Raw genomic sequence first — 72,089 nt, 5'->3', positions numbered from 1 at the left:
AAAAATTCATTAAAGGCAATTGGTCTTTCATAAATATCACCGTTTGTTGCGCCCACCTTAGCCAAAGAGTCCGCTTTCTCATTACCCGGTATCGAGCAGTGAGAAGGGACCCACGCTAAGGTAATCTGAGTAGATTTTTCGGATAAAGCACTCAGATGTTCCCGTATTTTCCCCAGGAAATACGGAGAGTGCTTAACATCTTTCATCGATCGGAGAGCCTCAATGGAACTGAGACTGTCCGTAAAGATGAAATAATGGTCCGTGGGCATTTTTTCGATAATCCCTAGGGTGTACTGAATTGCAGCTAATTCTGCGACGTAAACAGAAGCAGGATTATCGAGCTTATGGGAGACGGTTAAATTGTTATTGAAGATACCGAAGCCAGTGGACCCATCAAGAAGTGATCCGTCAGTGTAGTACATATTGTCGCAGTTGATGTTTCGATATTTATTGGAAAAAATTTTAGGGATCTGCTGCACGCGTAAATGATCCGGGATTCCACGAGTTTCTTCTATCATGGATGTATCGAAAAACACAGTAGAATCAGAAGTATTTGATAAGTCGACACGATTTGGAATATTCGAAGAAGGGTTAGTATTTTGGGACATGTGATTGAAATACAATGTCATAAAACGGGTTTGAGAATTAAGTTCGATTAACCTTTCAAAATTTTCAATCACGGGACGGTTCAAGACCTCACATTTGATTAGAATACGAGAAGACAGGCTCCAGAAGCGGTTTTTCAATGGTAGTACTCCAGCTAAAACCTCCAAACTCATCGTATGGGTCGACTGCATGCAACCTAAGGCGATACGCAAACAACGATATTGTATTCGCTCCAGTTTGATCAAATGTGTGTTTGCTGCGGAGCGGAAGCAGAAACACCCGTATTCAATAACAGACAATATCGTTGTTTGGTAAAGTCTTATAAGGTCTCCTGGATGGGCTCCCCACCATTTTCCGGTTATTGTACGAAGAAAATTCACTCTTTGTTGACATTTTTTCATCAGATACCTCACGTGACAACCCCAGGTGCCTTTAGAGTCGAACCAGACACCAAGATATTTGTGTACCAAAACCTGAGAAATCGTTTTACCCATTAATTGTGTTTGGAGCTGAGCAGGTTCATGCTTCCTAGAAAAAACTACTATCTCAGTCTTCTCCGGAGAGAACTCGATACCTAGCTGTAAAGCCCAAGCAGACAAATTGTCCAAGGTATCTTGCAATGGTCCTTGCAAATCGGCAGCTTTGGCTCCTGTAACAGAGATTACACTGTCGTCTGCAAGTTGTCTTATCGTGCATGAATTTGCCAGACATTCGTCGATGTCATTTACATAAAAGTTGTAAAGAAGGGGGCTTAAACATGAGCCCTGGGGAAGACCCATGTAGCTAATGCGAAAAGTTGCCAAATCGCCATGCGTAAAATGCATGTGCTTTTCGGACAACAAATTGTGCAAAAAATTGTTCAAAATTGGAGAAAATCTTTGTCGGTGAAGTTTACCCGAAAGAATGTCAATAGAAACGGAATCAAAAGCCCCCTTAATGTCCAAAAACGCAGACGCCATTTGTTCTTTACGAGCATACGCCAGCTGAATATCTGTTGAAAGCAACGCAAGACAATCATTCGTCCCTTTGGCACGGCGGAAGCCAAATTGAGTTTCTGATAGTAGACCATTTGATTCGACCCAGTGGTCTAAACGACGGAGTATCATTTTTTCCATCAATTTCCGGATACAGGATAGCATTGCAATCGGCCTATAAGAGTTGTGATTAGAAGCTGGTTTCCCTGGTTTTTGGATGGCGATCACCTTCACTTGCCTCCAATCCTGCGGTACAATGTTTTGCTCCAGGAACTTATTGAACAAGTTCAACAAGCGCCTCTTGGCATTGCCGGGTAGATTCTTCAACAAGTTGAATTTGATTCTATCTAATCCAGGCGCGTTATTGTTACAGGACAGGAGGGCAACTGAAAATTCTGCCATCGTAAAAGGTGATTCTATCGCGTCGTGGCCCGGAGACGCATCGCGAACAATATTTTGCTCAGGAACAGAGTCCGGACATACTTTCTTGGCAAAATCAAATATCCACCTACTTGAAGACTCCTCGCTTTCGTTGACCGTTACGCGATTCCGCATTCTTCGGGCTGTGTTCCAAAGAGTGCTCATCGATGTCTCCCTCGACGTCTCGTTCACGAACCGACGCCAATATCCACGTTTCTTTGCTTTAGCCAAGCTTTTAAGCTTGGTATCAAGCTCCGAATACCGTAAATAGTCGCCAGGTATACCTCCCGTCTGGTAGGCCTTAAACGCGTCGGATCTTTGCGTGTAGACATCGGAGCACTCTTGGTCCCACCACGGAGTGGGAGGCCGTTCTTTGATCGTTACGCCGGGATATTTCTTCGTTTGGGCTTGCAACGCGGCGTCGAGAATCAAGCCCGCGAGGAGGTTGTATTCTTCAAGTGGTGAATGATGTTGAATCGACTCGACCGCTTTTGAAATCATTTCCTCGTATAACTTCCAATCGACATTTCGTGTGAGGTCATACGGAATGTCAATTGGTCGCATGCGAGTTGACCCGTTAGTAATTGAAATAAGAATAGGCAGATGGTCGCTACCGTGAGGATCGAGGATTACCTTCCATGTGCAATCCAACCGTAGCGACGTCGAACATAAGGATAGATCCAAAGCGCTTGGGCGCGCTGGAGGTTTCGGGATACGTGTCATTTCACCGTTGTTTAAAATAGTCATGTCGAAGTCATCGCAAAGGTTATAGATTAAAGAGGAGCGGTTATCATTGTATGGGGAACCCCAAGCCACGCCATGAGAGTTGAAGTCTCCCAAAATCAAACGTGGCGAGGGAAGAAGTTCTATTAAATCAAAGAGCAGCCGTTGCCCAACCTGTGCTCTGGGGGGAATATATATTGAGGCAATACAAAGCTCTTTACCTTGTATTGTCATTTGACATGCGACAACTTCGATGCCTGGAATCGAGGGGAGGTTAATACAATAGAAAGAATAGCACTTTTTAATCCCTAAAAGTACTCCTCCATATGGGGTGTCTCGATCAAGGCGAATAATATTAAAATCATGGAAGTTGAGATCAATATTTGAAGTAAGCCAAGTTTCACAAAGGGAAAATGCATCGCATTTGTTTTTATTTATCAAAACTTTAAACGAATCAATTTTTGGCAAAATACTTCTACAATTCCACTGTAAGACAGAGATAGAATCCTTCATATACGCAGTTGAATTAGGCATCGAAGGATACAATCGCTGCAAGGAGAGGCCATTGGGCAGTCAACTGCTTCAAAAATGATCTAACTGTTGGGAGGAATGCTGTAAGAAAAATTTTAATTGGATCGGGTACATTGAAAGTTTCAAAAATCCAGTCCACAATGTCAGAAAATTTCACTAATCCAGAGTTTGTTTCATCAACTGGGAGTGTAAAAGGAGCAACTGGGGTTTTAGATGTTCCTGGCAGTGCTGGGAACTCCTTCTGGGACTTTAAATTTGCAAGCCCAGGAGGGGTTTGCTTCGGTTTTTCCGCTGCACTTTTAGGTTTGTTTGTACCATTCATTTCCCTTTGGGAAATCTTAGGACCTTTTCGGGGAAGTTTAGGAGAGGAAATATTTTTCCTCTTTCTAGACTCCCCAGGATTGGCAAAAGATGTTCCCGCTGGTGAATCGTCAGAATCGGTTTCATCAGAGGACAACAGATCAAAGGGGTTCGAAGTAACGGGAGAAGTGGTAACGGTCTTCTTCAGCATGTCAGCGTAGGAACGCTTTGAACGCTCTTTGAGAGACCGTTTTATTTTATCCCTGCGCTGCATGTACACCGCACATGTCGAGAGCTCATGCAGATTTTCTCCGCAGTGAATACACTTTTCAGCGTTAACACTGCAAGAATCTTCCGCATGAGACTCCCCACACTTGCCACAACGTGCCTTATTGCAGCAGTAGGCGGCTGTATGGCCTAACTGCTTGCAATTCAGGCAGTTCATGACGCGGGGCACGTAGAGCCTCACAGGGAGACGAACCCGGTGGATCGAGACGTGGCTTGGTAGTGCAGACCCGGCAAACGTAACTCGAAACGAGTCTGACGGAGTGTATACTGTTTTGCCACCGATGATCGATGCTGACCGCAATTGCTTGCAGTCGAGCACCTTTACTTCGGGACACGTTTTGTTCTTAAAGCACCCTTTGGCACTTTGCAGTATACACTCGACGGACAGACTCGAATCGGTTATGACACCGTCGATCTCCACGTCTCGTGCGGGTATGTAAACGCGATACTCGCGTGTGAAGAGCTCAGAGCAAGCTATATCGTTGGCCTCTTTCAGGTTACCAACCACGACACGGAGCTTGTTAGGCCGGACCTTGGAAATTTCGGTCACGCCCTTGTACTCCTTCGTCAGGTCTTTAGAAATCTGCAAGAGGTTCAACTTTTTCGATTTCGGTCCTGCCTTTGGCCGAAAATAAACAGTATAGCTGCCCTGGGCTCCGTCTGGGTAAAGCCTGGGGCGAGGGGGGACTGAAGAATGAACAGGGGAGGGGGTAACAGAAGGGTCAGGGTCAGAGGGGTTCGGGGATGGTGGCGCGGGAGGCGAGGGATCTACATCCATCGCGCTAAGTCTAGCGCACTAGCGCTGACAAGAACACGTACCTTTTTATTTCTCCCTTCCAGTAAGGTTGGTTGTCCGATCGTTGGAAGTAGCAGCCGTTACAGCCAGCAGCACCAATACAGCAGCACCAAACAGCCACCAGCAGCGAGCCAGGTGTGAGATCACTCCACACAGCGATACAACTCGCTGACACTGATGGCTTCTTCTTTTTCCTCGTTTGTGTCTCGTCCACTGCTGTAGCACAATCCAGCCAGCAGCCAAATCGGCTTACGCACCAGCTGGCAGTCACGATGCGAAACAGTTGCACAAAGGCACGACCTTGAACCCGGATTTATATCACTCGACCAGGCAAACAAGGCCAACACTTGTTCACACGTCTTTTGTTTTATACTCTATCGGACCGATCACCAAACACGTCCAGTACTGATGCGTGTTCGGCACAGAATGTTTGAGGTGGATGATGTTGAATCGACTCGATCGCTTTTGAAATCATTTCCTCGTATAACTTACAATCGACATTCCGTGTGAGGTCATACGGAATGTCATTTGGTCGCATGCGAGTCGACCCGTTATTAATTGAAATAAGAATAGGCAAATGGTCGCTACCGTGAGGATCAAGGATTACCTTCCATGTGCAATCCAACCGTAGCGACGTCGAACATAAGGATAGATCCAAAGCGCTTGGGCGCGCTGGAGGTTTCGGGATACGTGTCATTTCACCGTTGTTTAAAATAGTCATGTCGAAGTCATCGCAAAGGTTATAGATTAAAGAGGAGCGGTTATCATTGTATGGGGAACCCCAAGCCACGCCATGAGAGTTGAAGTCTCCCAAAATCAAACGTGGCGAGGGAAGAAGTTCTATTAAATCAAAGAGCAGCCGTTGCCCAACCTGTGCTCTGGGAGGAATATATATTGAGGCAATACAAAGCTCTTTACCTTGTATTGTCATTTGACATGCGACAACTTCGATGCCTGGAATCGAGGGGAGGTTAATACGATAGAAAGAATAGCACTTTTTAATCCCTAAAAGTACTCCTCCATATGGGGTGTCTCGATCAAGGCGAATAATATTAAAATCATGGAAGTTGAGATCAATATTTGAAGTAAGCCAAGTTTCAAAAAGGGAAAATGCATCGCATTTGTTTTTATTTATCAAAACTTTAAACGAATCAATTTTTGGTAAAATACTTCTACAATTCCACTGTAAGACAGAGATAGAATCCTTCATATACGCAGTTGAATTAGGCATCGAAGGATACAATCGCTGCAAGAAGGGGCCATTGGGCAGTCAACTGCTTCAAAAATGATCTAACTGTTGGGAGGAATGCTGTAAGAAAAATTTTAATTGGATCGGGTATATTGAAATTTTCAAAAATCCAGTCCACAATGTCAGAAAATTTCACTAATCCAGAGTTTGTTTCATCAACTGGATGTGCGAAAGGAACAACTGGGGTTTTAGATGTTCCTGGCAGTGCTGGGAACTCCTTCTGGGACTTTAAATTTGCAAGCCCTGGAGGAGTTTGCTTCGGTTTTTCCGCAGCACTGTTTGGTTGGTCGTACTTTTCATTACACTTTGGGAAATCTTTACGGGGAAGTTTAGGAGAAGAAACATTTTTCCTCTTCCTAGACTCCCCAGGATTGGCATAAGATGTTCCCGCCGATGAATCGTCAGAATCGGTTTCATCGGAGGGCAACAGATCAAAGGGATTCGATGTTATGGTAGAAGTGGTCACGGTCTTCTTCAGCATCTCAGCGTAAGAACGCTTTGAACGCTTCTTAAGTGACCGCTTGATTTTATCTCTGCGCTGCATGTACACCGGGCATGTGGAGAGCTCATGCTGGTTTTCCCCACAGTGAATACATTTTTCAGCATTAACACTGCAAGAATCTTCCGCATGAGTCTCCCCACACTTGCTACATCGTGCCTTATTGCAGCAGTAGGCGGCTGTGTGGCCTAACTGCTTGCAATTGGTGCAATTCAGAACACGGGGTACATACAATCGCACAGGCAGACGAACCCGGTCGATCGAGACGTGGCTAGGGAGTGCAGATCCGGCAAACGTAACGCGAAACGAGTCTGACGGAGTGTAAACTTTTTTACCGCCGACGAGAGACATGGACCGCAATTGCTTATAATCCAAAATCTTCGCCTGAGTTTCGGTATTTTTGAAGCAACCGGTTGCGCTTTTTAGGATACACTCGACAGACAGACTCGAATCGGTTATGACACCGTCGATCTCCACGTCTCGTGCGGGTATGTAAACGCGATACTCGCGTGTGAAGAGCTCAGAGCAAGCGATAGCATTGGCCTGTGCCAGATCACTGACCACGACACGGAGCTTGTTAGGTCGGACCTTGGAAATTTCGGTCACGGCCTTGTACCCCTTCGTCAGGTCTTTTGAAATTTGCAGTATGTTTAATCGCTTTGAATTCACTCCTGCCTTTGGACGAAAATAAACAGTATAGCTGCCCTGTTGAGATCCGTCCGGGTAAAGCCTGGGGCGAGGGGGGACTGAAGAATGAACAGGGGAGGGGGTAACAGAAGGGTCAGGGTCAGGGGGGTTCGGGGATGGTGGCACGGGAGGCGAGGGATCTATATCCATCGCGCTAAATGTAGCGCACTAGCGAACTAGCGCCGACAAGAACACGTACCTCTTTACTTCTTCCTTCCAGCAGTGGTTGTCCGATCGTTCGAAGCTGCACCCAAAGCAGCCAGCAGCACCAGTACAGCAGCACCAATACAGCCACCAGCAGTGAGCCGGGTGTGAGATCACTCAGCACAGCGACACGGACTCGACTGTCAACTGATGGCCTTGAATAATACACTCTTTTGTTTGGCTATTCGTACACACGGACCGGATTGTAATAGAACGACCACTTTGCACGTCCGTTTCTGTCGAGTGTTCGACGCGGAATGGAACTTTGTAATTGTCATTATGATTTATAGTACTTACAGTTCACAAGGTGTTGTCAAATTTGTAATTCTTCAGTTTCCGATACAATGTATTGCTGAAATTTGGAGGATTTGGGCTGTTTTTCTTCATCAAAAAATTCTTCAACTGTAGATCTCTGTAGACTGACATCCAATCTCGTAGCTGCCTTCGATTTTACAGTAAAGCATAGAACTTTCAACCGGACAGCTTTGTACATGCCTGTTGCCGTTTTGGATGCTATTTTGCCCCATTTTTGCTTCAAGTCCGTCACCGTCGAAAGAGGAATCGTAGGTTTCCTTTGATCAAAATTTTATTTGTAGGTAAGTTTATAACAAACAAAAACTTGCAACACACATGCTTACTTTAATAAATGGTACAGAGTAGCCATTTGGTATTTGCATTTTCCTTTACCGGCTTTGCAAGTACATTCAAACGTCCACTGATCAAATGATTTCTTCGTTCGTATCTTGATCACATGCGGCTCTGACGATGAATAAGACGACTGCAAACAAGTCGAAAAGATGCTAACTCCATCTTTGTACACTTCTTCTACCCCAGCGATCAACAAATGGGCTGCATTGAAGACTCTTTCTCCTTCTTGGACTAAGCGGCTTCCACCGGCAGCAAAATTGAAAATTTCAGAGAGCTGAACGGGTACTTTATATGTACCGTTTTCATGGTTTGCCTCTTGAAATCATCAAACAAAAACACCACAATTTAAACTTAATAATTCACTTTGAAATCAATGTCACACAAAGAAAATATATTTTTTCACACACGCAAGCTGTCAAAATCAACTTCGTAGTCGCGAATACAAGTTTAGTAAAGCGGGCAATGTATGCAGTTTTTCGAGAATGCGAAAATGAACGGGAATAGAAGGTGTGACTTTTAGGCTTAGAAAAAATATTTTCCCTCGTCCAGACGGGATTCGAACCCGCAATCTCCGTTGTTTCCGGCAAGGTGTTTTGGCCAATTAAACAACTGGGAAAGGTATAATTCATTCTAAGCCAAAGTCGAATCACCCTCCACTATTGTGTTCCCGTATCCCAGCACGCCACGATGAACTGCACACACTGCCCTGTGGGAGTTTATTTTTGTAACTGATGTCGTTATCGTTTTCGCGGTGTAGCTACACTTTTTCCGTGCTATACTTTGTAGCTTCAAAAAAAACATTTTCAGTGTCATTGCATTGGTATGCGTAATAATGGGATAGCTATCAATTCGTTTATTTGACAGGGCACGATACAATTTATGTTTAACTGAGCCAAGTACATTTTTTTTTAAATTTTAAATTAGCAGGGAAAAGAGGGAGGCCTTTTCGTTATTCTCACTGCCGACTACGAGCTAGTGGGGATTTATGGTGAGAGGAGGGGTGTTACAATTTTGTTTTTAACTATTTTATATTTCAGAATGTATTCATTTGTACGTGGCTAACCAGTGATGTTCTATTTGAGCAGTTTTGGTCTGAGTCGTCTGCGTAAACATAGAGATGCCGAGTCTTCGTTTTAGTGTCTCCAGCCGGGTGTATCATTCTCTTTTAGTTTGTGGCAGAAATTGTATTCTAGCACATAGATAAAAGAAATCAAATTTTAATGCCAGCATTTTTATAAATCCGTATAGCTGTGTCATGTACTGGAGATCACCGCTTCCCAGAATGTCTCTAACGGGTACGTTCGGTTATGAATCTATAAGCTCAGACCTAACACCACAGTATTCGGTACACGACCAAACAACATGCTCGATGTCATGGTAGCCATCGCCACAAACGCAGTGATTACTGTCTACAAGCCCTATACGAAAGAGATGCGTGTTTAACGTGTAGTGATTGGACATAAGTCTGGACATCACGCGAATGAAGTCCCGACCTACATCCAACCCCTTGAACCATGCTTTCGTCGATACCTTAGGAAAAATGGAATGTAGCCACCGTCCCAGTTCATCTGAGTTCCATGATGATTGCCAACTGTTGAGTGTTCTCTGACGCAAAATGCTATAAAATTCATCATAAGCAATTCTGCCGCTCATGGCAAGTCCGTCCCAATTGCATTTTTGTCAATTTTGAGTTTATTTATGGAATCAATTCCTTTTTATGTCTACTTTCGATAGAACAAATATTTTTGAATACTTCGTTCTGAGGAACTATGAAAAAAAATAGCAAGTCGGTTTGTCCCATAGCTAAAGTGATCGCAAGTCGGTCCCATTGCAAAAATCTTCGCAATTTAACCCCACAGCCAATAATGATTATGAAAAATGTGATATTTACCACAACTTATGGTCTTCAGGTTTAGAATTGGATGTACCAAGTGATATTCGATAGGAGGTTTGATTGAATTTTACACGTTCTACATCGTGTGGCTCTAGCTGATAGTACAATGTTTTCTTCAAGACAAAGTTTCCACCAGTAGCTTCTTTCAGCTGTTGGTTGTTGACAATGAACGCTTCAGGTGTGTCACTGTATTGTTAGTTAAAGCATTCTTGAGTAAATACTACTTTTCGTATTTTATCCGTATTTTATGTAAAGACGTGGGCCAGAATTGTAACATTATTGTCATGAATTTTGTTTTGAAGAATTTGTTAGTTATATCAAATACTTCGGTACGCTACTTAACTGTTTTTTAACGGAGCAAACATTTTCCTAAGCTATATTTGTTTTTCATATTTGCTTTCACTGTTACGTCGAAGCTGTCCGCCGTCACGAACGTGTGACCGCTCTCAGGAAAATTTAGAATAAGTTACCTACACTGATTTCGAATTTATCAGTAGTATCAAATGTAAAAACAAAATCTAATTTTATTCAGAGCGGCGCAGTTGGTACATTATGCTATGCTTCTCACAAAAAACTTGTTTAATAAGGCACGAGAGAAGGTCATTTATGAATTGACCAGCGGTGGATTCATTCCAAACGCAAGCTATAGCACCGCCATTGATTTGCAGTAGTTTGTTTTTCATCACCGGTCGTAGCCGGCTATGGGACTGACTTGCTAACATTCTGGCTACGTACCGTAAAAGTAATCGCATGTGAGTCCCAGCTTATGATTTTCAACAAATTTTGGTCAAATTTCGGTGTTTATACAAGTTTTATGATGTAAAAGTGTTAGATTGTCATTGCAGTACTAAATTCTGTTGATGGTCTTGATTGAAAAAGCATTTGAGTGCCAAATTTCACCCAAAGCGTTACGATTTTCAATTGCTGTTTCCTCGTCAGCACCAAAACGCAAATGGGACAGACTTGCTATGAGCGGCAGAATTGGTCTTTCATAAATATCGCCATCAATAGCACCCACCTTAGCTAAAGAGTCAGCCTTTTCGTTACCCGGAATCGAGCAATGAGAAGGGACCCACGCTAAGGTAACCCGGTAATTTTTATCTGTTAAAGCACTTAAATACCGCCGTATTTTCCCCAGGAAATACGGGGTGTGCTTCACAGGCTTCATTGATCGCAGAGCCTCAATGGCACTGAGACTATCTGTGAAGATGAAGTAGTGGTCTGTGGGTAGGGTTTCGATGATTCCAAGAGAGTACTGAATAGCAGCAAGTTCTGCGACGTACACGGAAGCAGGAGCATCGAGTTTGTAGGAGGCGGTAAAATTTTCCTGGAAAACACCGAAGCCAGTGGACTCATCTAGATTAGATCCGTCAGTGTAAAACCTTTTATCATAACTAACATGTTTAAACTTATTGGAAAAAATCTTAGGGATCTCTTGGGGTCGCAATTGATCCGGGATACCAGAAATGTCTTATTTCATGGTGGTGTCGAAGAATATAGCATTATTAGAAGTATCTAAAAGTGCGACATTGGAGGAATCGTATGAAGAAGGATTAATATCTTGAGCCATATAGTCAAAATATAAACTCAAAAATCTGGATTGAGATTGAAGGTCGACCAACCTCTCGAAATTTTCAATTACTAATGGGTTCATAACTGTGCATCGAATTAGCAACCGGTAAGAGAGATTCCAAAAACGATGTTTCAACGGAAGAATACCCGCTAACACTTCAAGACTCATCGTATGGGTCGACTGCATGCAACCCAAGGCAATACGCAAACAACGATATTGTACTCTCTCTAATTTTATAATATGTGTGTTCGCGGCGGAGCGAAAGCAGAAACAGCCGTACTCAAGAACTGACAGTATCGTTGTTTGGTATAACCTTAGAAGGTCTCCTGGGTGAGCACCCCACCAAGTTCCGGTAATCGTACGAAGAAAATTAATTCTCTGTTGGCATTTTTGTGTCAGATACCTAATATGACAAGCCCAGGTGCATTTAGAGTCGAACCAGACCCCGAGATATTTAGCGACTAAAACCTGAGAGATCGTTTTACCCGTTAGTAGGAGCTGCAGCTGAGCTGGGTTATGCTTCCTAGAAAAAACGACCAGCTCAGTTTTCTCCGGAGAGAATTCGATACCCAGCTTAAGAGCCCATTCAGACAAATTGTCTAAGGTATCTTGCAATGGTCCTTGCAGATCGCTAGCCTCGCTACCAGTAATGGATACAACGCTATTGTCTGCAAGTTGCCTTAGCGTGCATGAATTTGCAAGACATTCATCGATGTCATTGACGTAAAAATTATATAAGAGAGGACTTAAACATGAGCCCTGGGGGAGGCCCATGTAACTAATTCGGGAAGTTGTCGAATCGCCATGTGAGAAATACATATGCTTTTCTGACAACAAATTGAGCAAAAAGTTATTCAAATTTGGTGAAAGTCCGTGCTAATGAAGTTTCGCGCTTAAAACTTCTACAGAGACAGAGTCAAAAGCCCCCTTAATATCCATGAACGCAGAAGCCATTTGCTCTTTTCGAGCAAAGGCTAGTTGAATTTCAGTAGAAAGAAGCGCTAGGCAATCGTTCGTCCCTTTGCCCCGGCGAAAGACAAATTGAGTATCTGAAAGTAAACCGTTTGTTTCGACCCATTTGTTTAACCGTAAGAGGATCATTTTCTCCATTAATTTCCGGAGGCAAGAGAGCATCGCAATCGGCCTATATGAATTGTGATCAGAGGCAGGTTTCCCGGGTTTCCGAATAGCAATGACTTTTACCTCCCTCCAGTCATGCGGAACAATATTTAGCTCAAGAAACTTGTTGAACAAATTCAACAAGCGTCTTTTTGCAGAGTCGGGTAGATTCTTCAACAGGTTGAATTTTATTCTATCTAACCCTGGAGCCGACAGGAGAGCCATTGAAAATTCCAACACCGAAAATGGAGGCTCTTCCGTAGTTACTAATAACGCGTCGCGAAAGGTTTTCTGTTCCGGTACAGAGCCCGGACAGACCTTTTTGGCAAAATCGAGTATCCAGCGATCTGAATACTCCTCACTTTCATTCGAAACGTCACGGTTCCGCATGCGCCTGGCGGTATCCCAAAGAGTGCTCATCGCTGCTTCCCTCGACAACGCGTTTACGAACCGCCGCCAGTACCCGCGTTTTTTCGCCTTTACTAAGCTCTTCATCTGCCTGCCCAGTGCCTCGTACTTTCAAGGCAGGTTGACAGTGCCGTACTCCCGGTAGTCCTTATACGCCGCGGACCTTCGCGCGTACAGCTCAGAGCACTCTTTGTCTCACCATTTGTTGGGAGGGCGCTGTCTAATCGTTACCCCGGGTATCAGTTTCGTCTGAGCTTGAGTCGCGGCGTCGATTATCAAGCCAGCTAAGAACGCGTATTCTTCCTCCGGAGGAAGTTCCTCGTGAGTCTCGATAGATTGCGCTATAATAGACTCATAACACTTCCAATCAATATTACGTGTAAGGTCGTAGGAAATATTGATTGGGTTCGGGGGAGTTGAACCATTAGCAATTGATATAACGATTGGAAGATGATCACTACCGTGGGGATCGTTGATTACTTTCCACTGGCAATCTAACGCTAGTGATGTCGAGCAGAGGGATAGGTCAAGCACGCTTTCACGTGCTGGAGGATTAGGTACACGTGTCGCTTCCCCAGTATTCAAAATTGTCATATTGAAGTCGTCGATCAAGTTACAGATTAAAGAAGATCGGTTGTCGTCGTACAGCGACCCCCATAGCGAACAGTGAGAATTAAAATCTCCCAATATCAAAAAAGGTGCGGGAAGCAACTCTGCTATATCAGTGAGATGCCTCTGTTCAATCCGCGCGGATGGAGGGATATATAACGAAACAAGGCATAGGTCTTTTTCATTCATATTCGTTTGAATGGCAACGACTTCAATATGCGAGATCGAGGGGAGGTCGATTCGGAAGAAGGAATAGCACTTTTTAATCCCTAAAAGTACCCCTCCACCGTGTGAGTCTCGATCTCGACGAATAATGTTAAAATCGTGGAAATTGAGTTGATCGTTTGAATTGAGAAAGGTTTCACAGAGCGCAAATGCGTCACAATTGTACGTATTTATTAAATGAGAGTATAGATCGAATTTGGGGATGATACTTCTGCAATTCCACTGTAATACAGTGATAAAATTCCTAACCTCTTTCGCCGTATTAGTCATCGAAAGATATGATAGCTGAAATGAGGGACCAAGTTGCTGCTAGTTGCTTCAAATAGGTTTTCACTGTAGGAAGAAGGGCAAGAAGAATATTTTATAGGGAATCTGGTATGTTGAATGTTTTAAATATCCAGTCCACAATATCACAAAATTTTATGAACCCTGTTTTTTTTTATCTTCTGATCGAGAAATGGGTGCACGAGGGGTTTTTGGTGCCCCAGGAAGCGGTGGGTACTCCTGGTTTGATTTAAAATTAAAACCGGGAGGTACTTGCTTTGGTTTTTCCTCACCGCTTCCTTTTTGTGTTGTTTGTTTTTAAATAGTTTATTTGACACGGCACGATACAATTTATGTTTAACTGAGCCAAGTACATTTTTTTTTAAATTCTAAATTAGCAGGGAAAAGAGGGAGGCCTTTTCTTTATTCTCGCGGCCGACTACGAGCTAGTGGGGATTTAAGGTGAGAGGAGGGGTGTTACAATTTTGTTTTTAATTATTTTATATTACAGAATGTATTCATTTGTACGTGGCTAAGCAGTGATGTTCTATTTGAGCAGTTTTGGTCTGAGGTGTCTGCGTAACATAGAGATGCCGAGTCTTCGTTTTAGTGTCTCCAGCCGGGTGTATCATTCTCTTTCAGTTTGTAACAGAAATTGTATTCTAGCAAATGGATAAAAGAAATCAAATTTTAATGCCAGCATTTTTTATAAACCCGTATAGCTGTGTCATGTACTGGAGATCACCGCTTCCCAGAATGTCTCTAACGGGTACGTTCGGTTGTTTTCCTCGGGCCCGAAGGGAATCTATAAGCTCAGACCTAACACCACAGTATTCGGTACACGACCAAACAACATGCTCGATGTCGTGGTAGCCATCGCCACAAACGCAGTGATTACTGTCTACAAGCCCTATACGAAAGAGATGCGTGTTTAACGTGTAGTGATTGGACATAAGTCTGGACATCACACGAATGAAGTCCCGACCTACATCCAACCCCTTGAACCATGCTTTCGTCGATACCTTAGGAAAAATGGAATGTAGCCACCGCCCCAGTTCATCTGAGTTCCATGATGATTGCCAACTGTTGAGTGTTCTCTGACGCAAAATGCTATAAAATTCATCATAAGCAATTGGTCTTTCATAAATATCGCCATCAATAGCACCCACCTTAGCTAAAGAGTCAGCCTTTTCGTTACCCGGAATCGAGCAATGAGAAGGGACCCACGCTAAGGTAACCCGGTAATTTTTATCTGTTAAAGCACTTAAAAACCGCCGTATTTTCCCCAGGAAATACGGGGTGTGCTTCACAGGCTTCATTGATCGCAGAGCCTCAATGGCACTGAGACTATCTGTGAAGATGAAGTAGTGGTCTATGGGTAGGGTTTCGATGATTCCAAGAGAGTACTGAATAGCAGCAAGTTCTGCGACGTACACGGAAGCAGGAGCATCGAGTTTGTAGGAGGCGGTAAAATTTTCGTGGAAAACACCGAAGCCAGTGGACTCACCTAGATTAGATCCGTCAGTGTAAAACCTTTTATCATAACTAACATGCTTCAACTTATTGGAAAAAATCTGAGGGATCTCTTGGGGTCGCAATTGATCCGGGATACCAGAAATGTCTTGTTTCATGGTGGTGTCGAAGAATATAGCATTATTAGAAGTATCTAAAAGTGCGACATTGGAGGAATCGTATGAAGAAGGATTAATATCTTGAGCCATATAGTCAAAATATAAACTCATAAATCTGGATTGAGATTGAAGGTCGACCAACCTCTCGAAATTTTCAATTACTAATGGGTTCATAACTGTGCATCGAATTAGCAACCGGTAAGAGAGATTCCAAAAACGATGTTTCAACGGAAGAATACCCGCTAACACTTCAAGACTCATCGTATGGGTCGACTGCATGCAACCCAAGGCAATACGCAAACAACGATATTGTATTCTCTCTAATTTTATAATATGTGTGTTCGCGGCGGAGCGAAGAAGAAACAGCCGTACTCAAGAACTGACAATATCGTTGTTTGGTATAACCTTAGAAGGTCTCCTGGGTGAGCACCCCACCAAGTTCCGGTAATCGTACGAAGAAAATTAATCCTCTGTTGGCATTTTTGTGTCAGATACCTAATATGACAAGCCCAGGTGCATTTAGAGTCGAACCAGACCTCGAGATATTTAGCGACTAAAACCTGAGAGATCGTTTTATCCGTTAGAAGGAGCTGCAGCTGAGCTGGGTTATGCTTCCTAGAAAAAACGACCAGCTCAGTTTTCTCTGGAGAGAATTCGATACCCAGCTTAAGAGCCCATTCAGACAAATTGTCTAAGGTATCTTGCAATGGTCCTTGCAGATCGCTAGCCTCGCTACCAGTAATGGATACAACGCTATCGTCTGCAAGTTGCCTTAGCGTGCATGAATTTGCAAGACATTCATCGATGTCATTGACGTAAAAATTATATAAGAGAGGACTTAAACATGAGCCCTGGGGGAGGCCTATGTAACTAATTCGGGAAGTTGTCGAATCGCCATGTGAGAAATACATATGCTTTTCTGACAACAAATTGAGCAAAAAGTTATTCAAATTTGGTGAAAGTCCCTGCGAATGAAGTTTCGCGCTTAAAACTTCTACAGAGACAGAGTCAAAAGCCCCCTTAATATCCATGAACGCAGAAGCCATTTGCTCTTTTCGAGCAAAGGCTAGTTGAATTTCAGTAGAAAGCAGCGCTTGGCAATCGTTCGTCCCTTTGCCCCGGCGAAAGCCAAATTGAGTATCTGAAAGTAACCCGTTTGTTTCGACCCATTTGTCCAACCGTAAGAGGATCATTTTCTCCATTAATTTCCGGAGGCAAGAGAGCATCGCAATCGGCCTATATGAATTGTGATCAGAGGCAGGTTTCCCGGGTTTCCGAATAGCAATGACTTTTACCTCCCTCCAGTCATGCGGAACAATATTTAGCTCAAGAAACTTGTTGACAAATTCAACAAGCGTCTTTTTGCACAGTCGGGTAGATTTTTCAACAGGTTGAATTTTATTCTATCTAACCCTGGAGCCTTATTGTTGCACGACAGGAGAGCCATTGAAAATTCCAACATCGAAAATGGAGGCTCTTCCGTAGTTACTAATAACGCGTCGCGAAAGGTTTTCTGTTCCGGTACAGAGTCCGGACAGACCTTTTTGGCAAAATCGAGTATCCAGCGATCTGAATACTCCTCACTTTCATTCGAAACGTCACGGTTCCGCATGCGCCTGGCGGTATCCCAAAGAGTGCTCATCGCTGTTTCCCTCGACAACGCGTTTACGAACCGCCGCCAGTACCCGCGTTTTTTCGCCTTTACTAAGCTCTTCATCTGCCTGCCCAGTGCCTCGTACTTTCGAAGCAGGTTGACAGTGCCGTACTCCCGGTAGTCCTTATACGCCGCGGACCTTCGCGCGTACAGCTCAGAGCACTCTTTGTTCCACCATTTGTTGGGAGGGCGCTGTCTAATCGTAACCCCAGGTATCGGTTTCGTCTGAGCTTGAGTCGCGGCGTCGATTATCAAGCCAGCTAAGAACGCGTATTCTTCCTCCGGAGGAAGTTCCTCGTGAGTCTCGATAGATTGCGCTATAATAGACTCATAACACTTCCAATCAATATTACGTGTAAGGTCGTAGGAAATATTGATTGGGTTCGGGGGAGTTGAACCATAAGCAATTGATATAACGATTGGAAGATGATCACTACCGTGGGGATCGTTGATTACTTTCCACTGGCAATCTAGCGCTAGTGATGTCGAGCAGAGGGATAGGTCAAGCACGCTTTCACGTGCTGGAGGATTAGGTACACGTGTCGCTTCCCCAGTATTCAAAATTGTCATATTGAAGTCGTCGATCAAGTTACAGATTAAAGAAGATCGGTTGTCGTCGTACAGCGACCCCCATAGCGAACAGTGAGAATTAAAATCTCCCTATATCAAAAAAGGCGCAGGAAGCAACTCTGCTATATCAGTGATATGCCTCTGTTCAATCCGCGCGCATGGAGGGATATATAACGAAACAAGGCATAGGTCTTTTCCATTCATATTCGTTTGAATGGCAACGACTTCAATATGCGAGATCGAGGGGAGGTCGATTCGGAAGAAGGAATAGCACTTTTTAATCCCTAAAAGTACCCCTCCACCGTGTGAGTCTCGATCTCGACGAATAATGTTAAAATCGTGGAAATTTAATGATCGTTTGAATTGAGAAAGGTTTCACAAAGCGCAAATGCGTCACAATTGTAGGTATTTATCAAATGAGAAAATAGATCGAATTTGGGGATGATACTTCTGCAATTCCACTGTAATACAGTGATAAAATTCCTAACCTCTTTCGCCGTATTAGTCATCGAAAGATATGATAGCTGAAATGAGGGGCCAAGTTGCTGCTAGTTGCTTCAAAAAGGTTTTCACTGTAGGAAGAAGGGCAAGAAGAATATTTTGTAGGGGATCTGGTATGTTGAATGTTTTAAATATCCAGTCCACAATATCAGAAAATTTTATGAACCCTGTTTCTTTTTTATCTTCTGATCGAAAAATGGGTGCACGAGGGGTTTTTGGTGCCCCAGGAAGCGGTGGGTACTCCTGGTTTGATTTAAAATTAAAACCGGGAGGTACTTACTTCGGTCTTTCCTCACCGCTTCCTTTTTGTGTTGGTTTATTGGTCATTCCGCTAGGGGTTATCTTGCGACCTTTGCGAGAAAGATAGGAGAGTTGATCATTCTCCTCTTCCTAGATCCTTCTGGCATGGCATAAGAACACCCTTCGACGGGATCGTCAGATGTACCCTCATCGGTTGGCAAAAAGGAAAAAAAAGTTTCCTGTCGCGGGTGGCTCAGCACTCTTCAGCATTTCTGCGAAAGAGCGCTTTGATCGTTCCTTGAGGGAACGCTTAATTTTTTCCTCGCGCTGTTTGTACGCGGGACACGCCGAAAGGTCATGCCGAGTTCCCTCGCAGTAAAGACACTTTTTAGTATCCTCACTGCAAGCGGTCTCAGCATGATTGCCTCCGCACTTGCTGCAGCGTGCCTTGTTGCAGCAGTAGGTCGCTGTATGACCTAACTGCTTGCAGTTTTGGCAATGCATAACCCGCGGTACGAACAGGCGTACAGGCAGACGAACCCTGTCCAAAGAGATGTAGTTCGGTAGTGCGGATCCGGCGAATGTTACACGGAAGGAATCCGAAGGGAAGAATTTCTTCTTTCCTTCTTCGATGGATACTGAATGCAATTGCTTGACATCCAGTATCTTTACATCTTGAATCAGGGGGTTCTTGAAGCAGCCAACCCCGTGACGCAAAATGTCATCGACCGTGAGGCTTCCTTCGGTAACCACACCGTCGATCTCCACGTCCTTGGCAGGGATGTACACGCGGTACTCTCTCGTGAAGAGCTCGTAGCTAGCAATTGCGTTTGCTTGCTTCAAGCTACTCACAACAACTCGCAGTTTGTTCGGTCTAACCTTTGTAATTTCGATTACGTCCGAAAACTGTTTTGCCCGGTCCTTGCCGATTTGAATAATATTTAGAGGCTTCTTTATGGGCCTGAAGTAAACTACGAACGGACCTTTCGAAGCATCTGGGTAAGCTTTCACCCGTGTTGCCGGTACCCTTGGTATGGGGCTAGATAGCGGGGAAGGTAGAGGGGAATTGATGGGGAGATCTCAATCTCTTCCCCATTTGTTTCCACATCCAGGAATAGTTGCACCTGCATGTCGTCCATTTTGCGAGAGCGTTACGCTCTACCGCACACAAACGTTAAATATTCGAATGTGGGGGGTGGGGGGATCAAGTAGTTGATATTAAATTTTAAAAACAATTTTTCAAACTACAATGGATCAAAATAAAAAAAAGCAGTTATACTAATACTCATAACAATAGTAATAATAATAGTAATAATAATAATAATAATAATAATAATAATAATAATAATAATAATAATAATAATGATAATAATAATAATAATAATAATAATATTAATAATATTAATAATAATAATAATTATAATTATAATAATAACAATAATAATAATTCTATTAATAATAATTATAAAAATTCGAAAGTGAATACTTCACCGAACGTCTAAGTCACGACCTCGCTGCTGATAGTAGGATTAATCGAGCGTCTCCGCAGAACAAACAATGACGATCCAGCTTCGTGTTGTGACACAGTGGCCGTATCCTACACGCGACCTTGTAGATGCCACTTGTAGTTGACTTCCACTCGCTCGATCGTATGGTGGTCCGTGCTGCTAGCGGGGTAACAGCGGTGCGGGAGAATTATTCTTGCTGATATATTGTGCATTTAAATATAAATTATCAAAACGTCGCTGATAAACTAGCAGTCAGGCTCACTTCCGATGCTTGTTTTTGTTGTTCTCGCAACGCTGCAACCATCTCAGCCGCCATTGCGCTGTCAGTCCTGCTTACAAAAACAAATATTGTGCATTTAAATATAAATTAACAAAACGTCGCTGATGAACAGGCAGTCAGGCTCACTTCCAATGCTTATTTTTGTTGTTCTCGCAACACTGCAACCATCTCAGCCGCCATTGCGCTGTCAGTCCTGCTTACAAAAACAAATACATTGAAATCATTCCCGCAGTTCATGTTGTGTGAACACGCAGTAGTACTATGTGTTTGTAAAGTCGGAAGAAAGTTCGGAAGTCGGAAGTCCGACTTCCGAACTTTAATTTGGTGCTGGCGCCACAATACATTGAAATCATTCCCGCAGTTCATGTTGTGTGAACACGCAGTAGTACTATGTGTTTGTAAAGTCGGAAGAAAGTTCGGAAGTCGGAAGTCCGACTTCCGAACTTTAATTTAGTGCTGGCGCCACAATATCAGCTGCGTATCAGATCACTGGCGAGGTAGCCTGCCCCTACCAGTGTGCAGAAGATGTTTCTGCCGATAAACTGCCGGCTATTGTTATCGCGCAGCACAAGAACTAATCGACAAAAAAAAACACCCGTATGATAACTCGTGTATTGTTATTTTGCGAACTCAAACGGAGATGAACAATTTGCGCCTAATCGAGACGAAAGCAAAACAACGAATGATCAATTCGTTATGTTTTGGTCATTATCGCATTCGTCATTTTGTCTCGTTTCCATTTCATATGTCCATCTCGCAAATGTGCTGAGAAAAAATATACCTGACACTTTACCACGGGGAACGAAAACCAAAGCAAACCAGTTTTGACACATACGTGTGAATGTGTTGGTAACATCTTACAGTACACTCTGCTTTTTTCGGGTGTCGTCAGGGATAGAAAAAGTGTAGGTAGAAACAGAAAAAGGGTAGTCCGAAAAGTCAAATAAAACATTTTCGATGTCAAAAGTGTCGTTCGAGTGTAGCTACACCGCGAAAACGAAAACGATATGAGAGAGTGGTCTCTTCACGCACACTGTATATAACGACTTATTATATCTACAGCGACGCAAGCGATGAGACATTTCAGTCGGTTGCCAAACCCCAAATGCGTATCACGGAAGAGCTCCGTTGAGCTATATTTACTTCACGAACTAATTTCATTTTTGTCATATGACTTACATTTTAAGTTTAGTAAAGCGGGCAATGTATGTAGTTTTTCGAGAATGCGAAAATGAACGGGAATAGAAGGTGTGACTTTTAGGCTTAGAAAAAAAAATTTTCCCGAGTCCAGACGGGACTCGAATCCGCAATCTCCGTTGTATCCGGCAAGGTGTTTTGGCCAATTAAACTTCTGGGAAAGGTATAATTCATTCTAAGCCAAAGTCGAATCACCCTCTACTATAGTATATAATATATTTTAACCTCAGTAGCAACGGGAGTGAAAAGTACATACACTGATGAAAATACAGTCTGTTTAGCGACGGTAGCGACATCACACTTTACTTTACCATTTAGCGTAACGAGGGGTTTTATTTGGAGAATAATTCATGGCACACATGCAAAATTTTAAACACTTTTTTCAGACCGTTTGTTCGTCGCCAGTTAGTCTGTTCTATGTGGTGTACCTGCGCAGCCCTGCATTTGTCTCGTTCCTACCCAAAAAATTCTGCATTGATTTTGTAAATAACTTTTTGACAGTTCCTTATGGGATTTATTTTGGGGCTCGATAAAGCCGAGAACAAGAAAATTCATTTTGTTCATTATTTGTCGAGCAGTTGGACAGGACGAGGTACGGAGTACTACTGGGCAACGTGTACCAGAACAAAACGCCAGTGTTACGTATGTCTTATGTATGTGACAATACTCTTTACAAAAAAAAAAAAAAAAAAAACAAGAGAAACCAAAAATCACCCAAAGTTCTGTCAAAGTGAAAGCCCTCCCTGATTGCTCGAGATTATTTAGCGCACTGTTAAATTTTATAGTTAGTCGGTACGGTTGGCCGTGCTGCTAAAATTATCGTTTATTTTTGTTTACACTGTTTCTGCTTACCAAGTGAATGAACAGCGTTTGGTTCAACAATTTTTCGAAACTTTTTCATACACTGGACTGTGTAATGTCTATGAATAAACATCCGAAATGTTTTTGAAACTACGTATGATGAACAATAGCAGATTTATTTCATGAAAAGCAAGAGGAATCCGAAATGAGCTGAAATTATGACTAGTTCAAATAAATTTAACATATATATTTAAGTCAATTGAAGATTTAATGAGCTTACATTATCAAATGAATTAATTAAAATTGAAATGCAAAACTTGGAAAATCTTTGATATTGATATTTTCTTTATTAAACATTTTTGGAAGATACTTAGATTAGATAGATTTATACAGAATTTCAGCAATAGAATTTCTTTCAGTTTCGGTTTGAAATTGTTATGTTCCACAGAATGTTCGAAACTGGGAGGGAGAAACGGATACGAAGCTGTGTGAGTTTCAAAATGAACCAGAATGAGCTGTCATCGACTGTCTATTTGAACCAAGGCAAAAAAGCTCTTTTTTGCGATGAGTATTGTTTTAACTGAAAGCTATCGTGTTGCTCGAAAAATATTCATCGCAAACAGTGTTTGTACAAATCAAAGAAATAGTTATCGGTTTCCGTTATACTCTACTAATTTTTTTTTTTTTGGAATTAAATATTGAAATTCAGTCCGCAAATATATATTTCGACTGTGACGTACAGTCTTCCTCAATGCTTATGTGGACTGAGGAAGACTGCACTGAGGAAGACTGTACGTCACAGTCGAAATCAGAGCTGCGGAAAGTCAATATCATACTACTGACATTACGCCAAAATGATGCAACACCAGAATCAGCCAACTACGATGCATGGTTCATTACAAAAGAGTTTGCGATGTTTCAATGATTCTGTTAGCGTCAACTCTCACTCTCATTTTTTCCTTGCTATCTTTCTCCATCATTCGGGTATAGCTGTACTAAGCTTGAACCAGCAGAAATATCAAGTTCATTTTGACAGCATGATATTATGAGGATAGCAAACATAAAATCAATGATTTTTCTTCAATTGATATGTATGATATTTATATATGGTCGGCGTGCAATCAAACTGAATTAAGCGCCGTTTTCTCAGATTGAGTGGTTGACACCCAGTGGATATTGTCATATCCAACCCTATCAGATATTTATTTCTTTCAGTGCATTTGCACGATCGAAAAGGGGTAACGTCGGTAACAGATAAACCCTCTATATAAGTGTCAAATAGACAAGAGCTGGTCTCTTATTATGATCAAGTACTCAACGTGTTTAGACGTGTTCCTCGGCATACCGGAAAGTCCCCGTTACAAGTGCTATAAAAATATCCATCAGTAATAGTGTGATAAAGTGTTTAACAGTCAGAACAAACCGGTAGTTATACTTAATAATTTGGCGACGAAGAAAATCTGAAATCGATCGGTACGCGTGACAGTGCAAATTAAAGCGAAAGGTAGAACAAAAGAGGCTTTTTCAAGTTCAGTGTGAGCGATAGTGGAAAGACGCCATTGCATTAGTAGGGTCAGGCGTCGTTTTGTTCAACAGTGATCACCGCTAAAATAATCAGTAAACTGTTTCGAGTCCAGGATTGAGGCTTGTTGGAGAGTTTTAAGAGGAAATCTGGCACGTCTTTCGCATCTATAAGCATCAGTCAAAATTTCTCAGCATAGTGGAGGAATTGGACTAATTTTCGGATCTAATTCGGACTAATCAAGTGAGGTCATCGTACAGGCATTATTACACGGTTACACTCGGAGTCGCTTTCCATTGGTGGGATTTATATTATCTGGATTATCCGGTGAGTCCATATTGTTCTTTTTTTTAATTTTGAGTAGCATCATTGTTCAATTTGGGCGGGGGCTTAGTGTGGTTGGTAACGTCTCCGCCAACCACGCTCGACGCCTGGGTTCGAATCCCACCGCCGACATAGGTGTTGATGGTTGTGAGGTGGCGTGATCCACTCACAACCAACCCAACTGGTCTAGATTCAATCCTAGCCGACACCGGGAGATTTTCTGAGGCGAAAAATCTCTGGGATCACGCCTTCCATCGCATGAGGAAGTAAAGCCGTTGGCACCGGTCCGTTAATAAACGGGTCGTGAGTTAGGGTCCTGGGTGTGGAGTCGCCTCCCTGGGCGTCGGTGATTGGCCACAACAGTGGCGGAACTAGACCGACGGAAAATAAGCGAGAATAAAAAAATCATTGTTCAATTTGAATTTTTCTTTTGTGCGAAATATATTCAATTGTATTGTTCAGTTAATTCTTCAAAATGGCGCAATTAAACATGGCCGCTATGATAGAGCCTTACCGTAGAGGCGCTTCTTTCGCCAACTGGATTGAGCGTCTTGGTTATTTTTTCGACATGAACAAGATTACAGATGAAGCTAAAAAATCACATTTCATTACATTAAGTGGCTCAATTGTTTTTTCTGAACTGAAGCTACTGTTTCCTACAGCTAGTTTGTCAGGTGTTTCGTATGAAACAATGATAGACAGATTGAAATCACGTTTTGATAAAACCGATACGGAATTGATTCAACGATATAAATTTAATAATCGTAAGCAACATCCTGGTGAAACTGCGGAAGATTTCGTCCTGGCTGTGAAGCTCCAGGCGGAATTTTGCAATTTCGGTACTTTCAAAGGAGCCGCTACACGGGAACGCATTGTAGCTGGTTTGAGTGATAGCAAGCTGCAATCGGTTTTATTGAAAGAGCAAAATTTAACTTTTACGTCAGCAGAAAACATAATTGCTACGTGGAAAATGGCGGGTAACAGCGCTAGAACTCTAGGAATCGGTATACAAGAAGACCAAATAGCTTCAGTCAGGCAAAATGGAAGGTCGGAATCTGGTTTCGTACGTGATGAGTCTAGATCGAGGCAATTTCAAGCTTCGGCAAATAGGGTTCCTGTGAGAAATCGTCTAGGGTACAGGCGATATTTTAATAGTAACCAAGCTAGAGGAAATGGTTCGTGGAATAAACAGGTCAGCTATAAGCCTGCAGAGTGGCGCAGAGGACAAGGCGAGCAACGCTTTGAAAACCGCTTTTGCATTTTTTGCGGTAAAAGGGGGCATTTGAAAAGGAAGTGCTTCAAGCTAAAGAATTCTAGAAGGGATGCTGTAAACACGATCAACATGGAGGAACCAGGACCTAGCGGTTTGAACTCAATCAGTACGGTGAAATCGGATAATGGGAAAACAACTAATATGGATGCACCAGGACCAAGCTGTATCAGCAAACAATTTATGCGCATGTGGACTCAGGATACTGATAGTGAAGAGGAAGAGGATAATACAGGTGAACTTCAATGCATGCTAGTTTCTACAAATAATAATTTCAATAAACCATGTTTAACCGAGTTAGAAATTAATGGAAAATCTTTAATAATGGAAATTGACTGTGGGTTTTCTGTTTCAGTTATCGGTAAAAATCAATTTTCTCTGATTATAACAATAATTTACTGAAATCTACCAAAGAATTAATTGTTGTGAATGGAGAAAAACTTAAAATTAAGGGGGTAGCAATTGTTTCAGTTAAGCTTAAAGAAAAACACGCACAATTGCAATTATTTGTGTTGGATTGCAGTAATGATTTTGTACCTTTGTTGGGACGCCCATGGTTGGACGTATTTTTCCAAGATTGGAGAATTTTTTTTTCGGGAAAATTGACTGTCAACAATGTTTCTTTGAATACAGAACGGTTTGCCGATATACAGAGTATTAAACAAAAATATTTTAATGTGTTTAAAAAGGATTTTTCTGTTCCCATTAAGGGTTTTGAGGCTGATTTGGTCTTGAAAACTGATAATCCGATTTTTAAGAAGGCCTACGACGTTCCCTACAGATTAAGGGAGAAAGTTTTAAATTATTTGGACAAACTTGAGAATGAAAAGGTTATTACTCCTGTGAAAACAAGCGAGTGGGCATCTCCAATAATAGCGGTTCTGAAAAAAAATAATGAGATTAGATTGGTTATAGATTGTAAAGTGTCGATCAATAAATGCATCATTCCTAATACTTACCCATTACCTGTAGCACAAGATCTTTTTGCTAGGCTTTCTAATTGCAAAATATTCTGTGCATTAGACTTAGAAGGGGCTTATACGCAACTAACACTTTCCGAAAGATCTAGAAAATTTATGGTTATAAATACTATAAAGGGTCTTTATGTGTATAACAGATTGCCCTAGGGTGCATCGTCTAGTGCATCGATATTTCAGCAGGTGATGGACCAAATACTAGAGGGGATTGATAATGTTTTTTTCTATTTAGATGATGTTTTAATTGCTGAAACCGATTTGTAGGACTGCATTAAAAAAATTAAATTTAGTATTGGAGAGGTTGCGAAATGCTAACATAAAGATAAATTTTGAAAAATGCAAATTTTTTGTACCAAATTTAAATTTTCTTGGACATATTATTAGCGATAAGGGACTTTCGCCATGCCCTGACAAAATTTCTACTATCCAGAATGCTAAAACACCAAAGAATATAACAGAGCTAAAATCATTTTTAGGTTTAATCAATTATTACCACAAATTTATCCCTAATTTATCTTCCAAATTATATTTCTTGTATAATCTTTTGAGGAAAGATGTAAAATTTGTTTGGGATAATAGGTGTACGCAAGCTTTTGAGAAAAGCAAAAGCGCGTTGTTGACTACTGAGTTTCTGGAGTTTTATGACCCACGAAAACCTCTGGTCGTCGTGTCTGATGCTTCTGGATATGGGCTAGGTGGAGTTATATCACATTTAATAGTTGGTGTAGAAAAACCTATTTGTTTTACGTCTTTTTCATTAAATAAGGTTCAACAATCTTATCCGATTCTTCATTTAGAAGCTTTGGCTCTTGTCTGTACAATAAAAAAGTTTCACAAATATCTCTATGGGCAAAAATTTTGTGTATTTACTGATCACAAACCTTTAGTTGGTATTTTCGGCAAATTTGGGAAACATTCAATATATGTGACCAGATTACAGCGCTACATTCTAGAACTATCAATCTACGATTTTGAGATACAATATAGACCTTCTAATAAAATGGGAAACGCCGATTTTTGTTCGCGTTTTCCATTGAACCAAATGGTACCAATGGAATTAGACGCTGTAATGGTCAAGAGTATTAATTTCAGTAAAAATATTCCAATTGACTATTCCAAGGTTGCCAGTGAGACAAAGAACGATGAATTTTTGCAAAATATAACTGTATTTATGCGTGAAGGTTGGCCGAAAAAGGTAGACAAACGTTTTATCAATGTATTTTCAAACAAAAATGATTTAGAAATTATAGACGATTGTTTGCTATTTCAGGACAGGGTAATAATACCGCATGTTTTACAAAAAGAAATATTGAATTTACTTCATGCCAACCACGCAGGTATGTCTAAGATGAAACAACTGGCAAGACGAACGGTATTTTGGTTTGGGATTAATACAGATATTGAGCGATACGTTTCTAAATGCGATGCTTGTAATGGCATGGCTGTAACGAAGACTCAAAAAATTACTTCTAGGTGGATACCAACAACAAAACCTTTCACCAGAATTCACATTGATTTTTTCCATTTTTCACATCACACCTTTTTGTTGATTGTGGACAGTTTCTCCAAATGGGTTGAAATTGAATGGATGAAGACAGGTACGGATTGCAACAAGGTGATAAAGAAACTCGTAGCATTTTTCGCACAGTTTGGGTTGCCAGATATTTTGGTTTCGGACGGGGGTCCGCCTTTTAATTCATTTTTTTTTGTCCATTTTTTGGAAAAACAGGGAATCAAAGTTATGAAAAGTCCACCTTATAACCCTGCTAGTAATGGCCAGGCTGAAAGGTTGGTAAGGACGGTGAAAGAAGTTTTAAAAAGATTTTTACTTGAGTCGGAATATAAAGAACTGGACATTGAAAACCAAATAAGTTTATTTTTAATAAATTATAGAAATTACTGTACTACAACAGAGGGACACTTTCCATCTCAAAGGGTTTTTGCCTACACTCCCAAGACATTAATTGATTTGATTAACCCTAAAAAGCGATATAAAAATAATATGGTACTTCCTACTACTAACAATACTACTCCAACTCAAAACAATGATGAAAAACACCCGCCAATATATGTTGGTTGTGATCCGAAGGAGTCTACTGACCCTTTGGATAGTCTGATTGAGGGAGAAGAGGTGTGGTATAAGAACCACAACCCTTGCAATCAGGCTAGATGGATAAAAGCAACATTTTCTAAAAAGTACTCTCAAAATATCTTTCAGATTTATATTGGAAGCGTGGAGGTTTTCGCGCATAGGAATCAACTTAGGAAGCCCAAAACAGATACGACTAAAGTTCGGCCGAACGTGGTGATTTCTACGTGTTTACCGAACCAGAACGTAGGGCGATTCGATGAAGGGACGGAAGCGGAATTTTACGGTTTTCCTCCAGAGGAAATACAAAGAGGGAAGAAGCGGAAGTAAACGAAGGATGGAGATTCTCCCCAACGAGAACTGCGAAGGTCCAAACGGACAAGATCGAATTATTTAAATAATGATTTTTTTTACTATAAGTAGTTGATTTGCCTATCATCTCAAAATTTTATATCAGGAAATAATGAATGTCAATGAGCTAAACTTATATTCCAGAAATCACCTAGATTTGCATTGCACTGATATTTCCGAGTGAACTCTGTATATTCACGACGACTGACAATGAAAACCCGAAAATGGCAACAAAAGAGACAAGATATTGATTCACTTGTCGGATCTCCACGCTTACTGTGATGGTTACTGGCTATTCAAGAGAGAGAAAACGAGTGCGATGATATTTTCTATCTTATCATAGTCAACATGTTGCTTAGATTAATCGCAGCTCTGGTCGAAATATATATTTGCGGACTGAATTTCAATATTTATTTCCAAAAAAAAAAAAAAAAATTAGTAGAGTATAACGGAAACTGATAACTATTTCTTTGATTTCTAAAACACTCTGCTAAAACGCTCGTTATAGATTTTCTAAATTTGAGTGTTTGTACAGCCGAAATTCGTTGGTTGGAACACGACTGCCACCCAACTAGCAAATCGTGTTCGTTAGTTGGATGAACTGACAACTGGGCAAATTTTTCAAAGGGGAGCGCCGATTGTTTGTTTTCTTTCTGCTTTGAAACAATTTCCTAATTTCATTGCAGTGAATCTATGTCAAAGAAAATGAACTTTGCTCATCTGTCTTGATGCTGTAGTAAATATTTTATGTACTAGCTGAATGTACCCTGCCTTGCTCGTGTAAAAATTTCTGCTTTTTCTATAGTTTTCTATATTTTCACATATTTTCACCAATCTATCATTTCAAATATTTATTTCTATCTTAATTACAAACTTGTTCATATACTACATATTTTGTTTCTCCCTCAGGAGCTAAAATAAATAAATTTTCAGGTGAACCAACCCTCGAGCAAGCGACATATAATTGACCGTGGGAAAAACATTTGGTAATCTTCTTAATATTTGAATCGAATACTTACCCGGCGGAACGAGGGTTTTCTTTTCTTAGCGGTGATGGAGTTGACGAAAGTCAAAACCGTTCGCAATGATAAAACCTCTTATGCTTAAAGCTATTCCGGTGAGACGAACTGGAGTAGACCAGTCGCTGCGGAATGCTCATTGATTAATTCTATCGCTTTATTGAAAATCATTTGCTTTTATAGGCAAATGCAATTGCCAAAATATTTAATTCTATGTGTTACATGTGTGGCCAGCTTGGGCCCCTACTGGAAAACAGCTGGAGAGACGAGCATTAAAATTGCAACGCTGCATTTTGCGTGCTGTATGAATCAGGCACCAAACGTTGCGGTACACTCGGTAGCGAGTGTGCTGTAACGCTTAGGCTTTCAGTGAGTAACGGAACTTACTTGCGCGGGTCAGTGGTTTGAATCGGTTTGCGGTACACATGGTAGCGAGTGTGCTGTAACGCTTAGGCTTTCAGTGAGTAACGGAACTTACTTGCGCGGGTCAGTGGTTTGAATCGAAATTTGTTTGTTTATGGTTTACGGTGCCGTTCAAAAGAGTTGGTATACGACACCATCCCTCCTTACGAGAGCAATTTTATGAAAAATGAAATTGCTCTAAAAAAACTTAACGTCTTTCTCCAGTTGTTTCTCACAAATTTTGATACATAAAAATAGTTTTTTTTCTAATAATTTTGTTTATAAACTGGTATGAATAATAACGTAATTTATTGACATAATGATACAAAATAACATCTCTTTTTTGCTTCTTCTTGGAACTGTTGTACATACTGTTTTTCTTGAATTTAATTTTAGTAATAAAAAAGGATTTGGTTCTGTTTTGATTAGTTATAGTTCGTCTTGTTGTGAGGATTTTGATGTATTTTTAAATAAATTGTAATTTGACTGATGTAGGGTTGATGAGATAGTTTTAAATTCTAGTTGTTATTTATGATTGCTTAATATAATTAGTGTTAAGGGTTCAATATATTTTTTATATTACACGCTAAAAAAATTTGATTTGTAAATCTAAGTTTTGTTACTCTATTATTTATTTAAAATTCGGAAAGGCAAACTCTTGTGTCTGACTTTCGCTCTAACATTTTTATGCATGTTTATTTGCTTTTACATGCCAATATATTCATAAAAAATAAAATGCATTATTCTTGCATCTCGACGTCCTTCTGGCTAATAAAGCGTGCCAGGCATCCGGAGAAAAATAATATAATAAAATTTTAAATACTGGTTTCTAGACGCTAGAGTCTGAACCTTCTTCTTGCCTGCTTCTTGCTACTCCCGGGCATCCGGTAACCTTCTTGGGTTCCAGGCATCTAGGGTACAATAAAAAACATTCAAACCACCCAGGCATTTTAATATTCTTTTCATTTTCTATACTTGTGCTTAACACAAGTAGGACGACACGAATGTTACGCCACTTTAGGAGAGACTTATTCTATACTTTTGCTAAGGATTTTAAGCCTTTTCGCTTAGCATCAGTAGGACGATGACACAAATGTTGCGTCTTTTTGAAATTAACTTATTAGATGAGCAACTACTTGACATCCATTCTCTTAGATAAGCAAATTTTTGAAATTTGATATCGAATAAATAATTAACTCTCTTATTGGATGAGTATGTTTAACCATCCACTCTATTAGGTATGCAAACTCAAGGTTTGATATCTAACAATAATAAAAAATAATTATCAAAATATGCCAAAGTCTGGAGTTGATCAGACTCAAGACTGTCAGCTTATTTCGTTGCTCTGAGTCCATGGATTGATCGGTCACATGTTCTCATGACAACATAAATTTTGGATAAGAAAAATTTTTTTTGCGCTAGCTACATCTAGCTAAAAAAAATTTTTCAGGTAAATATTATTTTAAATTTATCTCTATTTTCACATTATATTAGAGATATAATGGTTACTTAAAAGACTTAGTTTAAATTGTGAATAAGGTATGTTCATTATTTACAACTATAATTAAGATTTTGTTGCTGAAACTGTTTATTGTAATTTTGTAATGTCTATTCACAAGTTGATTTGGGTGAATATTGCGAATCTCATTTCCAGTCATATGCACTTTGACTTGAATGAAATTTGAAATATATGTGTCTTGCCTGTTAGTAACAATTGTCTGGAATCGTCGACCTTCAGTTGTTACTACATGGCTAGAAAATGATTTTGAATTTATATGGCTGGTTAATTTGCATGTTGTTGTTTGATAAAAAAATATTTTTATATTGTTTATGAAAGTTGGATTTTTGTGAAATTGTGAAGTTAAATGGTCTGATTATAATTTTATATATTTAGATTTGGCATGTTGTTGGGTATCTATTAGTGGGGGTTTAGTAAACACAACCTATTATTTTACCACCCAGTTTCCTTTCATAGGTTGTGTGGTGCGTCATTATCCCTCTGTTGGTTGATATCAGAAGTACTCCTGTTATTGTTGGCATAATTTCCAAGACATATCTATGTAGTGTTTTAAAAGTGGTTGATGGTTTTCCGGACAGTACGATGAATTCAGAGGCTTCTTTTGTTTATAGATGTTTTATTTTAACTGGCGATCTCAAATCAACTCCACATTGTTTTATGGATTGTCCCTGTGACTTATTGATAGTGATAGAAAATGCAATTTTTACAGGGAATTGAAGCCTCTTAAAATTAAACGGTAGATCTGAAGGCATAAGTGGTATCCTTGGTATAAAAACCGTTTCACCCCCGCCCTTTCCTGTTAAGATTGTTGCTTCAATTAAATTTTTAAGCAACTTTTTAACATATAGCCTTGTTCCGTTGCAAAGTTTTGGGGGGTAAAGATTTCTTAACAGTATGATTGGAGTTCCTTCTTTGGTTAATAATCGATGCGGAGGCATTCCAGCTGGGTCGAGTGAGTTAAAAAATTCCGTCGGAAAATGGATGGCCTCATCAGCATCTTCGACGGTATCGATGGACTTATATTCAGTCACTGAGCCTGGAATAATAGAAAGTATTGGATTATTAATCTCATTCACATCATCATTCTTTGCTGCAAGGATTGCTCTTTCACGTAACCAGTTCACATTCGAATAATTTTCAGCATAGATCTTATCGATTAACTCCACTACAGATGCTACCAAGTTACAAAAATTTGGTGGAAATTTGATGCAGCCGGAAACACCAACTGCCACTTCCCCTTCTCCGATTTCTAATAATTTTTTAGCGAAGGTTTTAGCATCCTTATCTCCCAAATGAACTCTCATGTTTTGTTTCAAAGTGATCTCAAAATGTTAGTTAAAAAATTTTTACGTCGTGGTACTTTATATCAGCGTATTGAACATATTTTTTTTACCTTAGTCACTTGCATCCAAAAGGAAGAATATTTCAAACATGCATAGATCTCATCTGCTGGTGTTGATTTTGGAATAATGGGAAGCGTCTGACGGAAATCTCCACAAAGTACTACCAAAGCTCCTCCCATCAAGTTATTGTTTTCTCTGAGATCCTTCAGTGTAGTATCTAGGGCTTTTCTATGAGCCATAGTGCATTCATCCCAAATTATGAATTCGCACACTCTATGTACCTGAGCTTGACCACTGGACTTGCCTATGTTACAGCTTGGATTTTCCTGCACAGCGATATCAAGGGGTAGCTTCAAAGCAGAATGTGCTGTTCTTCCTCCTTCTAATAATGTCGCTGCAATTCCAGAAGATGCAACAGCAAGAGCTATTTTACCCTGAACTCTTATTTCCGCCAAAATCAGGTTGATCAGAAATGTTTTCCCTGTGCCGCCAGCAGCATCAAGGAAAACAACACCTCCTTGTGGTGTTTTTACACGATCCATGATCAATCGATACGTATTTTCCTGATCTTGATTAAGAAGCGGTCGTTTTTCTACGATAAATGCATTCAACTCTTCAACGTTATAACTCGTCTCCCGTATATAGTCTGCTGCAAACACATTTTGTGCATCTCTTATTGGTAATGGCAAACCAAGTTGTTGCAATGTTTTGTTGATCATAGCCACACACTTGTTTTAACAAAAATCAAAGCCTTGTTAAAAATGTGACGATTAAAGGTTATTTCTATATTCGGATTTTCTCTTCGGATTTCAAAGAGTACGTCTTCGCTCATAGCCTCTTTATATTTTTCCCACAAGGTTTCTGGGTTCGATGGAGCACATGTTGTCAATTTTATAGCAAAAAGAGTTCGTATTTGCTCTGGAAGAGACCTTAATTCTGCATCCCGCAATGTATCATCCCAGTGGTGATCTCTCTCCAGTAATCCTAACTTCTGACATGCCTCTCGAAAAGTCTGGCATATACTTTCATCCACTGTTCTTAACTCTACGAAAAACCTTGGTCCTCGAACTGAATAAATAAGCATCCTAAAAAAAAAAAATAAGAAAAAATATTATTACATAGACTCTAAGTTTCAAGTTGATTTTACTCTTACCTCAGGAAATAGCATTCGGCGTTGTTGGGGTGAACCGTGTATATCGACCAAGGGTATCACTTGCAAAAATGTCATATCCAGGAACGGGTTGTCCCACTTTTCTTCTTCTAAACGCTTTTCTCGAAGTATTCCACGTATAGTACTGTGGTCGTCTTGGCATAACTCAAAGAATGCTGTCAATGTCGTTTTCGGTGGGTGATCGATGACTCTTGAGGCGTTTTCTGGTGTAAAATAAACTCTTTGACCATTTTCCAAGTGCATACTAAGATGAACAACATTAGGATGTCTCTCGTGGATTGGGAATTCGAAAATGCGCCAAACTGCCTCATTGCTGCTGCCCCAGCTGATACTGCATCACTTCTCCGTTGCTCCGTTCATTGCTAATACCATAAGCCGCCATATCACTTCCTTTGTTCACATATTTGCATATATATGAGCCGTTGAGAGCAAAAGTGGTACATGTGCCATTTTTACACTTTCTGGGTTTTTTGCATAAATTGATGCAGAACGCAATAACGTACTAGAATACCCTAGAAAAACCGATAGCCACCGATAGCCTTCCGGAAGATCCAGAAATATCGTAATTGAGGTCAATTTTTTAAAGTGATCCTAGAGCTCCCCAATTTTTTCGAAACTGCTTCTGCGGGATTGACTAGAATCGAAATGATTTCACCGAAAGATCCGGAACAAGCGTAAAATGTCAATTTTCAAAAGTGTTCCTAAAGTTTCCTGTATTTTTTTTTCGAGACCAATTCTAGAAGGAAAATGATCTTTTAACGAAATATGCTCCAAGATGGCCACCGCGTGAACCACCGGTACTACCATAAAAGAGATTAATTTTTAAGAACAGTCCCACTTTTTTTCTAAACCACTCCCAGACGAAAATTAATAATCTCATGACAGAATGTTACTCAAATTTACCAGATTTATCAGATTAAATTTATCAGATAGCCCTCCGAAAGATCCGGAGTTACCGGAGTTACGGTGTATATTTTTTCAAGGCTGTATCATAATTTCATTTCACTCATTTGTCGCTCCTATAACTACATACACTGTCTGCTTTAATTAACAGGTCCTAGTATTTTCCGTGTTTTTTTTTTGAAACTATCACATGCAAAAATATACCATAATATCAAAAAAAAGCCGAGATCTGATAACTTATACCAGAGTTATAGCCAAAATAATTTTCAATTTTCTCTTTTCTACGGTATTTCTGGATCCGGAAGGCAACCGGTAGTCTACCGAAAGTTGATCCTGGGTCCATCGTGTAGTTATTATCGACCAAATAGCAATTCTAAAGATACCAGGGTATTTTCCTTTGAATTGGCCCCAGTCGATCTAGATGATTTAAAATGTCTTCTGTTACATATACACTAGCGCCACAAAGTGACAGCATTCCTTAACAAACAGATCATCATTCTATAGTACTCAATCACTTGAACAACTCTGCTGAAGACATGAATGTTATATGCTTTAAGATTAGCGAGCTATAATGCATCCTTCATGCTTAGACTGGACATGTACCACTTTTGCTCTCAACGTTTTCTGGTTGTCATTATTTTTCCCATAGAACAAAAGTGGTACATGTTTTTCCATTGAAGTTTGTGTAAGTTTTTCAACCAGAATTCGTTATACTTTCATGTACCGTCTTTTGAAACCTTTCCAGCAATGATTTAGTGCAGTTATGTTGGGAAAAATTGTTGAAAATAATTTACTATTTGAGTGTTTTCGTTTATCGCGTCTCTTGAAAAATTTACCTAATGGCACATGTACCACTTTTGCTCCAACGGATTATTTAATCGATTTCACACTGTTGCAATATTCTACGTTGATGTGTCCCTAAAAGGTTATAGTTAAAGCCTTTTATAATAATTTGTAATCAACTAACAAACTAGCCTGAAACATATTTGATAGTAACGGAGAATATGGTACAACCCAACAGTTGTCGATTACTCTTTCTGTGTTGCGTATTTTCAGTTTTGTTGTTAGTCCTCCGTCTTCTGAACTTCGTCGTCTGTATAATGGGTAGCCATCGTTTCCAGTTTGCGTTTCTTTGATTAAATTTCGTGGGTATTTCTTTGTACATTTTCCGTCCTTCATGCATGGTGAGTTTGGATTCAGTCTACCACACGGTCCATGAATCATATGTTTTGTTATTATTTCGTGAAGCTCCGGATCAACCGCTGGGTCAGGGAGCTCAGCAGATATCACCTCATCAATTTGTGTTGACTGAATTTTGTTCAATTTGTTCAATTAAAAAAAAATCAACTCTTTTTTTTTAAATTGGAATTTAATGTTTATTTTTAATTTTTTTTGATCAAAAATTTTTTTTTTGTACTGTGTATATTTTTTTATGATGCATTTTTGATTCGCCGCAACTAATTCGCAGACAGTTTTTCTATACAACCAACGGTTTCTGGGCTACAATGCTTCGAATAAAACCTATGCCAAAAGGCATACGCCCTTTTAGAATGTAACTCATGGGTGTAAAAAATCTCGCCACCTGTGAAAAATGCTCAGTTTGCTAAGCCAAATACGTGTGCAAAGTTTCATTCAAATCAAAAATGGTCGATTAAATTTTCGCGTATTTCCAGGCGATTTGAAATGATTTTGCTCCATAGCATCTCGTGTGTACTCATGCATATGCCTGGGACTACCTAAAAAGTGCGTGACGAATGACAAATGCTAGTCACCATAATTGAACAAATATAAATAAATGAACAAATACCTGTGAAAGTAGCCGGTAGTATGACCAATGCACCAAGGTTCTCCACGTTTCCGTCATTTTCAACTGCATCCTTCAGATGAATATAATCATCAACTCTCAACTTTCGTTGATTTAAACGAATATATAGTAGTCGCTCACTTTCAACTTTAACATACATATCAACGACAAATTGTAATCGGAATGTAGGAGCATCTCTGATCAGTTACTACATGTTCGTCTCCGACAAAAAACATTTGAAGGAATTTTGGTGGTTCATCCGGTAATGGTAGTAACAATCCCGCCTTATGATAAATCTGCCCCTGTACCGTAAACGTTGATGGGAAACCAGTTTGCTCAACAATTGACGTTGCGCCAAACGATGTCATTTGAAAGCAGGCGTTGTATTTCCTAATGTTTTTAAGAAAATGTTTTGATTCAGGCGTATCTCCAGAGGTGTATTTTAAAAGCTGTTGTGGAGGAATTTCCAACTGGTGCACGTTACAGCATAAACCTGGAGCTTCCCGTGAAAACTTTTTTGCTCGGCAGTGAGTGCAAACTGTTTCCATTTTTCCAATGGTAACATGTTGTCTATAGTTTCTATCTGGGTCATACTGGAACGCTTCGAACGCTAGACCGATATGTTGCATTCTGTGCGACTGTCTAGCTAAATCTCTCGCTCCCTGTATTCTAACTGCATGTTGTTGGTCATTTTCCGCAGCTCTGGTAGTTGATGCTCTTTTCGCCATGTTCCGAAGTCGATTCTCACGTTGTTGCACCGTCTCTGAAGCTCTCGATGTTGACGTTCTCTCTGCCATTTCCTGAAGACGTGTTCTACGGTGTTGCTCTGTCTCCGTTCCTCTTGTTAATGAAGCTCTCTCCGAGATATCAAGAAGTCGAACCTGACGTTGCTGTTCTGTCTCTGCAGCTCTGGATTTAGCAGCTCCTCATGCCATCTCGTGTAACATCACGCTGTATCACAGATTCGGATGCTCTAGACGCATCAGCTCTTTCACGCAACGCAGTCAGCCGTTTATTCCTTGCCAGGGAAGTTTCGCCCTCACGCTCCTGTCTCACTTTTTTTGCTTTTGTTTGTGTACGACCAATGCACTTGCGTTTGTGTGGTGCCATAATGTTAACTAAAAACTCAAGTATTTTATTGTTAGCTTATTATACACACATACTAACTATCAATATAACTATAATATTTACCCTAATGTTCAGTTAACAGGCACCACATAAATTATTAACTCACTATAAATTTGATCGCACTGAAATTATACACTCAATAACCTAAGCTTTCCTCTGATAGTAAAAATCAATGCTTGCTATGTTTTCTCGTTTTACTTTTTTTGCAAACAATATCAATATGGGTAATCCTTAAAGTTTTGAGTCACTTCCAATACAGTAAACAACCCTCACCATATCAAACGCTCGGACATCTATTTTCGTTTTGAGGAATTGACTCTAATCTATATACCTAATATCAGGGAGAATTTGAATATTTTCTTCTGATTTTCACAGCGTTTCAGATATCAGAGGTTGTCATTTTGAATTTGAAAATAGCTTCATTTTGTGAAAGCAGAAATCGCGAAATTGATTTCAAAATAACTTCCAAGTTATTTTTATTTCTAGAAAATGTAAGTCGCCAGGTGGGATTTGGAAATTGGCGCCGGTCATGAATATATGAATTCAGGACGTCATCTCGATACCGAAAGTATACGTACTGCAGAGTATATAATCGTTTTTCGCAAAATTCTGGAACCGGGAGTCGCCATCTTGAATTTTAAAAATGTCGTTGGACTTTTATTCCAGGTTTGTAAGGGTCATCCTGGTTCCGGCAATACAAAAGTTGGGTGGTTTGTGAACGTTTTCCACAGTTATATACAACTTCCCAGAAATCGAAAGTCGCCATCTTTGTTTTGGAGAACATCATATTCCGGTCCCAGGACATCAACTTCTGGCCATGACCGACCGAGGGCATGAAAGTTATCGTACTCATTCAAAAAGTTCCCATAATGCACAAAATGACCTTACTTTCTGATCAATCAAGACCCCCTCCTTCTTTTCTAGACCATGTTCCGGTCTCTGGAAATCAATTTCCGGCCTCCATACATGATCAAAGGCCGGAAAGTTATCATATTCATTCAAAAAGTTCTTAAAATGCATGGAAAACCCTGATTTTCTTATCAAATAAGACCCCTTCCTTCTTCAAGGGTTGCCTCTCCCTCTTTTCAATATTTCTATGACCACTTCCTTTGCACAAAGAACACGTATGCCAAGTTTGGTTGAAATCGGTTCAGGCCTTCGAGAGTTATGCTGAAACATACATACATACATACAGAGCCGGATTTAAGAGGGGGCCCAGGGGGCCCGGGCCCCCACATTTTTGGGCCCCCCATCAAACGAGAAAAAGCTCTATTCTCTATCAAAAATGAGATTCAATCAAAAGTACAATTTACAGCAAGAAAATTCGAACAGACCATTTCAATCTGAAACTTTCCTTCAGTGGTTTTTTATTCGCGAGCGCCAATATCACAACTACATCCACCCGATCCAACTATATTCCACCCGATAAGAGCCAAGATTGTTCTTTCATGCAACTTCATTTTGATGCTATATCGGCAGTTGATAGTACTCGGAATGATGCCAGTGCTATTTTCATGCTAGGTGATTTCAATCAGCCACGATTGGTCTGGAAGGAAACAACCAATGGTTATGCCTTTGTTGATCCGTTGCACTCACAGATTAATGTGGCTAGTCAAATTCTTCTTGACAATACCTCGTACCACGGACTACGACAACGTAATTTGGTTCGAAACTGCTCGAATCGCATATTGGATCTCATATTTTCAAGTGATACGAGTATGACAAACGGTGTCGTAAAAGCTGCTCAAGAACAAATTGTTCCTATTGATCGATACCATCCAGCCTTAACTTACTCTGTGTCCTGTCTACCATCTCTGTTATATGAAGAAGATTACGATTATGACGCACTTGATTTCCGCCGTGGTGATTATGATGCTCTGAATCGACTGCTTGAGCAGGTTGATTGGTCAGAAATTCATCGCAGCGACGATGTCGACAGTGCCACCGATTGCTTCAATCGAATTCTACTAAATTGCATCACTCAAACGGTTCCGCGCAGCAGACCTCCAAGAAAACCAGCTTGGTCCAATCCCCGTCTTATTAAACTTCGTCTAAAACGCTCCAAGTTCTCGAAACTTTACAGCCTTCAAAGATGCCCGATCCTTAAACGCCAATTTGATGAAGCTAGTCGAATCTATCGTGGATACAATCGCTTTTTGTATAAACGTTATGTAAGGCGAAAACAGGATGATCTCCGACGTAATCCCAAAAGGTTCTGGAGTTTTGTGAGCTCAAAACCCAAGGAGAGTGGCCTTCCCACAATTATGCATCTAGGTGAAGTATCAGCCAACACTACACAGAGAAAATGCGATCTATTCTCGCAACATTTCGCGGGTGTTTTCGTTGATCGTATCCCAACGTCAGAAGAAGCTCTTACTGCTGCCAATGGTGTTCCCATGGACGCTATCGATTTTGACGTTTTCGAAATATCAAATGCGATGGTTGAGTCTGCGATACATAAACTCAAGCCATCATTCAAACCTGGCCCAGACAATAGACCGTCATGCGTATACAAGAGGTGTCGCGCATCCCTGGTTCCGCCTCTTCAAACAATATTTAATCGGTCGCTACAACTGCAACAGTTCCCGTCTGTTTGGAAATCTTCCTACATGGTTCCGGTGTTTAAGAAAGGCGATAAGACTGACGTTTCTAACTATCGAGGAATAACATCACTATCAGCAGGTTCAAAGTGTCTGGGAACCATTGTTAAAGATGTGTTATTCAGCTCGTGCAGAAATTACATCAGTTCATCCCAGCATGGATTCTTCCCGAAGCGATCAGCTGAAAGTAATTTATGCGAATTCATAACGACTTGTATCGGAGCTATGGATAACGGTGCACAGATTGATGCAGTGTACACTGACATCAAAGCTGCATTCGACACTGTGAATCATCATATACTTTTTGATAAATTGTCTCGACTAGGAGTATCTAATAGGATGTCCAACTGGCTTCGTTCATATCTGAGCGACAGATTTCTCTGCGTAAAAATTGGTCCTAAAAAATCAGCGCCTTTTTCGCCATGTTCTGGTGTGCCTCAAGGAAGCAACTTAGGACCCCTGTTGTTTACGCTCTTCTTTAACGACGTAGTAATTCTTTTGCGAAATGGTGGTATACTCATCTATGCCGATGATTTGAAAATGTATCTTGTGGTACGATGTGAAGCTGACTGTAGAGAGTTGCAGAAACTAATAGATCGTTTTGAACATTGGTGCACTTTAAACTTTTTAAAATTGAGTGTTGCAAAATGTTCCGTGATAACATTCCGAAGACGTAAACAACCCATTACATTCAATTATACGATCCTAGGTGAACAGTTGAACCGAGTTGAGAAAATCAAGGATTTAGGTGTTTTGTTGGATTACCAACTCTCTTTCAAGTCCCACTACTCGGCAATAATTGACAATGCCAATCGGCAAATGGGATTCATTATGAAAATTGCCAAAGATTTCAACGATCCCACATGTGTGAGAGCTTTATTTTGCTCTTTAGTGAGACCGATCCTGGAATATGCAGCTGTTGTGTGGAGTCCATATGAAACGACTTGGATCACGCGGATTGAGTCGGTGCAACGTAAGTTTGTTAGGCGTGCTCTTCATAACCTGAACTGGCGTGATCCACTGAATCTCCCGCCATATGAAAGCCGGTGCGCATTGCTCGGTATCGAACCACTTCACAGCAGACGTGTAATCAGTCAAGCAGTCTTTGGAGCAAAAATACTTAAGGCTGAAATCGACAGTGCTGAATTGTTGAGTCGTATGCGACTTTATGCACCCACACGTGTTCTTCGGCCTAGGCAACTTATTCAAGCCACTGCTAGGAATACGAAATATGGTTCAAATGATCCCATCAACTCTATAAGCAGAAGATTCCAGGAGGCATACGAATTGTTTGATTTTAACTTGTCAACTGTTGCTTTTCGTCAGCGTTTGTGTTCCATGTTACTTTAAGTTAGAATAAGATTATTTCATAAAGACCCAGATGTCCAATGATTTTAAATTATAAATACAAATACAAATACAAATACAAATCCGTAAGAGTTCACCTTCGATTCTCTTGGAATGACACGCATTAACACACCATTTGAATCGAACCAGCGCGCATGGGAGATCAAGCAGGAAAGAAAATAATCCACAAGTTTTTTAATGCATTGCTGTTGATTCCAAAAATAAGTTTACTTGTTCGAATCAGGGATACCAGATTTGCGTTGCAAAATGCAGATTTTCAGAGTCCGTGTGCAGATTTTATCGACCTGCACTGCCGCTATTCGCATGACAGTCCTATGTCAAAGTCCTATGTTCTCTTGTTTTTTGCAGAAATGGGTCCATTTTGGCATGCTCTACAAGAGCATCCATTGAAATTGAGGTTTTGGGAATCAAACCTCATTTTTTTAATGGCTATTCTTGAAAAACATGCCAAAATGGACCCATTTTTTTTTCAAATTGCGGTAGATTTTTTTTCAGATATCAAGAAAAAATTTCCGGATTTCGAGCAGTTACAGATTTCTTTCGAAAACATCTGGTCCAAATCATTCGACAGTTAGATCTGGCTGTAAACAGTGAGCAAGAACCGAATTTATTATTATATTTATTCAAAATGAGCGATCGCCACAAAACCCGCGTATATCAAAGTGGAGCTCAAAAAAGAAGTTTACATGAAGAAAAAAATCAAAAACTTGTTAGTGCCTTGCAAAAATTATTTTATTAAGGGATTTATTTGAGCCTAATGATCTCGAACGCAACTGGAGAAAGGTCTTTTTCGAAGATGAAACTGATTGAAAATAGGTTGCGTACGACTATGAAGAATGAAAGGCTGTCAAACTTAGGCCTGTATTACACTCTTTGTCTAATGGTCAAATATTTGACCTTCTGACATAATGGTCAAATTTATTTGACATCATGGTTGTTGTTTGCCCCATGTAAAAATTGTAGAGTGACAAACAATTATCTCTGACCAAATTTTTATCTGTTAAAAAGTGACAAATATTTGACGCTTGGTCAAATAATAGTGCCTTAACATTGTTAAGTTCAGTGTACAATATTCTGAAGGAGTTGAATGTTAATAATTCAATCAATAAATTCTCTGCAAAAAAAACTCGTAAGAAAAAATTCTATCAAATTTTTGGTAACTTTTCAATAACAAATAAATGTTTTTAACTCGTACGATAAAAAAACGGTTTTGTTGTATTTTGGGCACCGAAAAACTGACATGAAACTAGATTCTGAAATTTGATCAAAAATCCAAAACCGTAATTTTAAAATGCAGCGTTCGCTTATGTCAAAATTGGCTGTTAACACTGCTTGTCAACCGCGATGTCAAATATACCGCTTCTCGCTCGTTTTTAAGACAAACATACTTTTCTTCTTTCTATGTGAAAATGGGTCGGAACTGTGAAGTATTCGGGTGCACAAACAATGATGTGAGAAGTATCGGAAAATCATTTTATAAGTTCCCGAAATGTGAACACACGTAATGTATGCGAGTTTAATTGTAAGTTCTATAACAGAACGAAGGTTCCGTTTTCCTAGTTGCAGGTTATGGGTGCGCTTTTGTGATTCGCAAGAACTATACGACCTGTTTCAAGCGTATGGTCCTGGAGTAGTCGCCAAAAGAAAGATATGTTCTGACCATTTTGCTAGAGAGGGACTTCTCCAACCAAACAGACCAGATCGAGGGTATGTGAACCGTAAAAAAAAAACATTTTATATGGTTGTATAACTATGATTTATTTAGGCTCAGAAAAAGTGTCACTCCCACTATTACAACATATTCAGACTCCGAGTATATTCTAGTCGATAGTAATAACAATGCGTATAAATTTCCTGAAAATTCTGAGTATTCTGAACCTGTGATCGTAAACGTGCCTCAAGAAAATTTAAAAAATGACGAATATATGGACATTGAGTTTCTCGATGAAGCGTTACTTAACAAAAATGATTACTTCGAAATATATTCAGAGACTCCCGATAAAGAGAAAGATATGCTTGGACACTCTAGTGTCCCTAGTATTCAAAACGATCATATTCAAGTTAACCCTGATATACAAATTGAATCCTTCTCTGAGGGCGAACAAAATATGGACGCTGATGGCAATTTGGTTGACATTGATTATGATCAGTCGCTAGCTACACTTTACAAAGCAGAACTGGGCGCTGTAAAGGGAATATGTCATGCCCAGAAAATTCAAATCAAACGTCTAAAGTCCATTCTCCATATAACTAAGACTACCAGCAAAAGAAGAGCTGTTTCTATTAAACGTAAGAACGAGAAAATACGGAGATTAAATGATGAATTAAGAGAACTGAAGACTATCATTAGAAGCGAATCACAGGTTTTAACTCAACTTAAAAATAATCCAGTATTGTACGACAGCCTGAAGAACGCCGGTCGACGTCCGAGAGGAAGAAGATACAGTCGACTTTTGAAAAAGTTCGCAATATCGTCTTATTTAAGTGGGCCGCGCACGTATAGAAGTATTTAGCGCTCGAAAATTTTGTGCCTTCCTACTAAACGGACAGTAAAGAAATGGACACAAGATGTTCAGTTAAAACCTGGCTTGAATGCGAGTTTACTTAAACGAGTAGCCGAAAAAACAAAAAAAAAATTGTGATGCGTGCAATTGATGGCATGAGAATAAAATCAAGCCTCATTTATACCGCCAAGCTTTCATGGATCGCTTTCATGGGTTTCCTGATACTGGTTCGTGCAAAAGAATTGAGCGAAACAATCCCCGGAAGTTGGCTACAGAAGCAATTGCCATAATGATCCGAGGCATCAAAAGGAATTTCAAACAGGTGAGAACCTAAACAACAAATGAATTATTCTAATTACTGAATTTTGCAAAAAAATATTGTGTACACTTTTAAAATATGAACGATCAGAGCCTTACTTTATGACTTGCAGGGGTTAGGTTATTTCCTAACTTTTAACACCCTAGGAAGCCAGGAGCAAACCAAAATTATTGTTAATGCAATACGTTCCATTAGGAATGTAGGATTGCATCCCGTGGTACTTACCATGGATCAGTTCGCGACCAACATAAAGATGGCAAAAGAACTTGGGGCGACAACGGACAGCCCATATTTTTTAGTCGATGGACAGAAGATACTCGTCATATGGGATTCCCAACATTTGATCAAAAACGCAAGGAATATGCTAAAAAAGCATAACGCAGTCTTCGACAACAAAGTTGCAAGTTTTCAGGAGTTGGAAAACCTCTATGTGATTGATTCGCAAGCGGATCTTCGTCTCGTACCACGACTTACAGAAAAACATATAAAGGTTCCATCATTTTCATCTATGAATGTGTCGCTTGCAACCAGAACACTAAGCCAATCGTTTACGTTGATTACGTTGAAACAGGTGATCTTGATCAGCGTGCACTGCAAACGTGTGAATTCGTTGAAATGCACGCAAACTTTTTGACGTTTTCAACAGCAAACGAGAGGTCTGCTCGAGAAAGGTAAAACAAATCAATAGTAACCCACCCATATTTTCAAGAGAAATTGGCTAAGACTACCCAACAGTCTGTTTCGTTATATCTATGTAACTTATATTCCTCGTACTTCTTAGCCCCTTTCTCCCGTAAAGTAATTTACGAACGTAGTATTTTTCGCAAAGCATTCTTAAATCACAAATTCTTAATGCTTGCAGCCATTAAAAGGAGCAATTACGCAAGACTCGTGTCAGTGGAGTTTTCTAAACTATGCGATAATAACACTGAGTCAAATGTATTACACAACCAAATCGTGTTTGGATACTACCCAGATAATGATTTACAATCTGTCGTTCATGTTTCAAAACGTATTCAATGTCATGTGACATGAAGCCCATGCATTTGTATCGCGAACATTTGTCTTCTTAATCTATCAGCGTTGTTTATGACTAGTCCATTACAACTTGTCTCCAATCTGTCAGTAGTTGTTTCTTAAAATAAATCTTACAAAAACACTGGATATAGAAAATCATTGGTTATAACGCACGGTCGGATATTCTACGCACCATTCCCCTGGCTGCAAGTGATATCAATTGGTTACCCTTCAACATTAGCCAAAAATTGTAAGCAAGATATATGACAAATTAGGTGGGTTGTTGCAACACCCGCTGTGCAGTAGAAAACCTCACTGTATTTTTAAGCCTCTTTATTTCAAACAAAACCTACTTTGCAGACTACTTTTTGTCAAAAATTACAGGCACCCGATGAATCGCAAAATCTTACCGTAGCTCAACGACACCCTAATTATGTTCGAGGATTCATAAATAATATTAACGCATTATCACTTCTCTGGGATCATCTCAGCAATCAATATGACTTTAGTTTTCTGTGCACTAATAGGATACAGCAGGATTGCTTGGAAAATTTGTTTTCTGGAATAAGACGACGATGTGGTAGTAACGACACACCAGATGCTCTGCAGTTTGGTGCAGCTTTTAAATATGCATGTATCGAAGCTTCTGCTATAATTCTAGGTGCAAACTGTATTAGAGCTAATGATCGAATACTGCTCAACGATGATGACACAAATGCTGAAAACATAACTGTTTCTGACCAGGCTCAATTTCATCGGTACAAATTCACGCCGTTGAATACCAGCGAAAAGCTGGAGATTAATATCAAAGACCTCAACGCCTTAATCTACATTCTAGGTGCAACGTTACGTAATTTGCCACATGCTAAATGCATTTCAAAACTGAAACTTAAATCGTCGTGCGATGAAATGTATAGCTTTTGTTATACTAAAGCCAATGTTACTGGCCGCAAGCACATTCTAGCAAACAGCAAATTATATTCGATTGGAATTTTGTGTTTCGCTGTTTTTACGCAAAAATTTAAAAAAATTTTGTTCCAAAATCGGAACGGTGTTAAAAATAGGATGAAGGAATATCTGGATTACGGCTTATTTGAAGAATGCGTTTGTGTAAGATGCTTTAAGACGATTATTGATGAAGTGTTCAATACTTTTATACAGGCATTTTTAAAGAAAATTAAAGCCTTGAATGATAAGCATCAAAATATAACCCGAAAACTCAAGAGAAATAAAAAAGCTACTCGAATGTGTCTACCAGTGTAGCTTGCAATCACATGGGGCGAATAAATACTAGACACTTTTATCAAATAAACTCTGTTTCTATTATCAATTCTTAGTTTACTTATGCCAATACAGCCTCTAACTACCTTACCTCGCTATGCTTTTATGTTTGCCCGTGTTTGTCCCATGTTAAAATCGGAGAGTGACAAATAATTATCTTTGACCAAATTTTTATCTGTCAAAAAGAGACAAATATTTGACGCTCGGTCAAAGAGTGTACTACAGGCTTTAAACATTCACAAGTAAAACAATTACACTGGGGTCTTTTTAACGCGAATTATTTTTACACGATTTTGAATATTATTTGTACGTGGTATCAAATAAGTTTAATTTAAGTAAATATTATCTAATCTTTATACAATCAACCGCGTGAAAAAGATCCCAGTGTATGCGTTAACCGCATGCATACTTTTCATAACTTAATAAACATTAAGCGGAACTTGCCAAAAAAGTAAATGAGTAAGTATAAAAAAGTTTGTTTTCATGAATGGAAAGTGTCTTAAACATTTTAAAGTGGTATCAGGATTTATGTTTGAAAACGTAAGTTAACAGTATGAATAAATGAATATAAACAAATGAGGAAAGGCCAAGTTGTTGGATGAAATCTGAGCATTTTCTACACTCTAATATCAGGTAACATAACAGAATAAGTAATATTTTCAATGCATCTAAATCCCTATTCAAGGTTCCGGTTTCGTCCATACTCCTTTCACCAGTTATGCCCCCTGATCACCACCGGTAACGGTCATTCACCTTGGCCTAGTCCGGCAAAAGCGTGAGTGTTGTGTTAGTCGAGGCCCCCAGCCTCATCCAGTTCCGTTCGAAAACGCCGATCACGAAATTTACACCGGTGCAGATAATTATTAGAAATAAAGACGGAGCGAAGTGTAAAGCAATAAAAACAATCTCAGTCGCTCGATTTATACAATAGCACAGCTCATACTCGATCTCGATCCGTGCTCCCCCGCCTCAGGGCATAACTCGACCGACAGCCAGTGAATGTCGCTGCAACTCACGTCACTCATCGGGCACACCACCACCGCAAACACGTAAACACGAAGGCAGCCGAGTGCCGCAAGATCGCAACAAGTTCCTCTGTTCACAGGCGAAAACCACATCACCACCAGCTTCAACGCGATGATCCAACCTGGGCGATGTGGAAAGGTACATGTGAGGTGTATACTGAGCTTGCTATAATTCAACAACACTGCTTATGTATGCCAGTTTGCTAAACGCAACTGGCAGCACTGCATGACACGATCAAATGTCAAACCCACACCAATCGTTTAGCCGCGCTTCGTCATTGTATCGCGAAGCTTCGAAAAGGTAAGTCATAATCAGTAGAGGCACCACGTCCTTACGCCAAGTGATTCCCGCCGCTCCATTAAAAGATGCTCCAAGCACGAGTTCTTGCATTTTCACATTGGCGATCCTGCCAGGAGGGTTTTTAAATAACGGATATTTTAGAATAGAGGCATGGAATCACTTGGCATGAGGATTGTTGGCATAGGGCGAGTAAAGGAAATCGCCTGCAGGAAGATTTCCCAACTGAAGTGGAAAGTGTAAAGAAAACACAACTCGTAAAGAAAACGAAAAAAATGAACGAATATTTCGTTGCATCCTGGAGTGTGTAATGCAAACCACGCATTTATGGAAAGTCAATTTTGTTTTCCGTAAAGAAAACGGAATAATGACGAATCAGTCTTGACTGGAGTGTGTAAGGAAAACAGAACAAAATGTATGGTACGTAAAGAAAACGGCCAATTACACGAACAGTTTTCTGATAATCATGAGTGTGTAGTGAAAACCACTCGAATTTAAAATAAACTGAGGTTAATTCAAATGCTTTAATTGAACCGAAGCAATCAAAAGTAACCGATCTTGTTGTTTGGAAATCGCTGCTCAAACCCTGAATAGGCGTGTAATGAAAACCGTCTACGTCAACGATGACTTAAAAAACATACATAGAGAATACTCAAACGGTTTCCTTATGTTTAATGTTACAGGTCCTAATTACAGAGCAAGAAAGTAGGCATCATGGCATCAGAAGGTAGATATGTGCGAATTCAACCGTTGAGTAATGGTAGTAGCGAAGATGATGAGACCGAAACTAACGAATATCCAGAAGCTGGAAGATACGTTAGGGCTCCTATGCGCCATGACGCTGATATCGAGTCTGAGGAACGAATGGGGGAAAAGCAGACGGAACCTCAATATGCCCATTACGACGTTGCAGTCGATCCAAACTGGGAGAATGAAATTCTGAAGAGACGGATCGCTGATTTACAGAAAATAGTCAACGAAATTTCCGGTGCTGGCTCCAATGTGAGGAGAAATGCTCGAATCCAGGACACGGATGATGCAGAACAAAGCGGGAGTAGTTTCCGGAACCCCAATTTGTCACAGTCAGGTAAAAATGGTCAGCCTATTCGATTTGATCAAATGAAGCCTTTTCCCAAGAATGTGGCGGCAAACAATATGTGGGAAGAGTGGACTAAATACATCGAACTCTTCAAAATCGCGACATCACTGGCCGGTATTACAGCTCCTGTACAGCTAACAAATTTACTTTTCCTCTCGGTGGGTGAAGAGATGCAGGGCATTATTCGAGCCAACAAGCTAAAACCGAGTGTGAACCACGAGAGCTGTTATACTGGCTTCAGGAATAATATTGAGGAGCATTTTCGTTCATTAACTGACGCCACCTCAGAGTATGAGGCTTTCTCCTGTATGAAGCAAGGAGAGAAGGAGACGGTGGTCTGTTTCCATGCTGGACTCATGGAGAAGGTGCGATTATGCCGCTTCAACCCAAGCGACCAAGACAGGTTTGTGCGCAGTCAGTTGATAAAAGGCATGGTCAACCGGAAGTTGGCAGACTCAGCAAGAACATTGGATTATACAACGGTGGTCATCGTGCAAGCTGGAACACAAGACGAAGCACACCAACGGGAAAATTTTCATGTTACTACGGACGACACAATGGTCAATCAGGTACGCGGTCGTGCGGTCAAACGAGACAGTGGATTCGATCATGCTGGAATCTCCCAAAACAAACAACCTCGCATCGATAGGCAGCCAACTGGTAACCGAGAGCTTTGTTCGAGGTGCAACAGATGGGCACACAGATTCCGGCCCTGTCCTGCGCTGGAACAGAAGTGCCATGAGTGTCAGAAGTTCGGTCATTACGCGGTAGTCTGCAGAAACAAACGTGCTAATACCATGGAACAGAACAGCTTTCGCCGCGATACGAAACCAGAAGTTAGAGAAGTAGAGCTTAATGCATTGACTCTTAACGATGTGTTGGTTCAGTGCCATCTTGAATCGTCTAGCCCCATTCAATTTCTGATTGACTCAGGAGCCGATGTTAACGTTATTGGAGGACGGGACTGGGATAGATTAGAAAAAGAGTATGTTTCCGGAACGGCGAATTAATTACTGCCATAGGGCTACGTGCGTACGCTTCTGATGCTCCAATGAAAGTGGATTGGGCCTTTAAAGCGAAAATACATGTTTCGGAATCGACTAAATCTGTTGCGGCCAATTTCCTCGTAGTTAAAAATGGAAAACGATCTTTGCTCGGTAGGACGACGGCAAGTGAACTGAAATTACTGCACGTCGGACTGCAAGTAAACGACTGCGAAATTACGCAAGACAAAATCTTTCCGACAATGCCCGGCGTTAAGGTGAAATTCAGCATAGACAAAACCGTCCCTCCCACTCGAAACGCCTACTACAATATCCCCGCTGCTTATCGCGAAGGTGCCCGACGTCGATTGTTGGAAATGGAAAAAAATGGAATCATCGAAAGAGTCTCCAAGGCACCGGAGTGGATCAGTGGTATGTCTGCGGTGGCGAAAGGGAAAGATGATTTTAGACTTGTGGTAAACATGAGAGCTCCTAATAGAGCAATTAAACGTGAGTATTTCCGTTTACCTCTGATGGACGAAATGAAGATAAAACTTCATGAAGCTAAATATTTTACCAAACTGGATTTAAAGAGTGCGTACTATCACCTTGAATTAAGCGAAGAATCAAGAGACTTGACGACATTTTTGGCAGAGAATGGCATGTTTAGGTTCACTCGACTTATGTTCGGTGTGAATTGTGCGCCGTACTGCTGTAAATTGTGCGCCGTTTGCAGAAAGTCTAGAAGAATTACACAAGACTGTCGCTAAAGTGCTCGAGATTCTGAGAGCAAAAAACAACCTAACGCTTAATACCAGCAAATGTGAGTACGACAAAACTCAGATCTCGTTCCTAGGTCACACGCTAGACGAAGACGGGTTCCATATAGAGGAGGCCAAAATTAGTGCGATACGGAAATTCCGAAGACCTGCTACAGCCTCAGAGTTGCGAAGCTTTTTGGGATTAGCGTCATATGCCAGCCCTTACATTCGGAATTTTGCAAACATTTCCAATCCCCTATGGTCGATTGCTGGATCAAAGCAGTGGGACTGGTGTGAGCTACAAGAACAAGCATTCGAAGAACTCAAGAAGCGAATAATACGCTGCACCGTTACTTTGGGCTACTTTTCTGAACATGAGGACACTACTTTACACGGACGCCTCTCCGAACGCTTTAGGAGCAGTGTTAACTCAGGAAAGTCCTGGTAAAGATCCACGTATAATTTGCTTTGCATCGAAAGCGTTAACAGCAACGGAGAAGAGGTATGCTCAAAATCAACGGGAGGCTTTGGGTGCAGTATGGGCCGTTGAGCGCTTTTCTTACTTTTTGTTGGGGAGACATTTCAAACTCCGTACCGATGCAACAGGTGTAGCCTTCATCTTCAACCGTTTTCGGGAAGACACTAAGCGAGCGTTGACTAGAGCAGATGGTTGGGCCTTAAGACTGAGTCCATACGACTACACCATCGAATATATCAAAGGTGGAGAGAACATAGCGGACCCATCTTCTCGATTGTATCAAGGAGACGATCAGCCATTCGACGAGTCATCGAGCCCTTGGGAGATATGTCATATTGAAGCGAACATGGTTTCATTCTTAACTAAGAATGAAATTAAAGCCGTTACTAAAGCTGATGAGACTCTTCAACAGGTTCTAGCAGCAATTGACTCTGGCGAATGGCCAAGACACTTGAAGAGATTCCAGGCTGTGTCAGGAGATTTGTCAGTAAAGGATGGTTTGTTGATTAAATGTGGTTGTATTGTGATACCTGAACGATTGCGTTAAAAAACCTTAGAAGTAGCTCACAATGGACACCCTTTGGCAGCAAAGATGAAAAGTATTCTTTGGAACGTGTCTGGTGGCCAGGAATGTCTACAGACGCTGTGGAATGGGTGGATTCGTGTCAGATGTGTGCTGTGAATGGAAGACCAGAGAAACCAACCCCCATGCTTCGAACCATGGCTCCGAAGACAGTTTGGGAGACAATAGCAGTTGACTTTAATGGCCCTTATGCAAGGTTTGGAGGAATTTTAATTCTGGTCATAATCGACTACAGATCGAGGTATGCGATTGCGAGACCGGTGAAATCGACTTCATTTGAAAACACGAGTAAGATCTTAAACGACGTCTTCAATAAATAAGGTTTCCCTGATTCCATCAAGTCGGATAACGGTCCCCCCTTCAATGGCGAGGAATACAAGGTCTATTGTGATGAACGGGGTATTCATCCAGTATTTTCCACACCATTCTTTCCTCAACAGAATGGGTTGGTGGAAAATTTTATGAAGGTAGTGAACAAAGCCATGTCTACTGCAACATCAACTGGAACTAGCTACACTGATGAGCTACAAGCAGCTGTGAATGCCCACAACTCCGCCGCACATACAGTTACTAAGATGGCCCCAGAGGAGGTTATGTATGGAAGGAAAATACGACGCGGATTACCGATGTTGAATCGTGGGAAGGTCGACATTGATGAACAGCTGTTAAATAAAAGAGATGCCAATGCAAAGCTACACTCAAAGACGCATGAAGATGCTCGACGGGGTGCCAGACCATGCCAAGTTCGACCCGGAGATGCCGTGATAGTTGAACGCCAATCTAAGGCAAAGGAAGAGACAAGATTCGACCCAAAACGACACACAGTGATGCAGGAAAACAACGGCAGCCTAATCTTGGGTGATGAGGATGGCCAACTGGTGCACGTTACTCAAACTAAGCTAGTACATCGATGGAGAGATGTGAAGCATAGGTCAGCAGCAGAAAGTATCAATCGAGGCACACGCGAACCCACGGAAGTAAAAGAAACGTTGCGTCCCGTAAGGGAAAAAAGAACACCGGGGCATTTGTCCAACTATGTGAGGCAAACAGAAGCAGATATTTTAATCGAAAGCCACGAATGTAAGGACATTCGGCGAAATAAATAGTCGTTACTCTGGCGTTTTCCGCCGATTTACAATATACTCACAAATTTATTCCTTCTTATTTGTTTTACCCATTGCTAAAGAAAAATCTAGATACTTCTCTTTTGCTTAGAACTAAGAAAATTTAACCTAAAAATACAAACAGGAAATGGGGTTAAACACGAGAAGAGGATACTTACCGCTGGGACTAGACACGTATCATAAAAGCGAAATCGTAGGGGACCTGAATAAGGGGGGAATAATTTACTGGGAATGACACACCCGAGAACCAGCCGCCATGTCGACCAAACTTCGTTAGTTCATTACATTATCGTTGTTCCAACCAGCAGATGAAATTTCCTTTTTCTCCTCCGTTATTGAACAATTTCGTCTCACCCGGAGGATTCCAGCGTTCCGAGGACTCTTGACAATGAGATGAGGCTAGTCAGCAGGATGCTACTTCCCTGGGACTTTCACTGGAAAAGAGAGTCGCGTTTCGGGCCGGAAAAATCATACCAGCTTGGTCCTCACCAGCGTTGCCAGGTCATTTTTTTTTAAATCTGGAAAAGGCAAAATAAAAATCTGGCAGTCATTTCGTGGAGTGAAAGGATAATTTTTCGGATAAAAGTCTTGGGGTACGCAAAATTTGAGGTGACAAAATTGCAAAATTTCGCGCCAAAATTGAAGTGATGACCTTTTTGCGGAACAGAGAAAATAAAATCTGGATAAAATCTGGATCTTCCATGAAAAATCTGGATAATTGGACATCAAAGCTGTTTACCTGGATACATGTTCAAAAATCTGGATAATCCAGCTAAATCTGGATACCTGGCAACGCTGGTCCTCACACTCGCTATTTTCTCCTCTCAAAAAAATGATTAGTCACAAGTCACCGAGGCAACGTATAAAACAGAAAATCTATCTGTCAAGAGTGTACACGATTGAAAACGACTACCCAAAATGTACGTAAAAATGGCGAACACCATCTGACAGAATATTTTGGAAGTTTTCTTTTCTCGAGTAAATTTATGCATAAATCTAGACGCAATATTGAAACGGGTCAAAACGATGAAATAAAATTATCCAATTCGAGCTAATTCACAATGTTGTTGTGTATATTGCGAAAGTAAATACTGATGACAAAAATTAATTTGGTTGAATGGTGACGAGCGAGCAAAGGAATAGATCATAGAATTGAAGTCTTCTATGCTCCCTGCAACTATGTGTGTATGGTAAAAACTATCAAAGGAGAGAAGTTCTTGGATGTTGTAGATGATTTGAGAACGATAGCCATAATGAACCTTATTGAAAATATGGCGATTTTTTCTTTTTTTTGAGAAGGGGGAGAATGTGAGGTGTATACTGAGCTTGCTATAATTCAACAACACTGCTTATGTATGCCAGTTTGCTAAACGCAACTGGCAGCACTGCATGACACGATCAAATGTCAAACCCACACCAACCGTTTAGCCGCGCTGCGTCATTGTATCGCGAAGCTTCGAAAAGGTAAGTCATAATCAGTAGAGGCACCACGTCCTTACGCCAAGTGATTCCCGCCGCTCCATTACAAGATGGCCGATGCTCCAAGCACGAGTTCTTGCATTTTCACAGTACAGAAAGAAAGATATTCGGTCAACTTTCTCCTGCCGCGTTTCTCAAGCATAACCAACAAACAACCGGCCGCTGCTGCAGCCCCGTAACGATGGAGCGGCTCGGCCGTGGGTCGGAATGACAGCCAATGCTGCCACTAAGCCACAGCTTGGGAGCTGGCTGTCATTAAAGCTGAACAATGAAAACAGATTTCAGGGAATGCAAAATCTGCGTCTTCTTTCCACTTCTCAGAGTATTTCCTAAAACAATATTCGCATTGACTCATAGAGCTGGTGTCAGAAATCCCGCATAACCACTAGAAGTTCTTCGCCCAGAGTATTTCCTTAAATAATATTGTATTATTCCTCTGGGCCGTCGCCAACTATTTTCGTTGATTTACTAGAATCCATTCAGAAGAGCAGAATTGCCCTTTTGCTGTTCAGTTTAACTGTGTGTCAACAAACAAATGACTCCGTTTCTTTCTCCTAGAAAAAGGGAAAATGAAGATTACATTTCTTGCTGTGCAACAACACCCAGAACCGGCAATCGCTATACGTACCTGTGTTTACCTTCGCGATAACATGAGTCATCAATCATTCTCGCTTTTCAAAATGATTTTTTGCCTAATTACGCTTTTGAAACCTTATATTTGAGATTATTTGAAAAGAAAAATCAACTAAAGATTTTTCGTTCACACGCCGACGACGACGACTGAATGCTTTGTTGTTGTTGACAGGGCGAACGGTGTGACGTTTGATATGACGGAATGCTGATCAGTCATCTACAGGGATGCCAGGTCATTTTTTCAAATTTCATCACGCATCACGAAACATGTCATCACACATTAATAATATGTGAACACATCTATACTGGAATTTTTAAAGTTACCAAACATCATAGTAAATACATCAAATTGTGTTCAACTAATTCGCCGACTATTAGGCTTTCACGTCTTCATACGAGCTCAAATATCTTCCAAATAAAGACAAGCCTTCACATCTGGCATCTCTGGTCATCTGTAGTACGATAGAGTTGTTGCGCGAACCCAAGTATGTGTGGCGCTAGTGTTGTAACGTATTTAGATTTGAATTTTTGAGCAGATTAATCGTACATTTTTGTTCGAGGATTCATGTCAGTTTGTCGGTGTTTTGGGGCCCCACTGTAAACTGGGCCCCGGGCCCCCACAATCATAAATCCGGCTCTGCATACATACATACAAAACTTCTCTTTTGTATAAATAGATTTGGGCAATGCTTTTCCATACAAAAACTCAACAAGAAGCAAAACGATAAAGCGCAAGCACATCACTCTGCTTCTTGCCTAGAAAATGGAGGATCGCTACGCTGGATATTTCCGGTGAAGGCGTTGAAGAAATAAAAGAAGAAACCTCTAAATTACACACAAAATGTTGTAAATGTATAACATGTACTTTTCAAATTACGCGATTGATTATGCCAGAGATTATCTGCATGAAGTGTCCAGCTAATAGCTCCGAAAAACAAACTTATCAATGCTGAATGGATTAAGCGTAATAACTAAACATGTTTACAAATTTTTTTATCATACATAACATGATTTTATGTTAGTAATATTTTTTTCACCTTTCGGACCCCTGAAATGCATTTGAATGACGTTGAATTCTGACTTTAGAGTGCTTTTTAGTTGGGTGACAGCCCAACTAGCGAACACCCAACGAGCGAATCATCACTGTATTAGATGTCGTTTTACAAAATATTTTGCGTTTGTTTTTACGTAAGATAATAAATTTCATAAGCTTTAAGTAATAATCATGCTAGTAGCGTACATTGATTATTAAACTTGCGCTTCCCGTGATTTAAGGCTTTGGTTACAGTTTTGAACACACTTCATCACGGTCGAACTGAAAACTTTTATACAACTGAAAAAACTTATACAATCGAGCTGTCAACGGATATCACTTCGGCTACATGCTATCGTGGATATCATGTTCGAAAACCAATAATAATCACAATTCAAGCAGCTGGAAACACGGCCAAAAGACTTTTGACGCAACCCTACAAATCTCAAACTTCTCGTTGCATGCGAGAAAAAAGGAAGGAAATATTTTTGTTATTTTCATCCCGCACATGTTGACAATTGCATATGAGAGTTCGCGTTGGTGCGAGCCAACTCGCTGACATTTCTATCCTAATCCCATTGCTCTTGTTGTCTTGTTTCAGCTTTGACCTGATTTTGTTTTCTTCTCTTTTCAATTACCAAAGCAAATGTCAAATCATATCAGCTCACTCTAATGTGAACGTTCGAGGTGATATCGGATATCATCTGGCGATATCAGGTGATATCCGACGTAGTCTGAACAAGGCTAATATGATGTCTCGCAGGTAAAAGTTTTCCGAAAAGTTTAAAGCAATCCCCATTCTTGAACAATTTCTAAACCTGCTTTCAGAACCTAATAAAATCTGATGTCTTGAAAGAAAAAATGGCGGTAAAAGCAACAGTACCAGTGGAATAAAGAACCGCAGGTCTCTCGTCGTCTATGATTGCAGCGGTACTCTTCTATTCGTACAGCAGCGGTACTATTCGTATTGCAGTGGTACACTTTTGTTCGTACATTTCTATTCGTGTGCTCGAGGAAAAACTGCAATGCTGCTGCTAATGATGATTGAACGTTTATCTCATAAAAATGATTCAATTTTTGCAACGGATATTTATTTAATTTTATTTTTCTTATTCACTAAATAATCGTGACCGAATAGTATCGAAAGAGTAAATTCCCAAATATACACATTCATGGAAGAGTAAGAGCTTGCGAACGCTTGTGAATGTTTTGGTTTATTTACTAAGATTCATTTAGAATCTCTTAGAATTCTTAGAATTTACATTTCGAAATTGTTAGATGATATTATTCTAAGCTTTACCCCAACAAACGTATATTAGCTGTCTTCGTAATACAGCTAATGTAGTTGTAGGCAAATGAAAAAAAATATCAAGCAACAAACGAGTGCGTCTTGAACTGTCCTACAGATCAGACGTTTTTTCGGTTGCTTGTGGACTGGTCTTTGACTGCTATAGCTCCAAAGTTTGTGTTTTGTCAGTGTGTCTTTTAAAGACTACCTGAAAGTTATTTCCCATCAGTCTTTCTCAAGACTACCTACTTTTGAATTTAACATTTGTTTTAACTTTTTTCGTATCACCTGAAATGGCTGGACGGAAAAAGAAACCTCGCATCGCTGCGGGGAGGAAAAGAGAGGCATCTCTTTCTGACACATCGAGTGTCTGTAGTGACAATCCTTTTGATATTTTGCCTGAGCAAGAAGCTGGTGAAATGGAAGTTATTAATAATGAAACTATACAAAATATAAAATCTTCAAAAAAGGAGAAAGTTCCACCTATTGTGGTAACTATTTCTTCTGAATTTAATATATTCAAAAAGGAACTTTCAACGTTTGTTTCTGACGTTAAAGTTACCTATCAGATTGGCCGTAGAGGTGAATGCCGCTTATTAGCCGACTCAGTAAAGGGTCGTGATCGTCTTGTTCAGTATTTAACTGACAAGATGTACAAATTTTTTACATACAACACCAAGAACGCCAAGCCGTTCAAGGTTGTCTTGAAAGGTCTCACCAACGATCAATCCGTTGATGAGATCAAACTTACTTTAACAGAATTACTTGGCATAGCCCTTACCCAAGTAATTTCAATGAAACAAAAATCACGAGGCGAAAACAGTCAGAGAACTGGAATTTCCCTTGTTAATTGTTTAATTCATTTTAACCGCAATGAGGTTAACAACTTAAAATTTTTTGAAAAAGCACATGCTTTGTATAATGTGCGTGTAAAGTGGGAAATTTTTAGGAAGTATGGCGGAGGTGAAAAGCATATCACCCAATGCCGTACTTGCCAACGTTATGGCCATGGTTCCAAATTCTGTAACATGGACCAAAAATGTCTTAATTGTGGAGACTCTTCTCACAAAAAGGACACATGTCCTGTGAAAGAGAGTAAAAATTTTCGCTGTGCGAATTGTAACGGCAACCATATGTCAAATTTTTATCAATGCCCAGTCCGTTTAGCAATTGTTAAGGCAAGGCAAGGTAAACAAAATTCAAAACAAAATTCTCCAAGCGTACCAGTGACGCATAGTTTACCTACTCCTTTGCATACCCGTTTAACATATGCACAGGTTACAGGTAGTTCGAACATTATACCGCCTAATGTTGGTAGTTCGAAAATGACCGCTAATATGGGTAAGCAAAACACGCTAGAAAATAATTGTACACCTATTACCCCAGCTAATATTGCTATCGAAAATATTTTTTCTAATGTCAACTGCCTGGGGCCTATTACGGCAGGTAAACTTTCTTTTTTGCAACAGGCAATGTTCGATCTTATGAACGCCATGTTGCAGGCAAAATCAATGTTTGAAGCCATTCAAATAGGCACAAATTTTACTATTAAAATTGTTTCTAATTTAAAATTTAGCAATGATTTTAAATAAAACAATTAAAATATTAAATTGGAATGCTCGCTCATTGAAGGCCAATGAGAATGAGCTTTTTAATTTTTTAACAGTAAATAATGTGCATATTGCAATTATTACTGAAACATTTTTGAAACCTAACATAAAATTAAAATATGATCCCAATTACGTGGTTCATAGATATGATAGGATTCAGGGTTCCGGCGGTGGAGTTGCAATTGTTATTCATCGCCGAATCAAACATCGTGCTCTTCCCCATCTTGGGACGAAAGTTATTGAAACTTTGGGAATTGAAGTTCAAACTGAACTTGGGATTTTATTCATTGCCGCAGCATATTTAGCATTTCAATGCACACGCGAGCTCAAAAATTATTTTAAAGGTGATTTACAAAAACTCACCAGAAATCGTTCGAAATTTTTCATAATCGGCGATTTTAACGCTAAACATCATTCATGGAATAATTCTCAAAGTAATTCCAATGGCAAAATTTTATTCAATGATTGTTCTTCAGGATACTATTCTATTTTGTCTCCGAATTGTCCTACATGCTTTTCTTCTGTAAGAAACCCTTCAACAATTGATTTGGTGCTAACAGATCAAAGTCAGGTATGTAGTGATTTGATCACACATGCTGACTTTGATTCTGACCATCTTCCAATAACTTTTTCTTTATCACATGAATCAGTTTTAAACCCTATGAGCTCTGTTTTTAATTATAACAAAGCTAATTGGGAAAGATACAAAACTCATATTGAGAGAAATTTCAATAATGAGCTTGATTTGCAAAACGAAGTGAATATTGATTCCGCTTTGGAAGCATTAAAATGTGCAATTGTTGATGCCAGGAATTATTCTGTTCCAAAGGCTCAAGTGAAATTTGATTCACCAATAATTGACGAAAATCTTCAACTTCTAATTCGTTTGAAAAATGTCCGCAGACGTCAATATCAACGTTCTCGTGACCCTGTTTTTAAAACTATTTATAAAGATTCACAGAAAGAGATTAAACATAGATTTACTCTTCTGAGAAATCAAAATTTTGAAACTAAAGTTGAAAAATTGAAACCATATTCAAAACCTTTTTGGAAGCTGTCGAAGATTCTTAAGAAACCTTCAAAGCCTATTCCAGTTTTAAAAGATGGTGAACGTTTTCTTGTATCCAATGAACAAAAGGCTCAAAGACTTGCTCAGCAGTTTGAGAGTGTTCATAACTCAAATTTGAATTTTGTGAGTTCAATTGAAAATGAAGTCACACGTCAATTTGATTTAATTTCTTCCCAGAATTTTTAACCTGCAGAAATAATTGAAACTAACTTGGATGAGATTAAATCAATTATTGAAAATTTCAAAAATATGAGAGCACCTGGTGACGATGGAATCTTTAATATACTAATCAAACATCTCCCTGAGAGCACGATGGAATTTTTAGTAAAAATTTTCAATTGCTGCTTTAAAATTGCATATTTTCCCAAATTATGGAAAAATGCAAAAATTACTCCAATTTTAAAACCGGATAAGAACCCAGCAGAAGTTTCAAGTTATCGACCAATCAGTTTGCTTTCTTCAATAAGTAAACTGTTTGAGAGAATTATTCTCAACAGAATGATGTCACACATCAACGAAAATTCAATTTTTGCAAATGAACAGTTTGGATTTCGCCATGGGCATTCCACAACTCATCATTGCTCCGAGTTACTAATATGATACGAGCTAACAAATCTGAAGGTTATTCCACTGGAGCTGCTCTTTTAGATATAGAAAAAGCATTCGACAGTGTTTGGCATAAAGGTTTGATTGCGAAATTGCAAACTTTTAATTTTCCAATTTTCCTAATCAAAATTTTGAAAAATTATCTTACTGACCGAACTCTGCAGGTTGTCTATCAGAATTCCAAATCTGATAGATTTCCTGCTAGAGCAGGTGTACCTCAAGGTTCAGTCTTGGGTCCAGTCCTGTACAACATATTCACTTAAGATCTTCCTGATTTGCCTCCAGGATGCACAAAGTCATTGTTCTGCGATGACACAAGCATTTCCGTAAAAGGAAAAAGTCTTCGTGTCATATGCAGTCGATTGCAGAAAAATTTAGATATTTTTTCTTCCTACTTGCAAAAGTGGAAAATCTCTCCCAATGCTTCTAAAACTCAAATGATAATTTTTCCGCATAAGCCTAGGGCTTCTTTCCTCAAGCCAAACAATAATCACGTTGTCAAGATGAATGGGGTTATTTTAAGTTGGTCCGACAATTAACCTTGTCGGACTTAAGTACTTAAGTACTTGGGACTAATTTATGATAAAAAACTTATTTTCAAAGAGCACATTGAGAGTATACAAGCCAAGTGCATCAAATATACGAGATGTTTATATCCTCTCATTAACAGGAATTCTAAACTTTGTTTAAAAAACAAACTTTTGATTTACAAACAAATTTTTAGACCAGCAATGCTTTATGCTGTACCGATCTGGTCAAGTTGCTGTTCAACAAGGAAGAAAACGCTCCAAAGGATTCAGAATAAAATTCTGAAAATGATTTTGAAGCGTCCTCCTTGGTTTGGTACACTCGAATTACATAGACTTACTGGTGTTGAACCATTAGAAGCTATGTCAAATAAAATTATTACCAATTTTCGACAAAAATCGTTGCAATCCTCAATTGCTACGATAAGCTCTCTTTATAGCCAATAACTTAGCAATTAAGTTAGTTGTAAGTTTACTTCCCCTTTTCTGACAAGTAGGTTTAAATCCCTACGAACGATAAGTCCTAATTGCGAAAGCAAACAAATCCTAATAATGAAAATTACAAATTTCTAACAGTGTTGAGAAGTCACCATTTGTGATTGGACACACATACTCATTGTTTACTAATATTTATCATAAATACTTAAGCTACTAACAAATCCCCCCCATTAAAAAAAAATTAATCAAGCAACAAACAAAAATGGAATTGTTGATTGCTACGATTTTTTGCTGGAACTTGTTAAAAATTTTGTTTAACATATCTTTCTATCATTCGTTGTTTTGCTTTCGTCTTGATTAGACGCAAATTGTTTATCTCCGTTTGATTCGCAAAATTACAATACACGAGTTATCGTACGGGTGTTTTTTTTTCGATTAGTTCTTGTGTGCGATAACAATAGCCTGCAATATATCGGCAGAAACATCTTCTGCACACTGGTAGGGGCAGGCTACCCCGCCAGTGATCTGATACGCAGCTGATATATCAGCAAGAATAATTCTCCCGCACCGCTGTTACCCCGCTAGCAGCACGGACCATCATACGATCGAGCGAGTGGAAGTCAACTACAAGTGGCATCTACAAGGTGTGTCACAACGCGAAGCTGGATCGTCATTGTTTGTTCTGCGGAGACACTCGATTGATCCTACTATCAGCCGTGAGGTCGTGACTTAGACGTTCGGTGAAGTATTCACTTTAGAATTTTTATCATTATTATTAATATTATTATTATTATTATTATTATTATTATTATTATTATTATTATTATTATTATTATTGTTATTATTATTATTATTATTGTTATAATTATTATTATTATTATTACTATTATTAATATTGTTATTAGTATTAGTATTACTGTTTTTTTTTTATTTTGATCCATTGTAGTTTGAAAAATTGTTTTTAAAATTTAATATCAACTACTTGATCCCCCCACCCCCCACATTCGAATATTTATCGTTTGTGTGCGGTAGAGCGTAACGCTCCCGCAAAATGGACGACATGCAGGTGCAACTATTCTTGGATGTGGAAACAAATGGGGAAGAGATTGAGATCTCCCCCATCAATTCCCCTCTACCTTCCCCGCTACCTAGCCCCGTACCAAGGGTACCGGCAACACGGGTGAAAGCTTACCCAGATGCTTCGAAAGGTCCGTTCGTAGTTTACTTTAGGCCCATAAAGAAGCCTCTTAACATTATACAAATAGGCATGGACCTGGCAAAACAGTTTTCGGCCGTAACCGAGATTACGAAGGTGAGGCCGAACAAACTGCGAGTTGTCGTGAGTAGCTTGAAACAAGCAAACGAAATTGCTAGCTACGAGCTCTTTACAAGGGAGTACTGCGTGTACATCCCTGCCAAGGACGTGGAGATCGACGGTGTGGTTACCGAAGGAAGCCTCACGGTCGATGACATTTTGCGTCACGGGGTTGGCTGCTTCAAGAACCCCCTGATTCAAGATGTAAAGATACTGGATGTCAAACAATTGCATTCAGTATCCATCGAAGAAGGGAAGAAGAAATTCCTCCCTTCGGATTCCTTCCGTGTAACATTCGCCGGATCCGCACTGCCGAGCTACATCTCTTTGGACAGGGTTCGTCTGCCTGTACGCCTGTTTGTACCGCGGGTACCGCGGTGGGAGTACCCACCGCTTCCTGGGGCACCAAAAACCCCTCGTGCACCCATTTCTCGATCAGAAGACATAAAAGAAACAGGGTTCATAAAATTCTCTGATATTGTGGACTGGATATTTAAAACATTCAACTCTTGCCCTTCTCCCTACAGTGAAAACCTATTTGAAGCAACTCACAGCAACTTGGCCCCTCATTTCAGCTATCGTATCTTTCGATGACTAATACGTCGAAAGAGGTTAGGAATTTTGTCACTGTGTTACAGTGGAACTGCAGAAGTATCATCCCCAAATTCGATTTATTTTCACATTTGATAAACACATACAATTGTGATGCGTTCGCGCTCTGTGAAACTTTTCTCAATTCAAATGACCAACTTAATTTCCACGATTTCAACATCATTCGTCAAGATCGAGACTCACACGGTGGAGGGGTACTTTTAGGGATCAAAAAGTGCTATTCTTTTTTCAGAATCGACCTCCCCTCGATCTCGAATATTGAAGTTGTTGCCTTTCAAACGAATATGAATGGAAAAGACCTTTGCCTTGTTTCGTTATATATTCCCCCATCCGCGCGGATTGAACAGAAGCAACTCCTTGATATAGCAGAATTGCTTCCCGCACCTTTTTTGATTTTGGGAGATTTTAACTCTCACTGTTCGCTATGGGGGTCGCTGTACGACGACAACCGATCTTCTTTAATCTGTAACTTGATCGACGACTTCAATATGAAAGTTTTGGATACTGGGGAAGCGACACGCGTACTTAATCCTCCAGCACGTGAAAGCGTGCTTGACCTATCCCTCTGCTCGACATCACTAGCGTTAGATTTCCAGTGGAAAGTAATCAACGATCCCCACGGTAGTGATCATCTTCCAATCGTTATATCAATTGCTAATGGTTCAACTCCTCCGAACCCAATCAATATTTCCTACGACCTTACACGTAATACTGATTGGAAGTGTAATGAGTCTATTATAGCGCAATCTATCGAGACTCACGAGGAACTTCCTCCGGAGGAAGAATACGCGTTCTTAGCTGGCTTGATAATCGACGCCGCGACTCAAGCTCAGACGAAACTGATACCCGGGGTAACGATTAGACAGCGCCCTCCCAACAAATGGTGGGGCAAAGAGTGCTCTGAGCTGTACGTGCGAAGGTCCGCGGCGTATAAGGACTACCGGGAGTACGGCACTGTCAACCTGCTTCGAAAGTACGAGGCACTGGGCAGGCAGATGAAGAGCTTAGTAAAGGCGAAAAACGCGGGTACTGGCGGCGGTTCGTAAACGCGTTGTCGAGGGAAGCAGCGATGAGCACTCTTTGGGATACCGCCAGGCGCATGCGGAACCGTGACGTTTCGAATGAAAGCGAGGAGTATTCAGATCGCTGGATACTCGATTTTGCCAAAAAGGTCTGCTCGGACTCTGTACCGGAACAGAAAACCTTTCGCGACGCGTTATTAGTAACTACGGAAGAGCCTCCATTTTCGGTGTTAGAATTTTCAATGGCTCTCCTGTCGGCTCCAGGGTTAGATAGAATAAAATTCAACCTGTTGAAGAATCTACCCGACTCTGCAAAAAGACGCTTGTTGAATTTGTTCAACAAGTTTCTTGAGCTAAATATTGTTCCGCATGACTGGAGGGAGGTAAAAGTCATTGCTATTCGGAAGCCCGGGAAACCTGCCTCTGATCACAATTCATATAGGCCGATTGCGATGCTCTCTTTTCTCCGGAAATTAATGGAGAAAATGATCCTCTTACGGTTAGACAAATGGGTCGAAACAAACGGGTTACTTTCAGATACTCAATTTGGCTTTCGCCGGGGCAAAGGGACGAACGATTGCCTAGCGTTGCTTTCTACTGAAATTCAACTAGCCTTTGCTCGAAAAGAGCAAATGGCTTCTGCGTTCATGGATATTAAGGGGGCTTTTGACTCTGTCTCTGTAGAAGTTTTAAGCGCGAAACTTCATTCGCAGGGACTTTCACCAAATTTGAATAACTTTTTGCTCAATTTGTTGTCAGAAAAGCATATGTATTTCTCACATGGCGATTCGACAACTTCCCGAATTAGTTACATGGGTCTTCCCCAGGGTTCATGTTTAAGTCCTCTCTGATATAATTTTTACGTCAATGACATCGATGAATGTCTTGCAAATTCATGCACGCTAAGGCAACTTGCAGACAATAGCGTTGTATCCATTACTGGTAGCGAGGCTAGCCATCTGCAAGGACTATTGCAAGCTACCTTAGACAATTTGTCTGAATGGGCTCTCAAGCTGGGTATCGAATTCTCTCCGGAGAAAACTGAGCTGGTCGTTTATTCTAGGAAGCATAATCCAGCTCAGCTGCAGCTCCTACTAATGGGTAAAACGATCTCTCAGGTTTTAGTCGCTAAATATCTCGGGGTCTGGTTCGACTCTAAATGCACCTGGGCTTGTCATATTAGGTATCTGACACAAAAATGCCAACAGAGGATTAATTTTCTTCGTACGATTACCGGAACCTGGTGGGGAGCCCACCCAGGAGACCTTCTAAGGCTTTACCAAACAACGATATTGTCTGTAATTGAGTACGGGTGTTTCTGCTTCCGCTCCGCAGCAAACACACATTTGATCAAACTGGAACGAATACAGTATCGTTGTTTGCGTATTGCCTTAGGTTGCATGCAGTCGACCCATACGATGAGTCTTGAAGTGCTAGCGGGTATTCTTCCGTTGAAACATCGTTTTTGGAATCTCTCTTACCGGTTGCTAATTCGATGCACAGTTATGAACCCATTAGTAATTGAAAATTTCGAGAGGTTGGTCGACCTTCAATCTCAATCCAGATTTATGACTTTATATTTTGACTATATGGCTCAAAATATTAATCCTTCTTCATACGATTCCTCCAATGTCGCACTTTTAGATACTTCTAATAATGCTATATTCTTCGACACCACCATGAAAAAAGACATTTCTGGTATCCCGGATCAATTGCGACCCCAAGAGTTCCCTAAATTTTTTTCCAATAAGTTTAAACATGTTAGTTATGACAAAAGGTTTTACACTGACGGATCTAATCTAGATGAGTCCACTGGCTTCGGTGTTTTCCACGAAAATTTTACCGCCTCCTACGAATTCGATGCTCCTGCTTCCGTGTACGTCGCAGAGCTTGCTGCCATTCAGTACTCTCTTGGGATCATCGAAACCTTGCCCATAGACCACTACTTCATCTTCACAGACAGTCTCAGTGCCATTGAGGCTCTGCGATCGATGAAGACTGTGAAGCACACCCCGTATTTCCTGGGGAAAATACGGCGGTTTTTAAGTGCTTTAACAGATAAAAATTACCGGGTTACCTTAGCGTGGGTCCCTTCTCATTGTTCCATTCCGGGCAATGAAAAGGCTGACGCTTTAGCTAAGGTGGGTGCTATTGATGGCGATATTTATGTAAGACCAATTGCTTATGATGAATTTTATAGCATTTTGCGTCAGAGAACACTCAACAGTTGGCAATCATCATGGAACTCAGATGAACTGGGACGGTGGCTACATTCCATTTTTCCTAAGGTATCGACGAAAGCATGGTTCAAGGGGTTGGATGTAGGTCGGGACTTCATTCGCGTGATGTCCAGACTTATGTCCAATCACTATACGTTAAACACGCATCTCTTTCGTATAGGGCTTGTAGACAGTAATCACTGCGTTTGTGGCGATGGCTACCATGACATCGAGCATGTTGTTTGGTCGTGTACCGAATACTGTGGTGTTAGGTCTGAGCTTATAGATTCCCTTCGGGCCCGAGGAAAACAACCGAACGTACCCGTTAGAGACATTCTGGGAAGCGGTGATCTCCAGTACATGACACAGCTATACGGGTTTATAAAAAATGCTGGCATTAAAATTTGATTTCTTTTATCTATTTGCTAGAATACAATTTCTGTCACAAACTAAAAGAGAATGATACACCCGGCTAGAGACACTAAAACGAAGACTCGGCATCTCTATGTTTACGCAGACACCTCAGACCAAAACTGCTCAAATAGAACACCACTGGTTAGCCACGTACAAATGAATACATTCTGTAATATAAAATAGTTAAAAACAAAATTGTAACACCCCTCCTCTCACCTTAAATCCCCACTAGCTCGTAGTCGGCCGCGAGAATAAAAAAAAGGCCTCCCTCTTTTCCCTGCTAATTTAGAATTTAAAAAAAAAATGTACTTGGCTCAGTTAAACATAAATTGTATCGTGCCGTGTCAAATAAACTATTTTAAAACTGTCAATATCTTTTTATGTTTGCCAATTTATGAACCTTTGTAAGGGCTTCCGTATTACTTTGAAAGTAAGATCCATATTATAGATTTAATTAAATCAGAGTTAAATAAGACAAAACCATTCATTATGATAACGTAAATAGTTGGTCTTTGAGGATACAGAGTTAACTCTAACTTTGACGCATTACGAGAAATTCTCGGTGCTTCTTCAACAAGCACGATATGCTTGTGCCTTGTCAAATACATGTTGTTTGCACAAAAAAAAATACTACAGGCATAATATCGCCAAATATAAACGATATTCTTTCGAGTGTTGCTGAATATATTTCAAAAATTTATTTCCTGGTAAGGGGTGAATATAAAAATACGTACAGTCGCTGTGCAAACACATTGATTCTGTCTGCAGACTCTGTATATTTTGTAACAAAAAATCTCCTAATTATAGTGTTTAGTCCCACGTCACCATTTCATACAACCCTAGGGCTGTATACCTTGTAGTGTTTGGGTGTGTTTTCAGAGGCCTACTATATTCTTAACATTTTTACATATTTGAGAAATACATTATTCTGCCGAACATACCTTAAGCATATTTCAAACTTTTTCATAGATTTTATGATGTTTTTGATAAAAAAATGCATTTTTGATAAAAAAAAAGCACTTTTTTTATGAAAAAATGCACATGTTTTAAACATTTCTAGCAATCCGAGTTCTAATAAAATTTTGTCTTTTAAAATTTCAAACAAATTTTCCAGGAATCAAACTTTGCGTTTTTTTTATCAGCTCCTCCGTTCCCATCCATGTTGAACCACGCTATATCATGTTTTTTCAGCAACATTAAACTTTTCGTACGGGTTTTCAAACTTTCGATAAGTGTGGAGTATTTTATGAACACTTCCCAAATGATCAATAGTAACCAGAAACGTTGACAAGATAACCAATACAGTCGTCGTTCGATAACTGCAACATGTTTACATTGCAGTTATCGAATGCCGTTCGATAACTGCAACACTTGACATATGCCGAAATTTAGAGGGGGGTCAGTCAGTACCATTTCTGTTTTCAATGATGTCGATATGTATTTCTTTAATGAAATAGTGGCAAAAAAATAGCAGAAAACTAAAATAGACAAGCTATTCGATTAATCAATTTGATATTCATATTTCCGCATCATAGTTTATTGCGTTTTAGCACAGATGTGGTTTTAGTAACTACTTTACATAACTAATATGTAGGCGAAGATAAGGTTCACCACTACAATAGACCATTTTACGAGACGCTTCTGAACTCAATTCATGAATAAAATTTTGACAGGAAGCTCGGAACCGCTGACATAACGCAAGTCAAAGCAACATCAATGTCAGCAGGATCCGTGACACCTGTCAGTTCGTAAAATGGTCTATATAACGCTAGGTCATAAAGTATTGTTTGTGATCTACTACGCACTGCCTCGCTGAGTAGTGAAAGCTAGCCAAACAATGCACAAGGGATATTTTTTTCTCTTATAATACTTACGAAAAGTGAACCACATAACATGGTGATTTTGCTTCATTGATTAAAAGTGGAGATCTATAATCTCCCATCCAAAATAAAGAGACAACAAGTAAACGAAAACGAAAAAAAACGAAAGAAATGAAAGAGTTCTTTTGAAATGTTTCTAGAGATTCAACAATTTTCATTTTCGAATGCATTTAGAATCGCCCCGCGAGATCTGCCACTTCAATGTCAAATATGACTTTGACATCAGATTTGACGGATTGAGGTCCGATAACTGCAAAGCTGTTGCAGTTATCGGTCTTGCAGTTAAAAAGCGTTGCAGTTAAAAGTCTTGCAGTTATCGAACGGCGACTGTATATTGTTTATAGAAGTTTCCATACCAATTTCGGAGTTATTTGTAACATAATAATGATAATAACATGTAACATAATAATATGTATCTTATGTCGAGGTAAAATGTACCTTATATCGAGTGACGCTATATCGAAGGTACTTTATAACGAGGGTACCTTATATCGAAGTTCGCCTCTACAACGGCAAATTGGAAAAAAACACAGACTCGAAAAATTAGTCTGTAGAATTTGCATATTCAGTATTTCTGATGTTACTACAAACATCGTTTGAGTCATGCATGCGTTAAGCCTGTATTACACTCTTTGACCAAGCGTGAAATATTTACCACTTTTTGACAGATAAAAATTTGGTCAAACACGGGCAAACAACAACCATGATGTCAAATAAATTTGACCATTATGTCAGAAGGTCAAATATTTGACCATTAGACAAAGAGTGTACTACAGGCTTTACAGCAAGAAGATAGTTACACGCTATCAGAAAACAACGCTTGTGCGTTTCTCTGTTTTGAGTGTAGTATGCGTTTCTTCCTCCCAGGTTCGAACTAAAGAACTGGTAGCTCTGCCTCACAAACATTTCATCCGAACATCAGTTTTCAGTTTTTGAATGTGTACCCACGTAGCCGCCAAACTGGCATAGGGTAATCCACACTGCTTGTACGTTTGTTATTGTTATTGTTTTTCAAGTTGCAAAACCAAAACACAACCGAACACGAAATTTTTTGATGTCGGAAAAAAATCTAAAGTAATATTTTATCGTTGTTAGAAGGATTGCCACTTGCAATATTAGGAAAACCGATTGAATAGCGTTTGTTTTTCACGCTTTCCTTTTCAGATTGCATCCAAATTGGGTTGTTTAGCTATTCACGGATTTCCGATATATACCACATGAAAGTGTGTAAAAGTGTAACTGAACAAAACGTGATTTTTTAAAACTTTATATCATTTTAATATTATATTATTAGTCGTCGTTCGATAACTGCAACATGTTTACATTGCAGTTATCGAATGCCGCTCGATAACTGTAACACTTGACACATGCCAAAATTTAGAGGGAGGTCCGTCACCACAGACAAACAGACATACCACTGCATATAAAATTCTAAGAAAATTGTGGTTCCGACTAACTTGTGCGACAACTCCGCCTGTTACGGTTCTTTTGGTTCAGTTTAGCCTTTACGAATAGACTTGAATTATTGAGAACTGGAGCAGAGGGTCCAAAGCCCCTGTAAAGGAGGATGGTTGCAACAGCTCTTAACCATGGCTGTTGCGTAAAATCCAATGGTTAAAACCCCTAAGCTAAGGTGTTATGCGACCCGTGCCGATGGATGACGTGGTGGGGGGGGGGGTTTAATAAATACCCAGCCACTAACGGAGCCTGTGGAGCACCAAGGCACCCTCCACAGTAATTAGCCCTTACTGCATCACGCGGGTTACTGATGCAGCGGACTCTTCTTTACCCAGCGATTCGTGGGAATTTTATGAACCTTCACGAACTAATTTCATTTTTTGTCATATTGACTTACATTTTAAGTTTAGTAAAGTGGGCAATGTATGTAGTTTCGCGGGAATGCGAAGATTAACGGGAATAGAAGGTGTGACTATAATTAGAACCCGTCTGGACGAGGGAAATTTTTTTCTAATTCTAGTCACATCTTCTATTCCCGTTCATCTTCGCATTCCCGCGAAACTACATACATTGCCCACTTTACTAAACTTAAAATTGCATGAACGACAAAACTTCACAAAATTCAACCACCGGCAGCCTTTTTCTGCCGGAATCCATGGACTTATCGGAGCGTAGTCCAATAAAAACAAACGCACCGGGTAGAACGGAGGAGATGGAGCATGAGGATGATTTCAACCTCGACAGCGAATCGCTGGACGGAGGACCCTCTGCTTCATCCTTATTCCTACGTTCTCCACAAGGGAACGACGAAAGTCAAATGGACTT

The sequence above is a fragment of the Wyeomyia smithii genome, chromosome 2 (genome assembly GCF_029784165.1).
Source record: "Wyeomyia smithii strain HCP4-BCI-WySm-NY-G18 chromosome 2, ASM2978416v1, whole genome shotgun sequence".
NCBI lineage: Eukaryota > Metazoa > Arthropoda > Insecta > Diptera > Culicidae > Wyeomyia > Wyeomyia smithii.
Note: the sequence above shows the minus strand (reverse complement) of the source record.